The sequence below is a fragment of the Pempheris klunzingeri genome, chromosome 24, assembly GCF_042242105.1.
Source record: "Pempheris klunzingeri isolate RE-2024b chromosome 24, fPemKlu1.hap1, whole genome shotgun sequence".
Lineage (NCBI taxonomy): Eukaryota > Metazoa > Chordata > Actinopteri > Acropomatiformes > Pempheridae > Pempheris > Pempheris klunzingeri.
In genome coordinates, this window is record NC_092035.1 from 8,430,153 (window position 1) to 8,498,894 (window position 68,742).

Below are 68,742 nucleotides of genomic sequence, written 5' to 3' on the forward strand. Positions count from 1 at the left end.
AGAAATACAAAGATGAACAAACCCAAAACGCTGCTTGCCCCAAACCACTCTCTTTTGTTGACTTACTAATAGGTCCTTTTTGTATTCCTGAATGTTGGATGAAAGATGAATGATTTGGTTTGATAAATTAAAGCTGTTGGGAAGTTGCTATAAGGCAACAAAACTGAACTTATATTAGCCATTTTCTTTGGGTTTTTTTTGGCAGGAATTCATGAGAAGAACAGGAAAAAATTAACATTCCTATATGGGATGTCTGTTAAGAACTAACAGACAAATAAAAGTGATCACTTTTTTAGATCGTATTGCTTTCTTTTTTTCAAGAAAAAAAAATCTAAAAGCTACTGTATAATCTACAGCTAGTCTAGAAAATTCACTTAGAGTCCTCCTATACAGAACAGCTAGGGGAAACTCGACAGTTCTGTAACACACTGCAAACACAAGCATCAGAAAGAAGGTGTAATGATTTTTACGCCCTGTTCAAGCTGCAAAGCTCAAAACTGCTCAATAAAGAACTCAGTGAAATGTAGTTTTAGCCCTTGATCAGGTATTCGTCTAAAAATCTTCTTTTATCATTGGATTTTTGGATTAAGTGACATGTGGGGGCCAAAGTCAGAAAACACTAAAGCACTTTTGATTTTTCTGCTATAAATTGCAGCTTGACCAGAAACTAACTTTTTTTTAAATGTAGGTAGTTCTGTATAACATCCTGTGGTGCCTATCAATACTATCAATCATTATATATTTACATATTTATATACTTTATATAGTTTACCCTGATGTAACTGCAGAGATGTCATTTTGTAAACACTTAACAAGATTAAGGTACCTAAACACACACACACACACACGAACACACACACAGCCTGTGAAGCCTATGGACTATGTCTCAGGGTGGGACTGCTTTTTTTGCTCTCCTCCAGTCATCTGCTCTGTCCTAACATCAGTGCATCCCTCTCTTCATTGAAACTACAGGCTGGGTGAGAGCAGCACACACAGACGGACAGATTCAACACGACACACAGACCGTTCAGCTCCATCATCACGTCACAAGAAAAATGAAAATAAAGAAACAAAAGTGCAAACCTCTCCTCTGATGTCTCCCAGCAAAGAAATAAAAGAAAGATGAAAATAAAAGAATATAGTATTGCTGCCTCTACGCTCCCAAACTTATAAGTTAGTCCAATCATCATCATCATCATCATCATCATCATCATCACTATAACCTTTCCTTGTGGGTGTGTGTGTGTGTGATTATGTGTATGTAAGTGTGTATGTTTGTGATCCCCATTTCATGGGCCTATATCCCTCCACTGTCCAACCTCTCCAGATAAATGAGAGTATGGCCAGAACAGTAAGTGGCAGCCATGCATGCCAAGCGAGTAATCCAAAAACTGAAAGCAGCTGAGGTGCTGTAACACACCGTCTGGCAGCCATGTTGGAGATTGTATGGCTTTGACTTAATTGATTTTGTTTGAGTTGTTCGAAAATATGGTAATTACCATTTTTTGCTACCAGTCTCATGTCTGTGCCTGAACTATAGAGCTGATTAGCTTAGCATCAAGACAGGAGGCAGGGGAACACTCCAAAGCTCAAAAATACACCTCCACTTTTTTCTTAATCTTTTTTATTGTTTTTGATTCTCTTTTGAAGTGGCTTCCTTCCCCCCCTGCGCAAATTCATTGAGCTTCATAATTGTATGTCTTGTACCATGATGTTTTAAGTATGCAACAGTTGGGTACAGCCTTTAGTGTCAAATACAACTAGAGTTTTTTGTTAATAATAAGCATGATACTTTTCACTGTTGGTAAATGACTGAACATTTTTAGACTTGTGTGCACAGCTGTCTCTCTACTGTTCTCCAGATGTGTTGCTAGGAGATTTCTGCAAAGCTGATGTATTACAAGTTACGCATACGTAGATAGGGCATCAGCATGGTGCCATCAGTGTAATCTGGCCAAACTCTTTCTATCCCTAACTCTGCTTCATAATTCTGAGATTAAAATAAGCAGCCAACTCCAGCTGAGTCTACTTGGTAACATGTTTTGCATGTTTTCCTTGCAGGCGTGTCTTTTGCTGGAAGGCCTGCTTGTGTGTGGTTTTATGCTGTTATGCATTGTGAAAAAAATGCTTTGTGTGCATGGTTGTGTAAATGTGTGAGTGTGTGTGCTTTTAGCTACACTGCCAGGTCATCAGGGCGAGCTCGGACGCCGCTGCTCTTGCTGGACCGACTTGGCTTCCGGATGTCTTTCGCAGCAGCAGCAGGAGGCTGATGCATCTCCGCCCTGGTCACCACCGTGAAGTCGTCATGTGGGACCATACAAGGTGCTGTGGCGACATGGTTTTCCTCATCCACCGCCGACTCCGGTGTCAGGGGGGCAAGAGGGGTATGACGAGGGAGTGTAGGAAACGTGGAGTGTTGTTCCCCTTGTGGGAGCGGTGGGCTTGTCTCCTCATGAGAGGTGGAGGAGGCGGAGGTGGGAGGGGAAGGAATGAGAGGAGGGGAGGAGGAGGATGAGTTTTTTCCATCCAGATTGTTGAGCTCCAGCGCCATGTTGCTCCAGTTCTGCTCCATCGCCGTCAGCTGCCCGTGGCTCCCGACACTCGCTTTCTCGCTGTTGCCATAAAAAGAATTGGGCAGGGCCTCCAACAGGAAGTCGTCTGGGTGGAACGCTGTGCCGTCCATCTTGAGTCTGGTGGGCACAGGGGTCTCAGTGGGACCGTAGTTTCCTCCCGCTGCTGCTCCGACCCCCACTACTTTCACGGTGGCATACGTTGGCAAACAGTCGAGCACTGATGGAGAGGTCTGCTCGGGGATCGTCTCTGCGTCCCCGGGCTCGTCTCCACCCAGCAGCAGCGACTCAGTGTCGGGTACAAACTCATTGGTGACCCCCTGCTTGACTTTCTTCCAGCCCAGGTGGTAGATCTCCAGCAGGTTGAGGAGCAGAGAGACACAGGCGACCACCAGCATAAAGATGATGAAGATTGTCTTTTCAGTGGGCCTAAGACAACAAACAAACACAGACTTCATTTACAAATGAAAACTCTTCATAGAAATGTATCAAGAAATAGTATAACAAAGGAAATATTACATTTTAAACACATCATTTCTGTCTTATTATATGTTTTGTATATTTTTAGGTTGTTTGAACTGTCTGTTCCTAAAACCTCTCTCCGAAAGCAATCATAGCTCAGCAACCATAACAAGGCACAGCTAGCCTGTGGATTTCACCACATGTCAAATCACTGTGCATTGGGCTGTAGGAAGCAGGCATTCAGATCGAAAAAAGCCCTGAGGGGTCTGTGCTGGTGGGACATGATGTTTAAGGCCCCAGTGAGAGAATGAAATATGATCCAGGACGTCCAGTTGGAGTCAGATGGGCTTTTAAATTGCAAAACACTGCAGTGATTTATAATATTCAGAAACTAGATTTTACAACTTTTAACTTGAAGACATATGGTGTTCATGTTACATAGTATTCACCAGTAAACATTATAGGGTTATATTTCTAATCATTCTTATAAACCAGCTGATAAAACTGATGGTCGAAGGTTGGAAATAAGACTTCTGCTTCTGTGTGAAATCAAGGACCCAATGGTTCAAAAGTTTCAATTAATTTTGAGAGTTAAATATGCCGTCTTTGTAAACTGCCAGAAAGTTTGATAGGCGAAGCAACAGTAACCAAGCGAATGGTCAATTCAATCAAATATAGAGAGTAATATGAACAGTGTCAGTGGAGAAGTTGATTTTGCAAGTGAAAAAAACTCAAACAAATAAGAGAAAAAAAGCACAGAAAGCAAACAAACACCATCATGAAATAAAATCCTTCTCTCTAACCTGGAGATGAAGCAGTCCACAGTATTGGGGCAGGGCCAGCGGCCACATTTGTAGAGCGGCCTCAGGTGGAAGCCGTAGAGGAAATACTGTCCCAGGATGAAGCCCACCTCAAACAGAGTCTTGAAGATGATGTTGAAGATGTACGTCCTCAGTAACGCCCCACGGATCCGGATCTTTCCGTGCTCATCGCGAATTGGCGGCTTCTCCTTCTTCCCGCCTCCTCCTCCGTCACCGACCCCGTTGTGATACAGAGGATCATGGTCCTCCTGGTGCCGTCCGGCCTTTCTGAGCTCCTCCTCCCTCTCCCTCCTCTTCTCCTCCATGCGGACGATGTGCAGCACATGGCCCAGGTAGATGAGGGTGGGCGTGGAGACAAAGATGATCTGCAGCACCCAGAAGCGGATGTGGGAGATGGGGAAGGCCTCGTCGTAGCAGACGTTCTCGCAACCGGGCTGCTGCGTGTTACAAGTAAAGTCAGACTGCTCGTCACCCCAGACCTCCTCAGCTGCTGCGCCCAGCACCAAGATGCGAAAGATGAAGAGGACGGTCAGCCAAACCTGGGGAGGAAGGGTCACAAGGGTCAGGAGTCGAATGCTATGGAAGCACAAATGTGATATTCTGTATATTCTGAATGGCGATTGTGTGAGAAGAAACTTTTCATATTTGTCAAGTCACTCACTCACCTTTCCAATCACAGTGGAGTGTTCTTGAGCATTCTCCAGCAGCCGCCCTAGAAAGCTCCAGTCACCCATGCTTCACTCGATTTTCTAGCCTGGAGAGAGAAACAAGAGTCTGTGGTGAACAACACGGGACTCCAAACAAACTACACTCTCATGTTCACTGGAGTAAAAAAAAACATGCCACTCAATACAACAGTGTGGCTCACTGATTGATGATAGTTCCCTATTTAGCTAAAAGCTCTTTTTCCCCGGCTTTATCACTCCTCTGTGCTGAAGAATTGAAAACTCAGAAACAGAAAGAGCCACAACGAGGAAAAGGGAAGCAGACTTACTAAAGTATTGTTGTATTGTCAGTAATAAATCCATCGACCAGAGATCAGAAGGAAAAACAATATCTGGGAAGGAGAGACAAAATGCTCTTGTCAACTTTATAGGTTATTGAGAACAGAAATCACAAATTTGTCACTTACAGTCAAATTTCAAGAACATGGATTAAATCTCACCACCTTCAAAAGCTTGTTCTTCTGAAGCCACTAAAGTAATCACACTAAATGAGCCAGAGACCAATCAAAGTCTGAGAAGTGTTCGCTCCGTAGAGCTGAAGGGAGCTTCAGAGATGGTGATCGTTCTTTGTGAATACGTCACTATGAGCGACAAAAATATTGATGCAGTAATATTGGTTACAGCAGGACGACCTGGTAGCTGAGTGGTTAGGGTGCAAACCATAAACGCTCCGAGCATCATTTCCAGTCTGTCTCCACTTTTATCATCAAATATTGGCATTCAATACCATCTTTAAATCATCTTTAAATGAAAACGAGAATGAGAGACTGCTGCCTTAAATTGATGCCTTTTTGTTTTTGCTTACTTATTTTATTTTTTTACTGTCACCACCTTACCTACTGAGCCGCACATTTTGGAGGTGAGGACTGAACCTGTTTCTAACATTTCAGTGCTGCGGTGTCTCGTTACTTTTCTACCAACACACATTTACAGTTAGGACTGAAGGAAAACATTCGATTGTTTGTAGTTTTTAGTTTTCAGAACTGGCTAAACATAAGTATAAAGACAGAACAAATCTGTATCCATTCACCCATCTGTGCGTCACTGTCTGCAAATGTGGACGTTTATGTTTATGCACGTATGGTACAATCAGTGTGTGCATGCCCGTTTCTTACTTTATCCACATGTACACTCGCTTGCAGACATGCACATATTTGTGTGTACTTGTGTGTGTGTGTGTGTGTGTGTGTGTGCGTGCCACAGAGCTGGCTGGCTAGTGGACAATGGCTGGCCATCTGTGGGAAGTGAATGAGTGGATAACAGGTTGTCCCAGTCAAATGCTGGACTCATCACATCCCAGGAATGCTGAGGAGGGCAAATGTTTGCCTGGGATCGACTGATACAGGCGCAGACACATCCACACACTCAAAGTTACAGTAGCACACACCACCACCAGCCACCGATGTGAAGCCGCTGACAACTTAATTTACTTCCAACATGAATATAAACAAAAGGCTTCTGTCTGATTCACCCTCACATGAAGCAGATCAGCAGAACAAAAAAGCAGTGAAAGTCTATAAAGGAATTACCACAAATATAATTTACCCCTTTTGTTCGATTAATGTTTCAAAATCCACCTTAAATAAACTCTGTCATACATCTCTGCTAAATTAAAGTCCACTCACATTCAGTGACTTTTCCAACTCCTTCAGCTGATCGAAGAGAGAACAATGTTCTCAGCACATAAAAGAGTAGACTAATTAACTGTCTACTGACACACCAATCTAACAGTGGCATGTGTACATGTACATGATGTGTTGACGTGATGAAATACCATCTGTCACGACAGACAATAGAGAAGCTGCCAGATGGACATTGTCCTGGCTGGCGTGTGCTTTTGATGGATCAGAGGTCTTTGTGCTAAAACAGCCCAAACAGTTAACTCTTGGCCTGCCGTTTGCACCCTGAAAACCTTTTTAAGATATGCAGACAGCGGCAATGTTCACATGAAAGATGGTTCTGTTTGTTACCCAGCTGATCACGTGGCCTAATTTCGGTTAGATGCACATTCATAAACGTTATAGAGCAGTTAGATTAACCTCGCTGGGTTACTCCATGCATGTAAACATGGCCAATAAGTTGTGCTACAGGATGATAACAGCTCAGGGTCACCAAATGCAAAGGCAGTGCATAAAGTGTGTAAAAATGCATAAAACACCTAAAGGTACATGAAGGTGTAAATTTACATGATATTTTGGTCATACGGGTGGCACAAAGGTACAAAAAGGTCTGTAATGGTGCCTAAAATGTGCATGTATGTAAATAATGTATGTGAATAAATGAGTATAAAGGTGCAAAAATGTGCATGAAGACGTATGAAGGTATTTAAAAAGGTAAATAAGTGTGCAATACTACACATTTAGAACAGACGCTAAACGTGTGTAAAAATACATAACAGTGAGTTTACAGAAGAGCAAAGGCAAACCGTGATGGAAAGAGTCCATCAGCGTGTCCGACCGTCCAAGCTTTGAGCCCTGAGAAGGCCACATCCATTGATGAAACATCCCAGAATAAACAGGGGATGTGGAGACGGTCATTTTAACAACAGGGTGGTTAACAGCAGCAATTTCAATGCGTTCAGCAAAGAACTGTTAGTAATCATAAAAGCTGTCGGAAGCTGAGTCCTGAGTGTGCTGTGTATTGTATGTATAATAAAAGGGCCTAAAAGTAAATGATGGCACATCTCAAACTACCAAACACAAGGCACCTTCATAAACCAGGAGATTGGCACCAAAAAAAAAAAAAAAAAACCTAAGTACCACAGGACGGCAGGTTAATCTGCCAACATTAGTCGCCCATTAGGAACAGCAGCTTGCCTACACATTCAAAACATAATATTATATCATAAATAGTAAAATGACATTTTTGTACTCCAAACTAAACTGTTGCTCTCACACACACACACACACACACACACACACACACACACACTCTCTGTGGGTCACTTTTTGTCAATCCAGCGAAAGACTTTAAAGGCCACCTGACAGTAACATCAATTTATTTACTGTCCAGGACTATTTAATCTGTTTTTAAGATACCAGTGATTGTTAAAGTTTTTTCTGAAAACTTGAACAGATTGATGAGATCTTAGCGGCCTCCTGTCTCCGTCTTTCCCACGGGGAAGTGAACGCAGCACGAGAGGTGCTGCTGATAATCCAACAGGTGGAAGGATGATAATCCCTCCTCCTCCCTCCCACCTCAGCCCCAGCATCACTCCAGCATCCTCCTGCTTACCGCCCTCCTCTGAGACACGGCTCCCCCCCGGCAGCGCGCTCCTTCTCTCACTTCTTCCGCTTTCTTTTACTCCCCCGGGTGGGCTCCAGGCGGAGGAGTAGGTGAGATTAGTGGGAGAGGAGGGGGGAGAGAGAGAGAGAGAGACGGGGAGAGAATTACAGAGAGAGAGAGGGAGAGAGAGAGAGAGAGAGAGAGAGGAGTGGAAAAAACACGCGAGGCTAGTCTAGTCTAAAAAAGGGCGCGTGTGGAACCTGTCCCGCGAAGGCGAAGCGCAGCGGCTGCGTCCCGCGTGGCCAAGGCCATCCGCCACTGTCACACATGGGTGTCCCCGTGCAGGGGGCGCACCAGGGGGGTGAGGGGGGTTGGGGGGTGCAGGTTCGTGTGCGCGCGCGCGTATGTGTGAGGATGCGTGGGTAGGGGCAGGGGGGGGCAGATGTGTCACTTCACTGACAGGATGGATGTCACACTGTTCAAAAGTACTTCAGTAGTTAGTGATACAGTCTGGGAACAACAGTAGTGGTTGTTCTAGGTAGTTATTGTAGGGAAATACCTGCAGTATTGTTACAAACATCTCATGTTTGGCAGCAGGCTGATTTCTACGATGGAAAGTTGGACCAGAAATTCTGCAGACCATCTCAGAAAGTTTGCAGACTAAATAGACGATTTAAAGACACTGTTAAAGCATTTGGTTGGTTTATAACCAGTTTACGGAGATTTACAGCTCAAAGGGATCACTTAGTGTTAGTGATAGAGCGACTGTTGGACCATGGCAGCTTGTTTGGGTGGCTGCACCTCTTCACACTTGTCTGATGAAGCTCTGGGTGCCTCAGAGTCACAGACAGGCTGCAGCCACTGCAGCTCACCAGCAGAGGTCAGCGCCGCCTCATACAGGAGAGCAAATGTATTTGTAGACCTGCTCTCTCATTTTTCTTTTATCAAAAGTGTTTTAAAGTGACTTTCGACATAAATATAAAAACTGGTGCACATAACAATCTGTGACAGACAGAAACAACGATACAGTGAGAGAGAACTAAAGCATAACTCCCACATGTTAGACAGTGTCATCAGTGATTCAGCCTCATCATTTGATGAGAGAAGTACACACCTGAGGAAGTACTTAACTGTCCTGTCTACTGTGACGTGGTTGAAAATAGCCACACAGTCTAAATCTAATGAGTGTATGATTCAGTAATGAGCAGCCAGGGTGAGAAAACTCCTTTCAAACCTCTTTGCTGAGGTACAAAGTTTCTGTTCTACTAAATGAAGTTAATTCTTGAGTCACATTAAATAGGAGTTGTGAATGGTTTGATGTATTGTATAGTTCCCACTATATGCTTTTCTGTGATGCAGATGTTGACATGACATTGTACCATCACATTATATACAACATATAAAATAATTCCTGGGTTAGTCCGTTTAGTTTGCCCATTAGTATCATATATAATCATCCAATGAAACTATGAGGCAACTAACACTAAATTAAGATACGATGAAACTTTATTTGTGGACATGAATTAAGAAATGGTGAATTGTTATTGAATCCATGAAAAATACACACAGCTTTTGTGTGTGTGCGTAGCTGCTATTGAGTCCTCACTTTTCTTTGCTCATGTTGTTTTCTTGTTGTCCAATAGATGGCATGATGGCTCGTGATCCTAATCTGTCCTGGCCTATGTTTAATATACATTAGCATATACAAAAGTTACAATCAGAAAGTATGACAGACAATGTCAAACAACATTATTTAAAAATACAGTTTGGAGTTGTTGCCGCTGATTTTATCCTCTCCACCCCTTCAGTGTTACATCGTAACACCAGGTATCATAGAAAATGTTTGCTTTTTGACTTGTATTTACATGTTTTGGCTAGTTGGAGTGTGCACCACTTGTATGCTGTGTTGGAGGTCTTTGGAAAGTCTTTGCTCTGCGTGTATCATCCACCTTTTTGCTGTTCTTCAGGTTGACACAAATAACTTCTGGTTTGTCTTATTCTGCGTCCTCTCTCTGCTGGATTTGTTGCGTGATTTCGTCCTCCTCTGACCAGAGAGACCCCTGAAGAAAGAAGAAGGTACATGTAGACTTGAGGACTTTCTGGATTTTGATAACCCAGGCGAGGGGGAGGGGGGTTGACACATCTATGTATATAGTAGTGATTTAAACATTGCTGAAATGATAATTGGCAGAATAATTGATAAATTAATCAGTGGATTAATCACCTCTACCTAGTGACAGCCTTGGCAACAAGATATGCAAGTTCGGCCATGTTAAGGACCATGCAGATGGAAGAGGCAGTGGCCATGAAAACGGTGAAGATGGTTTTCTCTGTGGGCCGTGAGATGAAACAGTCCACCAGGTTAGGACACGGCCACTGGTCACACTGCACCAGCCGCGGCATCTGGAAGCCATCGTATACCACGTACAGGGCGTACCTGGGGAGACACGGACACGTAAGCTATGGCACGGTTAAACCAAACCAGCAGTATGGCAGTCAGACAGAAGATCTGCATCCTACATGAAGCCTCCTTCAAACAGCAGCCTGAACACCAGGCTGCAGGCGTACGTCCACCAGAGGGCACCAGCTATTGGGAGTCTGCGTTTCTTCAGTGTGTCCAACTCTTCCTCCTGGGTTTTGCTGCTGAGGAGACCAGCTCTGCCAGAACCCTGTCATCCAGGATGATATGACATGATCAACTAGACACAACAACAACAGACATGACATGGTACAACGTGACAGGGCTCGACGATGCAAGGCAAGAGAAGAAAAGACATCACAAGACATGACATGACGTGACAAGATGAAACAATACAAGACATGGCCAGACAAGACCTGATACAAGACAGTGAGATAACACATGACCAGAGAAGACGTGATACAAGACAAAACACAACCAGAATAGAGATCACATGACATAACATGATGTGGTTAGGTGGAGCAAGACATTGGAAGACAGGATACAAAAGAAGGGCCAAGACTTGAAATAACAGGGTGAAGCAAAAACATGACTTGACACAATAAAGCAAGACAAGACATGGATAGGACAGCATGGCATCACATGACAGGACATTAACAGGTCCCATATTAAGCACGCAGATCACTCTGCTCTTTGAAAACAGAGCAAGCAGACAGAAACTGAAAACAGCTGCAGCAGCCATGTCTGGTTTGAGACCAACCGTGTAAAGCTGATCTGGTAGGACCTCCAAAGCATGAACTTGAAAAAGAGCAGACTATGGGACCTTTACATGAAACAACAGGTTTGTTTCCCACTAGGAGGCAGACAAACTGAAGCGTGCACACACCTGCAGGAGCCTCGTCTTATCGCGGTGGTTCCGATAGGCCACATACATGGCAACCAGGAGCGTCGGCGTGGAGACAAAGACGAGCTGAAGACACCAGAGACGGATGTGGGAGACAGGGAAGAACTGATCATAGCAGACGTTCTCACAGCCGGGCTGAGAAATAGAAGCAGGCACAGAGATCATTACCAAAGCCTTTAAGTGTTGACAGTAGTTTATATTATTAATATCCAGTCATGTGCAGCGTGGGGCTCTGACGTCTGATGGATCCACTACAGTGTGCAGTTCTGACAGGTTACACTCATGCACTACCTGTAGTGTGTTACAGGTGAAGTCAGACTGCTCGTCCCCCCAGACGCTCTCAGCAGCTACAACCAGCACCATGACCCGGAAAATAAACAGCACAGAGAGCCAGATCTTGCCCAGGCTGGTGGAGTGGCGGTTTGCCCCGACTAGCTGAGCGTACAGAGCCGGCCAAGACATCCTGGGGAAACAGAGAGAAACAGGAGGACGTCATGGGACGGGATGATATTTTCTTTCTCTCTTGGATTTATGTACCAGATTTGTGTCGTTCCTTTGAACTGCACATCTGTCAGCACGCACAGATGGAAGTTCAGGAGGAAGGCAGTGGCAGAAGATGAAAGCCGAGACAGGCGATGAAACAAAAGAGAAGTTTGAAAGAAGAAGAGGATGAAAAGGAATGAAAGTGAGAGGAGGAGGAGAGAGGGCCCAGTGCCAGCATTCATGTGAACTGATGAACCTCTCTGCCCACTGTGGACTGTACTGGACTGAGCCCACTCAACTAAAAACACACTGAACACACTGTACAGACCCCACACTACTACAGTCCTCACTGAGCCTCACCATTCACACTCAACGACGGACTGATTTATGGATGTGCTTATTATTTAACTATCTCCTGCACTGATACGATATCTATCACATATGATACAATCATAAAGAGCAAATGTTTAATTGCAATGAAAAATTCTTCCTAAACAAAATGTATGAATTATGATAATAATATGTATGCATTTAAATTCTTCTAAAATACCTTTTGCAAAAGTAATTCAGTGTTTTGACAATGACTTTTTTTAAACAAAACTTTTCTCACCTTGTGTCTGGAGAGTCAGGTAGTTTGCAGAATATTCCACATTGTCCTTTCAGCAGGAAAACAAGCAAACAAACAAACAGCTCACTGTCACATTTGTACAAGTGAAAGAAAAGTGAATGGACTCTGGGTCTGATACACTGAACAAACTACAAACCTGCAGCTTCTGCTTCCTTTGCATGAAATAAAAGATGCGCCTCCAGTGTCAAGTCAGCCAGAACAACGGGAGACGGTTTCCTGCGAGGACTTTCAAAGTAAAACGTCGCGATGGCAAAGCTGTTGCAATCTGCAGTGAGAGGTCACAAACATGACAGCAGTAGTAGTAGTAGTAGTAGTAGTAGTAGTAGAGAAATGTGACAGAGAGAAAAACTGTAAAGAGACTGTGATTAAATTTCAATGCAGAGTCACCAGTAACAGATGATGGAATAATAGAAAATGGGAAAAACTGTTCCAACAGGCTGCACATCTTTTATGAGCCCTTCACTGACCACTTGGTCTGTCAGTCAGTCGGCCCACCACTTCAGTCCACACTGAAACATCTTCACAACTAAATTGTATTCATTCACATTTGTGGTCCCTGGATCCTACTGGACTCTGGTGATCCTTGGACTTTTGCTGTAGCGGCACCATGAGGTTCACATTTGTGGTTTTGTCTCAACAGTTATCAGAAGGGTTGCTATGAAATTTGCTGCAGACATTCATGATCCTCAGAGAATTAATCCAAATAACTTGAATTTAGAGTCATCATCAGGTCAAAATTCCACTTTTGTACACTTTGGTTTATGTCCAAATACCTGCAACACTAATGACATTCCCATCAGCCTCAGCTGTACTTTGTGTTAGTGCTAATTAGTCTCAGTGGTTTATGTGACAAACGTCTCAATGCAAAGCCAAGATGACCCCAATGACATCACCTTTTTTGATATGCAAAGCTGCCTCAGAGACACAGAGGACATGTTATGTAGCGGTTTTCACAGGTTCAGTAGCTCTCTTCTAATGAGTAGAGTGAACCTCTAAACTATATAACTGAATAAGGTTGCATTGTAGTGAAAAGGTGTGTGTGTGTGTGTGAGATCCCTTTGTGACTGTAACAGGACACAGGTAGGGTGACCTTTCAGAGCCAAACCATCCCTTGGCAGCAGCCAGCCTGCAGGACAGTACGGCTCTGTGTGCTGCTAATGACTGTGGCCAATGAGCTTTTCCCACTGTTTGTGAAAGTGTGGGAGCAAAACCAACTTCCTCAGATTACACTGCAGACGCCCACAAAACTGACATGAAAACTCCTGAGGAAGCTGTAACATATTCTGTATATTCTGCTTGAGCTACACTGTTTGAATAAGCAGGCCTATATATCATTGATTACAAGATTTGAAGACAGAATCTGGTTCAAGGGTTCATATTTCTGTTTTCATAAATGATGAGGGAAGCTGGTGAGTCGCATACAGAGAATTTAAAGTCTCCTCAGCATCACTGCATGTAAAGTGACGCTGCAAAATGAGCAGCAATGATCTCGAGGGGCAGGAAAACACTCTGAGTTGAGACAGAGAGGGCGTTAGTGATTCTAATGGAGACATTAGGGGAACAACAGCGACACTTTTTCCTGATGCATATCAATGAATGGATATCAGTGTCAGGACCGGACTCAAAGACCCACTGTTTGATCCGTCAGCCAGGACAGGGCTACAGAGAAAAAACAGAGGGTGAAAGAAGGCTGGAGGATTGTTTCAAGCAGGTCCATGCTGATGAGGTGGTGGGGAGGGTCTGAGGGGGGGGTCACACAAAGTGAATGAGTTGGGGGAGAAAGACAGAGAGAGAGAGAGAGAGAGAGAGAGAGGGGTAAAATAGAGCTGATTGTTAGAGTAGCCCCTGATCAGCCAGCCAGCAGGAGAACAGAAGGAGCCAGTGTCAGGATACAGTACACACACAAACACACACTGTACAACATTCACATATATGTTACTCACAAAACTACACACACACACACACACACACACACACACACACACTGTAATGAGTGAGGGGGAGAGCAGCATGTGACTGGATAGCAGGTCTCAGTTCTGTAGGTGGACTTGGCTGACTGATCCTGGATCAGTGAGACGTCCTGATGATCTCTGAAACTTGCAGATTTTGTTGCAGTTTTCTCGTCATTTAACAGTTTCTCTGCAAGACTTTTGGTGCTTTACAGTGACTTCTACTTGCTGTGATGTGGCACTAAAAATAAAAAAGGTGAAAAGGCGCCAGATTTTTTTTCTAGAAAAGTTCTGTCCAATGACACATTGCACAATAAAATCTTAATTCAAAGCAAATATGTTGGTTTCCAGTAGCTTTTTTATGCAAACAAAGATAGATATCTTGCTTAATAAAAGAGCTCATGGCATTACGTTAAGATTTGACCATATTTGTGATTAAAACAAATCTTTATCACGTCTATTTTTTTTACCCTTAAATAGTAAAATCCTGCCGCGATGAAAATACTTGCAGGTATGTTTTATTATGTTGATCAGAATGAGAGAATATTTGTCCCATACAGACAAAAGCTTTGCAATGAATGATAAATCATTTTTATTTATTAACTAGTAAACCAGTTTAAAACGATGCGCACTCCGAACAATAGGGGGCGACAAAGTTATCACTAGTTACTAAAAACCGCGAACTCAACTTAAAACACACCGGAAGCGGAAACAGACTCGGTCTCATTCGTTGCTGCCCACGATAAAATAATCAAGCACGGTGGTAGAAGTAGCTGCCGAAGTGCATTAATATATCGGTGAAAAATAACAATGGCCCTTGAATCGCGGATCACACAGGAAGAAATCAAGAAGGAACCAGAGAAGCCCATCGACCGGGAAAAGGTAGGCAGCGAGATCCCGCTCCGGGGCTTGTTTACCTTACGAGCGCTGCCGTAAGCTAACCCGACTCTGCTAGCTAGCCCCGAAAGGTTTACAGACTGGTTCCTCTATTAATTTAACTTCAAAACATCACAGTACACGTGCACCAGTGTTTTGGCTTTGTTTGTTTACGCTACGCCGTGGCCATTACGGCTATAAGTAACATAATGTTTAATCAAAGGGAAATAGAGCCTCTGCAGCGTGCTAGTGCTAACGTGTTAGCTAATCATGTCTATTCACCAGACAGACAATTGATAAAGACACTCTCTAGTTTGCATTGTTTACCTTAACAACAAACGACAAAGCTAGCAAAACGTACAATTTCAGGTATGTAAGAAAACTCTGGTGTGCTCGGATAAATTCGGCATGTTCAGTCCCAATTAATACCCACTGTCTCAATATTAGCTTACTTTTACTCGCCCTGTGTTTGGGATTTGCACCCAAATATTACTGCGGTACACTGAAGACTTACTGGAAGCTGAGGCCACTTTGCACAGGTGTTTCTAATTCATCCACCTGAATTCATTTAGGGTGGAAGAAGCTACTTAATTAAGTGTGATGGCTTTGTTTGCAGATATGCATATATTAGGTGTAATTAACTTTATCCTGATTGTTAATCAATTGAATGCCTCAAAGGATAACGTAATAGTGTTAATATCTACTGTACATGGGCACTCAAAATGACTAACTTGGAAATTACACAGATTTCATCCCCGTGTTGGGCTTCATTTTGTCATCATCACCACATCTGTGTTACTTGTCATTATAATGTTGTTTTGGTGCTTTTTCTGCAGACCTGCCCCCTTCTGCTTCGAGTATTCACCACCAACAGTGGCCGACACCACAGAACAGATGAATTTGCGCGTGGCAACGTTCCCTCCAGCGAACTGCAGATATACACATGGTGAGATTGGGAACATTTCTGTGTTGTTCTATGCATAGATGGTGCATTTGTTAATGTTTTGAACTGAGTTCATGAGGCAACAAAGGTGCCTAGTTGATGTACTATCAGGCAGTGGAGCATGTTTTTGATTGTGTGTGTGTTTTCAGGATGGATGCTACTCTGAAGGAGCTGACCAGCCTGGTGAAGGAGGTGTATCCTGAGGCCAGGAAAAAGGGGACCCACTTCAGCTTTGCTATCGTCTACCCCGACCCCAGAGGGAAAGTGTACAGGTTGGTGTCACACTACAACAACACTGGTTGGATCCGCAGAGCATGCCACTTGTTTAGAGGTCCAGTGACTTTGTGTGCACCGAATATTGATGTGTGCACCTTTCCCCCTTTCAGGTTGAAAGATATAGGCAACACTGTATCCGGCAGGAAGGGCACAGATGACTCCATGACATTGCAGTCTCAGCGCTTCCAGATTGGAGACTACCTGGACATAGCCATCACGCCACCCAACAGAGCCCCGCCCCTTAGCACGCGCATGAGGCCCTTCTGATTGTGTGCACACGCCAACGTGAATACATCAACCAGCACGCGTGTTTTTGTTTTTTTTTTGTTTTTATTTCTTCCTTTGCATCACCTTGGATGGTTTTTGCCTCATTTTACAAAATGTGACGTGTAATAAAGTTGTTTTTTTTTCCAAAGTTTCTGCTTCTTTCTGTGTAACATACTATGCGATGATGTTGGGAATTTAATCTTATTTTATATAATGCATTGAACTGTATTTGTATTATGGGGAAACTACTTTTTTTTTTTTTAATCAGATTTAAGGCAGAAGTTAACAATTAATGCAGTACATGTAACTGCTCTGGGAAGTTGGGAACTAGCTAAGAAACGGATCATCAGTAACTTGGGAAATTATCCAAAATAAAAATATATTTTTGAGAACTTGAAACCAAAACAGAAGAGAAAGCTTCAAACTAGAAGTTGGACAGGAAAGGTCTGTCAAAAAAATTGCTGCTATGTCATACTAGTATTGTTGGGTCATCAATGCCGGTGGTCAGTCTGGGGAATTTTATTTTGTTACAATCGGAAGTTGTAGGCTGTCCGGCTGCGCATGCGTAGTGCCACATACTAAGAGCTAGCAGAGCATACAGCAAAGTTAGCCAGCTGTTAGCTAAAGAAAGCGGCGATTCACACACTAAACACGTGGAAATGTTTCGGAGAAAACTGACAGCGCTGGATTATCACAACCCTGATGGATTTGACTGCACAGGTAAGATAAAACCGGTCAATGGGCTCTTGAATGTGGTTCGGTGATTTTAACGTAGAGAGAGCTAACGTGTGTGCAAGTATCAGAAGTCCTGTCACTGGAGACAACGAAACACCAAACTCTAGTTGTCAAATAGCAGTTTCTTGGTGCTGTTGGCTGGAAAACCTGTATGTCTGCTAGAACACGACATAAAATATTTTACAACCTCTCAGTACACCACACTTTGATTCGGCATAGCTAATTCTAATAACAAAGTACAGATTGTTCATTTTTTTAATTGTCTATTTTACCCATTGTGTTCATAGTTTTGTTCCAAGAAATTGTTCATGCTTAACCGCGTAACTTGAAAATGACCAACCAAACAATATATATATAACAATATGAGTAAGATACTCAGATTTCGGGCTCATTACTGGCTGTAAATATTAATTTGTCGCTGTCAAAGCAGCGCGTTAGAATGCTAGCTGCTGTCTGCAGCACTGATCTGTCATGTTTACTTTCTCTGCTCTGCTCAGATGAGACACAGTTCAGGAACTGCATCGTGTGGCTGGAGGACCAGAAGATCCGACATTATAAGATAGAGGACAGAGGAAACCTGAGGAACATCCTCAGCTCAGAGTGGCCCCAAGCCTACCAGAAGGTCAGGCCACCATCACACTGCCTCATTAAATCCCATTATCATCACACACAATGAGATTTAAACTACTCTTTGACATCTTGGTGCATTGTCAAGCTTTAACTTCTCAAACACACCACCTTAAATCTGACATTTTTTGAATTTGCTACCAGACAACTGTAACATCATTGTTACAGTCAGTCAGCTGCTTTCTTCCATTCATGATGAAATGAGTTTGAGTGTCCTTTTCCTGTGTGCAGTACCTGCAGGACGTGAACTGTCCATTTGGAGGTCCGGAGAGGCAGGAGGCTTTAGACTGGCTACTGGGCCTGGCTGTAAGATATGAATATGGAGACAATGGTAAGATGACAGCACGTGTTCGTCAGTGGGGAGAACTGTGCCGTTGTTTGGGATGATGTCAGCAAAATGATTTAAAGGATAACTTGACGTGGCTGGGTGTGACTTTTGATCATCTCTAGATCAACAATATGTCTGTAAATAAAATGTGCAACACCTCCCTGTGCACCCTTAATTGAAGTACTGACGATGGCCAGTAGATGGAGACACTATAAAAGGAATAATGTTTCCCCATGATGCCAGCTCAGCACCACCCTTTGCTGCACAGTCAAGTTACTCTTTCACAGAAACTGTGCTGGGAATCCATAAACAAAAGCAGTCAGAACATCTGTAAAGTAGCTTTTGTGTTTCTCTCATGTGTTCTGTTCATCTCCTCAGTGGAGAAGTATAAGAAATGTGAACCGCTGGCAGCCTCCAGCAACACAGACAAAGCCGTGGACCCTCTCGTCAACCTTGACAGTAAGTAGAAACACGTCTCTGCTCCTCGGCCTGCCCTTGCACTTTGCTCTCTCGCATTCTTTTCTTCAGTCTCTTCGTTCCAGGTGACAGACGGAATTGTCTCGTGTTTGTTTTTGCAGGTAACTCTCCAGATTTCAAAGCAGGAGTGACGGCTCTGGCCAACATCCTGAAGATACAACGACATGACGACTACCTGGTTATGCTCAAGGTGGGAGTCGGACTTGGTGTTATACTTGTTTTTATTATCACTATGTATGTATAAAGATATATGTAATAGAAAACTCATGAATCCATTTGTGTTTACATGTACCCCAACAGGCCATTCGTATTCTGATCCAGGACAGACTTTCCCCAGAAGCCATCACCAAAGCCAGCCAGAACAGAGAGGTATTGTAAACTTAACATTTGTGTATTTTGCATCAAGAACGTCCTCTAGAGATTCCTCTGTCTGCTTTACAAATCTGGAAAAATAAAACATTGCGCTTCCACAAAGTTGGGATGCTCACAAGAGACAGAAAACAACATGGTCCAAATTGAAGCAGCGGAGGGTCCAGTGCATCTGGACCCTTCAGTTTCCATAATGTAAATGTAAGATCAGTTTGAGGCATTCAGTTAACCCGGGATGATAGTGTCTCTGCAGCTCACGCTAACGTGTGTGTTCCTGTGTTTCCAGGGTGTTCCAGTAGCTTTAGACAAGCACATCTTGGGTTTCGACACTGGAGGTGAGTCTTGCTTGTTTGATGTAAGAAGTACTGATGTTTAAGGGCTTGACAGAAGGTGATGTAACTCAGAGGTCCCCACACGTTTTGGATTGTTATCACTTGAAATGATGCAACATCAGTGCATTGCGGTCCGCTCAGACAGGCTGCTCTGTGATCAGACACACACTGTATCCAGTAATCTTCCTCAGTAAAGTAAAATGCTTTTCTTCTCAGACGCGACTCTGAACGAAGCGGCTCAGATCCTGCGCCTGCTGCACATCGAGGAGCTGAGGGAGCTCCAGACCAAGATCAACGAGGCCATCGTAGCCGTTCAGGCCATCATAGCCGACCCCAAGACAGACCACAGGCTGGGCAAGGTCGGCAGATGAGAGCGAGGATGAAGAGGGACGCTGGAAGACGGAAAGGGGGGCTGAGCCACGGGAGTTTTAATTTGATTTTGAGAAGGAAAAGCCTTTCTCCGTTTGAGTTGGACATGAATGAGTTTGTATTTTCTCCGTTGTTGCATGAGATCAGACTGTTCGGATTGGGAATTCAGAGCAAATATGAGCAGTTCTCAGACGCTGTGTTTCACTTTTGTACTGCAGCATGGATACATTTACACCAAAACATGTTACAGTGGCTCAATAGTTGCTACTGAAGTACTCATTTCCACTAAAATGTTGTCATTTTTTTCAAAGACTAATGATCTCCTGGCTTCCACAATCTCCCCCTCAGACGAAACCACAGAGAAGTTTCTTTAAGAATCAAACTGAGTTATATTTGTATCCATCTTACAGGAAAATTGTTTTTTTGCAAATAGAAGAAAAGGTTATTTTGAAATGGTCTACAATGACGCTGTGTGGGAAAATATAAATACAGCGTTTGGCTCCTGTGCTTCTTGAGTGGTGATTTTCCCTTTAAGTCTTAAAGCGGCAGCATCAGAGTTTGGACGTAAACATGAAAACACAATAACCTCCACAGAACCTGTCAAGTACCAAATCACATTTTATTGTTATAAATATCACATCTTATAAAAAGATAAAGATTTGACAAGTAGTAGTAGTAAAAATATTTGGCAAAAAAAGAATGTAATGTCATTTCATGTCGTGTGAAATACAGATTAGTGCAGAGAAATATGGCTGACCGAGGCTGAGGGAAATAGATTACAGTAATCTGATTACAGTTACTATTTCAGTACCTCAACAGTGGCAATCATTGTCCATTTTCTGCATAATTTATGGAATTTGAAAAGGTTTCTCAGTGTATTTGCTTTTTTACCAAGAGTAGCGATGAGAAGACTGATTTTCTCATCTTTATGCTAAATATTAAATTTGAGCACCAGATGTGATAAAGTTAGCTCAGCATAAAGACTGAAGTAGGAGCAGGGGTGTTTTTACATTTCAGTTTGTGTCCAGATCAAACAAAACAGATGAACCTTGTTACTTATTGAGCTTTAGAGGTGCTGGTACCTTTGGACGCTGCCCAGCCAGCTGTGTCTGTCTGTTTCAGTCTTTATGCTAAGCTGTGTTAACCACCTGCTGGCCTTATATTCAGCATAGAGACACGAGAGTGCCGTCTTCTCATCTAACTCTCAGCAACAAAGTGAACATATTTAACTATTCCTTTTAGTTGATTTTATGTATGTTCAGAATCCTCTCTGAATGCTAAATAATTCGACTGGATTTAAAAGCCACGATGGCCAGCTGACCAAAAACAAATCTGTTGCTTCACAACAGAACTTTGGCTCGAACGGTTTTTAAATTCTTCATGTCTTCTTCGGCCTACAGTCACATACATTTTAACATCTAATTTCATTGTCCTGTAGCTTTAATTGATAGAAAAACAAAAACAACTCAAGTATAAAAATACAGTAGAAAAAAAAAATTAAAAATGAGGTATAAAACAAATTTACAAAACATTTATTTTGGGGTTATATCTTTAAGGTGAGATAATGGGGATTGGGCCAGGGTGAGTGGAGGGGTTGTAAATTTGTTCTGGCGGTAGATCAGGAAACAGGAAGCCATCTTGCCCCCTACTGAGTGTCCTTTCTTCTGCAGAGGGCACTTTTTAGGGTGGTCCTGCCCTCTGATCTGAACGGCCCCAGAACTGTAGCACCAAAGGACCCTGCGGCTGCCGGTCCGTCGTTAATGGCTCCCTGAGACACAAAAATCAGACACTTGGCATTTTTACATATCTAGTGGAAGTGAGTTTACAGCCCCGGGTGGAAATGAGGAGTTAAAGGTCTGATTTTCTCTTCCTGTGTCAATCCAAATGTGACGGGATGAAAGCCAAAGTGCTGCAGTGGCCTAATGACAGAACAAACACATCCTCCATCCCGAACAAAGCCCTACACTTAGCAACTTGTGGCGACTGAGAATCATCTTTGGAAAGAGTGTGTGTGTGAGTGTGTGCTCATGTATTCAACAATGACAGCTTTTAAGCCTCTTGCAACCGACTCCCAAACCCCTAACAAGTGTGTTGAAGAGCTGTCATCATGGTCAGAATTACACCACACGTCGACATCTTTGAAGCAGGCGGCTGTTATTTAGTAGGAGGCTTTAGAGAGTGACATGCAGACGTGACATTTACAGCAACGCAGCCATCAGTCTGACCATCGTCACAGTCAGACGCACAAAGTGAACTGTGCACACCACGACCAGATCCAACACTCTGCAGATGTGTGCAGCTTTGACAACGGCATCTGCCAAGGTGCTACTTTAGGGATTATCCTGTGTTTAGAGGCCTACTTTGTACTTTAAAGGTGTTTAACACGAGGCTTTGAAAGGACTTGAAGACATCTGCAGACATCAGCACATCAAACATGACACACACAAACACAAAATACAGGTAAGAGGGTCGCACACAGCTGTGGAACCATTCTGCTCTGGTCTCATGTACGCACGCTAACACACACACACACACACGTAGAGGGTCACAGACGACTGTGTAATCACTGTTCTTGTGTCTATTTCACAAGTATATGTGAATTCACCACACACATACACACACAGGTGTGGAGTAGAAGGTCTGAGCAGCTGTGTGATGACTGTTTTCTGGTGCAGGTGATGAAAAACTAACTTGGGTTTCTCCGTACAAAAAAAGCTGCATTAAGGTTGGCTGAAAAACAAAATCACTTTTATAACCTTCAGAGCTCAGCTTCTCTTCAGTCAGACCCTTTATATATCAAATATTCTAGTTTTTGTTCCTTTATACACAAACTACTCATGTTTGACATCTAATTTAATTACTTTATGCAGTTTTCACAGATGTGAAGTCCAATGATCTTTTTAAAAGTTATTACATTTACACCATTCCTTCTCCCTCCCATATGAATACATAGAGTGTATCTACACTCACACGTAGTGGCAACCTGAAGTGTATTTTTACTTGAGTGTATTTTCCTGATGTGATTGTGTGTGGTGTCTGCTATGGTGCTGCTGAACATTGTGTAAGAGGGTTATTGTCTTGGTGCAAATGCACCTTTCAGGCTTAAGGTGACATCTGGTAGGAGTTGACTGATATGATGACATCACTGCACACAAACCAATGAGCTCACTGTCTGGTAAACCTTGAAGTTTGTGTGTGTGTGTGTGTGTGTGTGTGTGAGAGAGGATGTTTGGTTATTATACAGAGCTAAAATAACATGTCTGACCACTGTTGGAAAAGTGTGTGTGTGTGTGTGTGCAGGTGACAGAGAGTGATAGTGTGTGTGTATGTGTGTTCACTCATATCTCACCTGGTAGACATTGGCTGGTTGCTATGGCGATGCCGTACAGGTGAGAGCGCTGGTCAGGCAGGTATTCGTCAGTGAACTGACTGCTGTCTTTGCTCACTGCGATCACGCCATCCCTATGAGGGAGCAGACAGAGAGAGAAGCACTGAGGATGAGGAGGCAGCTTCATCCTGACTGACTATCAGTATTACTAGTTATCAGTAATAAACAACAGCATGGCAAAATGACACAAAGATGAATGCAGATGGCTACCTCCTCCAGTCAGTGTAATAGAAGTGGTTCCTGTAGTAGACCATGCTGAAGGGGTAGTTGAGGCTGGGGTGGATCACTCTTCGACCTGAACCATCCGGGGACACACACTCTAAACGCTTTGTACCTGATGGACAGAGCAAAACCACAAGAGGGATCATGGGTACCTTAACCATCCTGCTTTTTAGACAGTATTCACATCTTTTATTTCAAGTTAACAACACAATCCAAGTTACAAGTCCTACATCAAAGTATGAATTAATGTAAGCTAACTATTCTTAAAGTACTCATTATATTATTATATATGATTGCTTTAATTATTGCTTATACATTAATATATAATTAGCATTTTACTTTTAGTTTGTTTAGGTGGAGTAAATTTCACTGTTTCCTTTATCTGTTGGGTTGTCAAGTAACTACAAGTGTCAGACAAATGTAGTGCTGACCTTCAATGCCTGGGTCTTTTTGGGAAAAACAGTGTCAATAAAAATATAGATGAAAGGATATTTTAAAAACATGTATAGGAGGTGGCAGCACGTTTTAGCCCCGTGTCTTGCCTGAAGATCTAGAAAAGTGGTGGTCGTAGTAGTAGAGGTGTTTCTACCTGCATCAGCCCAGCAGATTTGTCCTGAAGAAGAGTCATACGTGAGAGCGTTGGGCAAACCAATCCCATCAGACACAACTACCCTGCGGTTCTGACCGTCCACTGACGAGCTCTCAATCTTAGGAGCCTCTCGGTTCCAGTCTGTCCAAAACAAAGTACTGCAGAGAGAAACACAGGAATTATAAAATATTGGACACTTAAACTCCTTTCTGCTAATTATTTAACTTAATCTGGACTGCCAAGTAAGCCTGGTTTTGCAGTGAGACTGTGCTTTTGCATGGAACTGGATCTGGCTAATATAATGAGACAAGAGGAAAACCACACACAAGCACTCATACAAACACACACACACACACACACTAAAGCAGCTATAGAAATGGTACAAGAGCACAGGGCTCGAGGGACCAGCTGTCTCATGCTGATGAGGTCATGGTCAGGTTACTCTGAGCAACGTGTGACCTCTGACCCCGGCTCTCCCAGAGCATTTTTTTGAGGAAAATACTGTCTGACACAGATTTTTCAGTTTTGAATAAAGTAGCTCCTTCATGTTTCTCATGGATGTGTTACTGTGATGAATCAGATCATATTTTATTGTTTGCAACTTATCAAAAGCTCCAATATGTTGCTCAGCAGGATCATAGCAGAGCTTTAGGCAGAGTGTGTGTGGGCTGCTTATGACGCCACACTGCTTTTCATGTGTAGATGATGGTGTACATGTGGGCAGACTGGGAACGACAGGTAATACACACCACATGAGCAATCAGCTTACACACACACACACCACGTATTTACGAGTGTGTGCGTTAATCAATTCGATGAACCTATGGGCAAGCAGATGTTGGTGTGCGAGACATTCATACATGTGTACAAGTTTTTATAGTGTGTGTACGTAGTTTCAGTGTGGCCGCTTTGCTGTGTGTGGTTATGTTTCTGTGTGTGCATGTGCAAGGCCACATGTGCAGGCTCAGAAATCACAGAGCACATGCTTGATCATAAGTGTACCCGTGTGAAGCCGTAATTAGCTTTAGGAGTTGGCCTTTTGTCAGAAAACACACACATACACATGTACTTGGCCTTCAGTCAGAAAATAAACTGTCAAACCAATAATGTGGAACACACATTGAAGGCTTTATGGTTTTGGTTATTGCTGCTATGGTTAATCATTTGTATCAACCACATTAACACACACATATACGCACACATACACACACACACAGACCTGTTGATTATGTGATTAGTTGCAATGATGAAAAGCAGATGTTATTCCTGGGGAGCTCAGCGATGACGGCCTCATGCTTTCATCACGAGTGTGTGTGTGTGTGTGTGTGTGTCCAGGATTAATAGCCTCAGTAAATCCAGTACAGTTTTCTTGGCTCCGTTTGGTGAAACAAAGCACTAAAAGTCACTTCTATGACAGAATTATCAAACATGTGTTACTGAAGGGACACTCCACCCCACAAACCACATCCCACTGATTCCTCCTGCACTCGCCTGTCTCACTCTGATGAAGTCATGTTTGGATCACAGTCTCCCCAGTCTACAAACAACAAGACTCCTGTCTGCAAACTGGCCTAAAATATAATCTGTACTGTACTAAAGAATTAGATACAGGCCTTGTTGACTCACAGCCTGTCTGAGGACTTGTGTTTGATTTCATGGTTGTGCAAATGAGCTGAAAACCATCTGTGCCCTCTTCTGACAGAAAAAATCACCGTGGATACAGTGAAAGCTGTATCTCATTCTGCTTCAGTGGAGCAGCTCCAGGATGTTACACTTGATCGCGAAGACGGTGTGTGGGCGCTTGTTTGTTTCTTGCTCAGGGAAGAGATTTGTACATGTTTGCAAATCCAGGCTACACTGGCCTGATGGCTTTAGAAGTGGCAGGTTTCATAAGTTGGATGGCTCGATTTTTCGGGATGTGATTTTTTCCCCCTAAAAACATAAAGCAAGACAAAACAAAAGATACAAAAAGAGAAGCGGCTAGATGGAAAGAGGGCTTTACCCGGTGGAAGAGACCACGATGATGGCCCGGGGGTTGACCAAGTCAGTGTCAAACAGCGTCCGCCTCCCACTGCTGTCCAGGTTGGCAGTTTCGATCACATCTGGGTTTGAGTCGACCCAGAACATCAACCTGCGAGTGACGTCCACCGCCAAACCCTCTGGACTAACCAGATCTACGTGTAGCAGGGATACCACGTTGAAAGTATTGAGATCATTTCAAACAACACTTCTTAGAGAAATGAAGGCGTGTAAGTGTGTGTTCTTACTCGTGTTAATGAGTATCTCAGGCTCGGCTCCAGGCACCATCAAAGCTCTGTTGATCGTCCGTGCGGACAAATCTGTCCAATAGACTCGGTTCTCTTTGCAGTCATAAGCTATACCAACAACTATGGAACCCTGGAGACACATGTATGAACATTAGCAAACACTTCCTGAGATATGTAACATAATTACAACCATCTTTCTTATGTTTCACATGTAAAAACATCCAAACCCACAAGATCTATGTGTATAAACAATATAGAGGTAAGAACTGATGTCTGTGAGTGTGTATCTGTCCATTCATGTCTTACATGTAGAGTCAGTAGTGTTTTGGACCGAGCAGCATCTAGTCTGGTCCCATTAAGAGGCAACGCTCCTATTTTCTGTCCCTGAGCGTACAGCAGTGTGACTTCAGTGTTTGTCGGAGGGGTCACATCTGGGCGGGGCAAGGGGCGCATGGTGGGCGGGGCGACTGAGGGAAGGCCTGGGACAAGATTGGATGGATAAGAAAAAAATCTGAGCCATGATCGGCGACAATAACACGAGCAGATCTGACCACAAACAGATACCTACATGCAGGCTTGACAACATCATGTGATCGGGTACCAGGAACCTCCCGTCCGTCCTGGTCCACACACCAGCAGTAAGTGGTCTCTCCATAACACTGGACTGGGCTGAGAAACAATTCACTTTTTAAGCAATTTCTCAATTAAAAAAAACGTTCAGCTACTGTGTGTGTGTGTGTGTGTGTAGTGTGTACCTGAACTGTCCATCTGGCTCGCACTGAGGCACATACTGTGTTGGGTCTGGTTTTCCACCATAGTGCTCAATCAAAGTGGTCCTCCATCGCTCACACACACTCTCAGGGCGCTGGGTCGGAGCCACAGGGACTGAGGAGGACATGAATCAAACACACCCAAAGCTGTTACCATCTTTAAAGTTAGATATAATGCTATAATGATGGTTTGTAAAATTACAATTCAGATCTATTCTACTGCAATACATCATCATTTAATTATAATGTCTGGGTGTTTTCTAGCTTGAGTTTATATCACAGTGAAAGGTAGGGTGTTTGATTAATGGTGTAGAGAGGCCCTGTATTTACAGAAGCACACACACATCTTGCTTTTGTCAATACTGTTTATCTTGTAAAATCCATTTAATAACTCACTTTATAAGAGAGCTTTAAAACTAAACCCAAAACCACTTCAGTCTTCCACTAATGTTTATACTGGCCTCTCTGAAAATTTATAATTTGAGCTGCAGTTTCTAAACTAAGAAGGAGATTAGGATAAGGATAGATAGAGGAGGGTGAGAAGAGAACGGTTCTACAGTGAGAGATCAGAGGAGTAAATGAGTGAAAGACTAACTAAACAATTAAACTGAATCTCACAATAAGCTTTTTCAGCAGGATTTATTGTAGTGGAGGTTAGCAAACTGCAATCCAGTCTTATGAATCACTTGGTTTTCCTTCAATTTACTGTTTAACCACATGACCCACTGAAATTAGTGGTTCCCATGACTCTGACGCCCTCTTCCCACAAATGTGGACTGTCCACCAAATCAGTGATTTCAATCCTCATGCTGATTTGCTCATAAGTTGTATTGGTTACACATAAAGACACATTAACTTCAACCAGCTCACACATTTGAGAGTTTAATGTGGGTGTTTGGTGCTGCCTGAATCACATACACAGCTAAATTTGTTAGAAATTTAAATTATGAAACCAAATTAAGGGCTTACAATAAGAGGTTCTTGTTTCAAATTCTGATTTGGCCCAGAGGATATGAATACTAAACCAAAACTGAGCAGGAAATGCCCATGCCTCCCTCATCATGAACTATTACAGAGGAATCCCTGAATAAGGCTCCAGAGCAGTGACCACCGAAAAATAAATAAAACTGTGGTTGCACTGAGCAGCTTCCAGGTGAATATGAGGCAAAGTAGTCATGAAACATGAGTTCAGATTTTAAGAAAAACAGACGTACAAATCTACAGGCATGTGTAGGGTGGGTGTGACACCGTTTTGTCACTCATGTTTTGGTTTGGTTGCCAGGCAACATTCAGCAGCTCGTCTCAGCACCAAATGACCACTTCAGATGTTTGGGTGGTCATAAATGGAATTTATAGCAAGAAGTGAGTTTATAGGGCGGCCTGTGTGTGTTAGAGTGCGAGAGAGCAGAGTCACAGAGAGGTAGGCAAAGAAACGTCGTGTATTTTCTGTTTAAATTGTTAATCGCCACAAGGACATTCCTTGTTAGATTTTCTTCTTTTTTAGGATTCTCATTCAATATAATTGTATGTTTTATACTGCAATTTTGCAATTATCAAATGAATTACAGTATATTCAGGTGTAATGACTCTTAGAGGAATATAATTCTTTCGAGGATCAACACCACTCTGCTACACACAATATAAGCTTCCAGGAAGCCTCTACAGCTCACAAACTCCATTTCATGTTTTTTAATCCGTACAAAAACCACATTGTAATTTGTGGTTTTATGTGGACAGACTATTTCGTGGGCGGCTGCAGTGACTTGTTGTCTTGTTGTCACTTTGAGGTTGCCAGGCAACGAGCACAGACTTCAGTGAGCCTTACAGGTGCTGCTAAAGTAGATTTTAACACCTTTGGACGAGCTGTGTCCTAAATAAGAATTTTCATGATCAAATCTGATTCGTCAAGTATTTGCTGATCATCAAATTGCGCCTTTTTTTTTCCATATTCTCCTTTGTGACATTTGATTGGTCATATTTCACGTACAGACATGCTGAGAGTTCTTCTCATTGACCTCTCGTATTCACCAAAATGTTATGCTATTCTTTGATATAAGTTGTATTTCGCTTGGATGCACAAATCATTGGCTGAATCGATATCTGTGAAACTCAAAGCATCACAAGCAGTGATACCAGCCTCACCTGGTCTATCACAGTCTACAGATGGTGTACCAGGTGGAGTTCTGGTTCCTGCCCTCTCCTGCCCCAAACTGTCCACACACCAACAATGTCCAGAGGAACCATGGCACTGAAATACATTATGATTAAAAACAATATTCTCTATATCATAAAGATAAGGAATGAAAACAAGAAAAATAGGAATCCACATGCGTCTGCAGAGTAATCACAGTTGTACCTGTCTGGGTAGGTACTGTCCCTCTGCGTCACACTGAGGAACAAAGCTTCCAACAATAGGATATCCCTCTGGACTGGTGGTCTGTCCGCTGTCTCTGCGCTGCTCACAGTGTGTCTTAGGACGCTCTGGTTTATCTGGCGAAAAAAAGAGGAAACACACACAAGTCCTTGACAAAACTGTTTATACTGTAGGTCATTATGATTGACAGAACAGCTTTTCACACTGGTTATGTCTCCTGACTGCCAAGACTGCCTTTATTGCCGTCAGGCTTTATCCCGATCCTGACCTTCAAACTCTATAAAGACGACCTTCATCTTTCTTGCCTTTCTTCAGGCTCATGGGTGGGCGTTGGGAGTCTGTGCATCTCAAGCGGTTTCCTCATTATCTCAGTTTAGCAGTAGCAAAACTATTCTCCTCAAAAAATTCTGCATTCTGTCACTTGTACCAACTTTATTAACAATGATTTGGTCAGTGGGAGTTTTTAATCTGTACCTGTCTGTAAGACTTTCTGGTATGCATGAACTTTGTAGTAATTAATCCTGACATCTGCAGCGCCTCTTTATTATTACAATAATAATGACTCCTGCACGGACTGTTATTCTAGTACAGTCCCTGTCAGCTATCTGGCATGCACCATGGCCATTTCTCTTTTTGTGGGTTTGACTTGTTCAAGGTCTTCTCATATCTTGAATAAACTATGTACCATAAATATTTCTGGTTAGCCTTGTGTCGAAGTCCTAAAACTAAGTGTTATTCTGCACCTTCATTCTGGCCTGACTGAGATGATAAAAGCACCTTGTTATATCCACTGCAACACTTACGTATAAAACATAGTCCAAGGGGTCTGAGGCACAATAAAAATGTAGTCTCACCTGGTCTGTCACAGTCTTTGGGTGCTGTACCAGGTGGAGTCCTGGTTCCTGGCCTCTCCTGTCCCCTACCGTCCACACACCAGCAATGTCCAGAGGAGCTGTGGCACTAAAACAGTAATGACTGATATCAAAATGATGGTTACATCTCTTTGTGTTGCTATGGCACAAACACAATAAATAAAGATAATGTAAGTATTATGTTAATGATTATATTATATAATTACAAGTTAGTTAAATTGATAATACAACACTGTAAAAGACAGTAAAATAGGTCAGTCATTAGATGCTGACCTGCAGTGGTAGGTACTGCCCATTAGCATCACACTGGGGAACATAAGCTCCAATAACAGGATATCCCTCTGAACTGGTAGCCTGTGCTCTTTCTCTGTGGTGTTCACAGTGAGTTTTAGGACGCTCTGGTTCATCTGGAAAACATTTACAAGTTTACACAAGTTATTAATCACAAATTGTTTCTAGTAAACCTCAAGCTGCAGGTCAGAGTGATATGATTTAAAATCCACATCCTGGTGTGTTATTATGCTTTACGGCGTCAACATGTCAGTAATGTTTTACAGACTGTTGGACCTCAGCGTGCACTCATCAAAGAGGACAACTGCACTCCTTGCTGTCCCTCTCCAGTCCTACAATGCAGACGACAATCAAGTATCTTGGCAAGCTGAGCTCTGAAATACTTTTCCATCCTCTTTGCTGGTATCACACTGACTCCTGCACAGACTGCAGTCTTAGTACGATCCCTGACGTACCCCTTCATTACGGGCATTTCTTGTTCTGTAGGACTTTACTACAACATTTGACTTTGCTCAGTGGATTGTTCAAGCTGTCCTTGTACCCTGTAAAAACTGTTATAAATCCCCCTGGCTGGATTTCTGAAGTATTTTTTGTCTCTCTACAACTCATCTAGAATTCTGCAGAGGGTTTGTGTTTGTGTGTAATCAGCCTATATTATATGATATATATTATATTTTGTGTATCAGCTTGCACCTTCACTGCTTCTTGGTTCAGATGTTGCAACCTGCTGTACATATCCACCCAAGTGTTTAGATCGATATGAAACTTGGGTAGCTTGTCTCACCTGGTCTGTCACAGTCTTTGGGTGGTGTACCAGGTGGAGTCCTGGTTCCTGGCCTCTCCTGTCCCCTACTGTCCACACACCAACAATGCCCAGAGGAGCCGTGGCACTAGAACAGTAACGATTTATATCAAGATGCTGGTTACATTTCTCCATGTTACACAAAGCTGGATTAACATCATAAATAAAATGAAATCATCTGTCACCAGATGCTAACCTGCAGCGGCTTGTACTGCCCGTCAGCACTGCACTGAGGAACATGAGCTCCAACAATAGGATATCCCTCTGGACTGGTGGTCTGTACACTGTCTCGGTGGTGCTCACAGTGAGTTTTAGGACGCTCTGGTTCATCTAAGGATTATGGAATGGAAACATTAGTAAGCAGATAGTTAACCCAAAGTACAATGAGTAGGGCTAGTTCAGATGTTGCAACCTGCTGCACATATCCACCCAAGAGTTTAGATCAATATGAAACTTGGGCAACTTGTCTCACCTGGTTTGTCACAGTCTGCAGCTGTTGTACCAGGTTGAGTCCTGGTTCCTGCTCTCTCCTGCCCCCTACTGTCCACACACCAGCAATATCCAGTAGAGCTATGGCACTGAAGTGATAATGAAAGGTCATTTAACTATTATGTCAAGATTTCTATACATGTTGGTCAAAATAATACAAAGACACAGGTGAAACACAGTGAAAAAATGTCAAAAGATGTTTACCTGCAAAGGTACGTACTCCCCATTAGCATCACATTCAGGTGCAAAGGCTCCAAGTAAAGGATATCCCTCTGGACTGGTGGTCTGCACACTGTCCCTATGATGCTCACAATGAGTTTTAGGACGCTGTGGTTCATCTGGAGAAGAAAAATGGAAGCATTTTCATCATTTCAAGTAATTGGTAAATGTAGCTGTTATTTGCAAAACACAGGTGAGTCATTATGCTGTCTCATAGACTCTTAGCTATTATATTTAGGAAATACTAATTCAGCACATCAGTATCTTTCACTGAGTTAGATATTCAACGTTGTCAATGGTTATATGACCTAATTTCTTGCTTTGGCTGATGGACTCTTTCCTTTGTCCCGGTCCTCTTAAATCTTTCACAAGATTTCCACGTTTAAAGTCTTTAGGACATACGGCCTCCTCCCTGACTGTGCATGGGTTATCTGTTTTTACCACTCATCCTCTGCACTGAGGCACCACATGGCTCACATGGCCCATTACTATTCCTCCCCACACCAGATCCCTTAACTATGTTGGAATAACCCAAAACCTCCCTGCTACAGACCTCTCATTTCCTGCTTGGACTACTTTAAATCTGAAAGCTGCACAAAATTTGATTTTACCTGCTGTAGATTACCATTATCTCCCCTCCATTACAGGTTCCTATTTAACTGAGAGCCAGTACTTGGATATTCTAATAAATCCCAATAAGTTTGGATGCAACAAGTCAGTCTCACCTGGTCTGTCACAGTCTTTGGGTGGTGTACCAGGTGGAGTCCTGGTTCCTGGCCTCTCCTGTCCCCTACTGTCCACACACCAACAATGTCCAGAGGAGCCGTGACACTGAAATACACAACAATCATAGTGTAATCATAATGACACAGCAATGACACATTGTCTATTCAGTAAAAAAAAAAACTTACCTGTTGAGATATGTATTGTCCATTAGCATCACACTGAGGTACAAACACTCCTGGTATGGGATATCCCTCTGGACTGGTAGTCTGTACACTGTCTCTATGCACCTCACAGTGAGTTTTATGACGCTCTGGTTCATCTGGTTGAGAAAGATGGACAATAAGAGGATCATATACATGTTCTTTTACAACATGTATAGCAGCAGATAGAACTGTCAATCAAAGTTTAAATACATTGAACAATACTAGACTAAACAATTAGATCTACCTTATTCATTTCTTATGCTCTAAAAAGTTTGTTATTACAGGAATAAAAACATGCAAAGGCTTCTACTATAGGTTAATGCAAGATTGTAGATTGAGCTGTGTTTGTGTAAAGAGCTACAAATGTACTTTAACAAGGCACATTTTAAAGGGATGACTAGGGTAATGTTTATTTTTTCACGGACAACTTGTAGTAAAAAATGGCCAAAGGTCATAAAATCTATTCAGCTGGTCTATTTCTGTGTCAACCTTTAGGTAACATGAGAAAAAATAACTAAGTCGCATTGCAGTTACACATGGTATGCCAAATGTACTTTTTTCCTTGTATTTCTTTAGCTTAATCTTACTCTGCCTTTGCTTTTGACTTCCCATCACACACAGTGATATCACCTGTTTTTACAGGCATTCCAAGGCTATGACCCAATGACCTCAATAGTGCACCACTTACAAGGTTAGACACACACTCGTGTAAACGTGCTGTCTGTTTGACTTGTCACTGAGTTGAGGAATTAGTGGGTTCACAGGTCAATGTTTAGCAAGAAAGCCTTGGGAGGCCATGACACAACACACCTGTTGATGCTGGGAGTGTTACCACAGACAACACAACAGTTTAAAGCACTCACGGGAAGCTGAATAGAGGGAGACATCTCTCTTTTCATGTATATTTTTCTCTCTCACCTGGTCTGTCACAGTCTGTGGGTGGTGCACCAGGTGATGTCCTGGTTCCTGCTCTCTCTTGTCCCCTTCTGTCTACACACCAACAATGTCCACTAGAGCCATGACACTAAAAAATATACATTTTATTAATTTCATGTGGTTAGAATTTCTTATGTTACATTAACTGAAATTCAATACCAGTTCATCTGCCTGTCAATTAGCCGATCAGTCAATAGATACTGACCTGCAGTGGCGTGTATTGCCCATTAGCATCACACTGAGGTACATAGGCTCCAACAACAGGATACCCCTCGGGACCGGTGGTCTGTACACTGTCTCTGTGGTGCTCACACTGAGTTTTGGGACGCTCTGGTTCATCTGAGGAGGAAAGGAAAAATTTATTTACACTACTACTCTAACAAAAATGGGCCACAATTACAAGAGAGTGCTGGTAATCAACAGGTTATTCTTTATCTGTTTAATGCATAAAAAACTGAAATGTAAAAATAAACTGTTGTTTGCAAGTGAATAATGACAACACTATAAAGCTGGGACTTTCCTCCAAATAAGATTAAGTTTGGTGTGTTTGCACAGTCACAGCAGCGCCTCAATGCCTCAATGCAGTGCGCATATGCTGCCAGCTGAAATCTCACCTGGTTTGTCACAGTCTGTGGTTTGTACACCAGGTGGTGTCCTGGTTCCTGCTCTCTCCTGTCCCCTACTGTCCACACACCAACAATCTCTAGAGGAAATATGGCACTAAAATAGAAATAGTAGTAACCATAATAAATTGATGTATTTCAAGTTAGTTAAATTGCTGACATGAAAATGTTTCATGGAATAAACAAATTATAAGCACGGACTTGTAAGGGCTTGTACTGTCCATTAGCATCGCACTGCGGTACATAGGCTCCAACAATAGGATATCCCTCTGGACTGGTGGTCTGTACACTGTCTCTGTGGTGCTCACAGTGAGTTTTAGGACGCTCTGGTTCATCTGTGAAGAATTGAAAAAGTAATGACAATTATTCATAATTATGCTCTTGCATAAATTGCTAATGTAGTCTCTCAAGGAAAAGACTGATTTCTCTGCCCTGCTGGTTAGCAAATCCTAGCACAAACATTTTGCATGCATCTTTTGATCCCATCATATTCTCATCATGTAATGAGCTTCAAGAAAATTAGTTTATTAAATAATTAGCATTTAAAAAGCGGAATGTTGTGTCCCGTCCACTTCCTTAGGCTTAGCTAAGCTAACACAAAGATGAGAAGATGAGTCCCTTTAAAAAGATAATTTTCATCTTTGATCCTTCTTGTTGGAGATGAGGCACACCAGGATGTTGTCATCTGCATATAGGAGCATTTCTTGTGGGTTAATGGCCAGATGTACCATGCTGGCTCCAAGTTACGATCCATGAGTTTCTTATTGGCTTTTAATGGGGAGCTTGACTTATACTGAGGACTTAAAGTTGGGACATCTGGCCCTTTCCGCTCCGCTTTCTCTTTTTTCTGTCGATCTCAAGTTCCCTAACTTTATGGATGTCTAAATGAAGAAGCCCTTAAATGTAAGGGGCTTTTGCATGAAACCTTAATATGCTAAGATAATAAGAACACCCTGAAAGAACATGTACATTTTGGGAAGGATGAATGAGAATTCCTTTTCCTCACCTGGTTTGTCACAGTCTGCAGCCGTTGTACCAGGTTGAGTCCTGGTTCCTGCTCTCTCCTGCCCCCTACTGTCCACACACCAGCAATATCCAGTAGAGCTATGGCACTGAAGTAATAACGAAAGGTCATTTAACTATTATGTCAAGATTTCTATACATGTTGGTCAAAATAATACAAAGACACAGGTGAAACACAGTGAAAAAATGTCAAAAGATGTTTACCTGCAAAGGTACGTACTCCCCATTAGCATCACATTCAGGTGCAAAGGCTCCAAGTAAAGGATATCCCTCTGGACTGGTGGTCTGCACACTGTCCCTATGATGCTCACAGTAAGTTTTAGGACGCTGTGGTTCATCTGGAGAAGAAAAATGGAAGCATTTTCATCATTTCAAGTAATTGGTAAATGTAGCTGTTATTTGCAAAACACAGGTGAGTCATTATGCTGTCTTATATACGCCCCTCTGCTCACATCAGTTTCTTTCGCAGAGTAAGTCCAAATAACAGTTTTTAAGGTTATATGAACTAATTTCTTGCTTTTGTTGATGGGATCTCTCTTTCCTCAGTCCCTGCCCTTTTAAAATGGCAAAGATCTACTCATATCCCACATGGACTTACACTGAGCTACACTAAAGTTACATTGATTCCTACATCTCATTTTAAAAGCTGCACAATGTTTGATTTTTATCTATTATCCTGGCTCCCCTTCATATTTAACTGAGAACCAGTACTTGGATATTTTAATAAATCCCAATAAGCTTGGATGCAACAAGTCAGTCTCACCTGGTCTGTCACAGTCTTTGGGTGGTGTACCAGGTGGAGTCCTGGTTCCTGGCCTCTCCTGTCCCCTACCGTCCACACACCAACAATGTCCAGAGGAACCGTGACACTGAAAATACACAATAATCATAACGTAATCATAACGAAACAGCAATGACATAATGTATCTATTTAGCAAAAAAAGATCTTACCTGCTGAGATGTGTATTGACCATTAGCATCACACTGAGGTACATAGGCTCCAACAATAGGATATCCTTCTGGACTGGTGGTCTGTACACTGTCTCTGTGGTGCTCACAGTGAGTTTTAGGACGCTCTGGTTCATCTGAGGAGATAAATATGAACAAATGTAAAAGAAAACACACACACACAGTAACCTAATTCCTTTCTTGAAGACCAACCTCTTGGAACAGAGTTATCAACATTGAAAACACAGTTGTTGCTATCAAGCAATCACAATCAAACTGTCAATGTTTTTTCAGTGGTTTTATGTGTCACCTGGTCTGTCACAGTCTTTGGGTGGTGTACCAGGTGGAGTCCTGGTTCCTGCTCTCTCCTGTCCTCTACTGTCCACACACCAACAATGCCCAGTGGAGCCATGGCACTAAAATGAGTATTAAATCAAATCAGTGCATCACTTGACTCAGGCCATCAGTTAGACATACACATTACCACTGTATCAGTCAGCACTCACTTGCAGCGGTCGATACCGTCCATCAGAGTCACACTGAGGGATGAAGGCTCCGGGACTTGGACGACCATCTTGTTCCACTCCACTCTGCAGACTGTCTCTGTGCTGCTCACACTGGCTCTTTGTGTGACCTGTCTGTGCTGTAGACAAAGAATATTAAAAAAAATATGAAAACTTTTTCTTATTGTCTTATTTTCTTTCCTCCCATATCTTTGTACCATATTTATGTATTTGTTTATGTTCCTATCAGGCAAACTGTAATGTCAAACATGTTTCTACACACCTACAGTGCAGGAAAACTGAGAAGCTTCAGACAATGAAATAAAAGTGAAGTGAAATTAAAGTAATTGGAAAAAAAACAAGTGTAACCTTTATCACCATCATGCATGAATATAGTGGTATTTTTACTAACCTTGCTGCTCAGAGCAGAAGAAACCATCACCATAAAACCCAGGATGGCACTGACACTGGAAGGAACCCAGTCCATTGATACATCTGGCATTGATATGACAGGGAGAGGAGCTGCACTCATCCATGTCTAAGGAAACAGACGGAGCAAAATGTTGAAACACATTCTGTAATTTCCACAAAATGTATATCGTTATATAAAATAATATCTTAACAGTATTTGATCTGTTTATTCAGTTTATTCCAAAAATTATCGGTCAAGGAGAGAGGTAGGGAGAGTTTAAAGGGAGTTCATCGAAAGTTCACACTGATGGGTGAAAAGAGGACACACACACACACACACACACACACACACACACACACAGGCAGGACCTCTCTCCTCCACTCATTCCAAAGCAAAACACCCGTTGTGTCATTGATCCATTTGTCTTTTACTTTCACCCCCTCTCCAGTCTAATCTCACACCCTACTTCTCACATTAGTCCTCTCATTTCCACTCTCGTTCTCACATTTGTCACCCATCCCCCCCTCTTGCTGTGTTTCCTTGCTTTTGCAGCTGTGTGTTACTGTTGTGGAAGAAATTTAGGGCCTGCGCCTGGAAAAAAATATGTGGGTCTCTTCCAAATATTCAGTTCATTTTGGAACATGCAACACTAAAAGCTCCAAAACATCTCTTACGTGACCAACAAGTACAACTGACAACCAACCCATTGAATTTACAAGATGAGATCATGATGAAGATGGGAGAATGACATGGCCATTGTAACAAAGAAGGTTCATTTCTAATTGCCTGTTAAGAGTATCACATCTATCAAAATTACAGTATATGCAATAAGACGTGTGTCATGGTGCTCAGCTCAAAGATAAACTACCACATTCATTAGAGAGAATAAATAACAGGCGTTGAAACATGTGCAACAACTTCAGCAGACATAAACACTTCATCTAACACTGACCACCATAAACAACTAGTCACACCACACCAAATAAAGTTGTAGCAGCAAAACCTGACTGCATAAAGCTACAAGTGTGTTTTATGATACTGGAATTCAATTTTTTATTTGTAAAAGGTAAGATGTGTTGTTTCTTTTTTCAAATGTTACATGCCTTACTTACTTTAACTTTCAATGAAGTGCCATGTGTATGTTAATATGCTAACTTCAGCCTAAAACGGCACAGTGCCCAGAAACAGCCTTACATAGCTTAGAGCGTGGCAAGAGTCTTGTTTTCAGAAAGAGCTCAGAACTTAAACTCATGTCATGAGCACATACTGTACACAGTAGTCTTATCGCTAGTACATTTTAGAAATTGTAACTCACCAACACAGGTACGCCCGTCATAGCCAAACTCAAAGCCGCTGTGGCACTGGCAGCGATGGCTCCCAGGCAGGTTCATGCACTGAGCATGAGCACCACATGAACTCAAGCCCTCAGCACACTCATCTATGTCTGCAGAGACAGAAAAGGAGAGAAAGTGTGGCATTTAGTCTCATTTAGAGTCTATGAACTCATAAACCAGGAATTCCCTCCCCTATCTAAAACATAACAAACTGTAGGTGTATGTGAGTGCAAAGCCTGTAATTAAGGGTCATTACTGGTGCTTTTAGTACATATACATTGCATGTCTGCATGCTTGTGTTACTATAACATGTACCCCTACACCTGGAGTCTTGTCTGCATCCTTAAATGTATTGTGGAACATACAGTACAAAACCACAAAGAGATTATGTGACCAGAGAGAGAAACTGAGGCCCAATCATGGGAACCAAGGCCAAGCCTGGGGCTTTCCTAGTGCTGTCAGCAGGAGAGAAAGACCTGCTGCTGGGGTAATGATAGGCCACGCAACAGCTTTAATGTTGCAAGAGAAGAGAAGAGAAGAGAAGAGAAGAGAAGAGAAGAGAAGAGAAGAGAAGTGATTCCTTCCATCCAGCCTGTACTTGACCCCACTGCACTGGATGGGCAGATGTTGATGAAACACAGACAGACTGCCTTGAACTGTCTTTAACTTTGTCTGCCTGTGTTTATGTGAGTAAGCGTGTGAGGGAGACCCTGTCAGACTAAGACAAATTAAGAGAAGCACCATGAAGCACTTTGTAATCGACATACTCTGTCACAATGCTGGACAGTATATCCAGGAAAACTTCTTTAGCAGGATGTTGTATGTGCTCAAAGATACCGTAGCAGTTGCGTCCATCCCCTCTGTAACCAGTCGCACACTGGCACTGGAAGGCCTGGCCCTCCAGTGGGATACACTGGGCTGTCGTGTCACAGTCGTGGTTCCCAGCGTAGCAGGGGTTGACCAGCTCCGGCCCCGTTGGCTCAACTACAGAGTGGAAGGGAGACACATGAAGTGACAAGAATTATTTCAGTTCATCATTGTTTGATATAGGACAACAGTGATTCAAGCCTAAACGTATTATTCTGAAGACCTGCTGTTTAAGAGAAAATCCACTGTACTCAGGATGGAGACAGTAATGGATTATCCTGTACCTCGGTACTTGTCTTTATGGCTTATGTTACGGTTTTCCATGTTTAATTTACTATCACTGAATGAATTTTAAGAATACAAGCCGTAAGTATTCATTATGCGGAATGGCCCTTAGTCCAGAGGGGCACATGACAAGAAAAAATCTACTGCACACCTGCACAGCCTCTGCAACACTCCAAACGTCCTGAATTGAGATGAATTGAGATCTGGATCATTCAACAGTTAAAGTCCAATGATTACAGCGATGATTACAGGACAGCCTAACCAAACACACATGGCAACTCACGCCAGACAAATTCCCATAGGACGGTTTCCTCTAAGGAAGTAACTCCCTCTATGTTCTCAATATTCAACATATGGGTAAGGTTAGACACACATGTACATGAGAGAGATGAACAGACGGAGGGATGAGTGAGCGGATGTGTGTGCGGGGTTCGCTCATACCAACACACAGCTCGGACACACAAGACAATTTAAACAACAATCCTCAGACTTATTTCTGGCAAAATCAGAAAGAAAACCAGCAGAGAAAAGAAAGCAGAGAAATCATTAGAAAAGAATGTGAAAGACTTAAATAAATAAGTGCTGCTCTGCTTCAAAATGTTCCTGAGAGCATACATCAGGATGGCGGTACAGTGGGAATCCAACCCCAAATCCTGGCTGTTAAATGCCTTTCTCTACCAACTGAATCTAATCCACTGAAATGTTTTATTCTAAAAGCATTCATCTGATCATGTGCCTGGTTTGTTTGTGGATTTGACAGGCAGACCACCTCAAAGAAAAACTCACATCACTAAGATCTGTTTTAATGAGGTTTAAGTGAGTTTTAGGGACTTTTTCTGTACATCAGGGGCATCAACCGCTGCAAATAACAACATACACACTTACACCTAAACAAAATCACACACACAGACATTATGCACTGCTTGCTTCCATCTCCTTCAGCCAGAGGCCAATTCTGGCTCATTATCAAAGAGGGAGAAGGAGAGAGAGAGAGAGAGTCTTCAAAGTCCTGAATGTGGCTGGGAAGAAGGGGAGATGAGAGGCCGAGATACATGTGGATGGGAGAAAAGACTAAGGGATAATTAGAGAGAGAGGAGGCGAGTGAGAGAGAAGGGTGGAGAGAACACACACACACACACACACACACACACGTACTACACATCATCAAAGCAATGACTACAGTTTCCCACCTGTTGCTTTTTACAAACCCCCCCCTCCCCTGACACACACACAGACTGGTTTACAGGGGCGTAGCTATAACTATATCAAGATGGCAATCTCGCGATCCAATGCACCACCCTGAGTGCAACACAAAATGATCCGTCTATCAGCACTGACTTTTACTGACACACTGAAATGACTTGAAATTTAAGAAAGTGGCATTTAAAGGGATGATAGCAGCATCTTAGCGCACCTTCAGGCCCCAAATAAGGGGGCAGCATGCGGCCGCAAATGTATAGTGTGACCAGTAGATCCATGATGTTATGGCAGTGGTTTAAAGGGTCGTTCCATCAATTTAACAGCTAAAGGTCAGTTTTCTCTGCATAGGATTTAAAATGTCTTCTGTGGCTCTGAAGGATGTTTCTGAAGTTTGAGAAAAGAACCCTGGTCTCATGAAAGACAGTGGGTGACAAAGACACTCACACCAGGAACTTAACAGCATCGGATGCTTCAAGCTTGACTGCTCTTATTAATATGTCTCTCACAAGTCCCCCACCTTAATGGTAATACATTACTAAATAGGTGGAGTACCCATTTAAAATCCTATAAGACAGGATTTCACAACTCTTACAAGTTATAATAGTGACCATTAAAACACAACACAAGGCCAGATGTCATTGTAAGGCAATAAGACTGGATTACTGTTATTACATCCCTGTGGATCAACCCGACATCCTCACACCAGGTTTGCCTTCTCTCTCCTATTTCACTGTCAGTTCAATTAGCTTTGTTGGCAAGTGTATTTGAAACTGCTAGAGAAAATGTTGCCAGAGCATCTCTCTCTCTCTCTCTTTATCTCTCTGTTCGGTGTCTTCAAGTTCTCCTGCAATCTCTGATTCTCATGACATCAGTGGGCAGTTATTCTGCCCGGCAACCCCCCCACTAGAAAATCTGTCATTGGCTAGGATATTATTTCCCAGAGAGTGTAAGACCCTTGAACACACGTGCACGCATGTACGCACACACACACACTCGCGCGCGCATGCACACACACACACACACACACCACTTAACCCATGTTTACAAAACCCCTGATCCCAGAAAGCTCTTCCAGCTGTGCTCTGGGTGTATCAGTGTGTGTGCATGTGTGTGTGTGAGACATGTGTCATCATAACCTTTTTAATCAACGTGTTGACGTTTAAATGACAGAAACTTGGTCTGGATTCAAAAACTGGGAAAAAGAGATCCAGTCTCGCTCTCCCAACCTCTTGCTTTTGCCCTCCATCTTTTCTCTTGTCTCTCTCAGTCTCTATCTGGTTTTCATCAGGTAGAGAGAGTAAAGAAAGCATGACAACTGTGTGTTAACAGAAAAAGAACATGACACGTGTTCATGCTGTATTTCTATACTCATTTCCATATTTGTATAGTCTCTGTTTTTCTGCTGGTTTCTGGAGAAAGGATGAGTGAAGCAAGAGAAGATAAAAATGAGGGAACACGAAGGTGTGAGAACATAAACATCTAACGCGTAATTAAACGAAAGTTGTGTGCTTTCTTCTGACCAGGATCCAAAAGAAACCTCTGTTAAATCACTTCTGATTTATTCATGTAAAAATTTAAATACCACTGAATTTATAGCATCTATCAGAATCTATCCATCTGTATGTGGCCATATACACCACTGACATTGGCTTGGTGAAACACAGACACTAACATTCACGATATAAAATTTGTATCTGAACATCTCAAACATGGATGAGATCAATCACTGTGATTAAATGTCACAATTAGGTATTCATTTGAAGGATTCAAACCATTATGGCCATAATGGCCTCCAAACAAATGCCACAGAACCAAAACAATCTGGTCACAATACAAAGTATTGTGGTTTTGTTTTTGTTTTCTGGGACCACAAAGTACTTTCAGACACCAAACCCAACAATGAGGTGAACATATTTCTCTCCACACTCCCATATTTATTTATTTTCCTATGCTAAAATCTCCTTTCAGCTTTAACTGCTGCACCAGCTCACTCTACAGGAGAATGTCAGCACTCAGAAAGGCCCATCAGCTGCATGAACAACCCAAACAAGTCAAATATCTAAAGCCAGCTGTGACGCAAATTGTGGTTACAATGATCCTTAAAGTGGTGTAGTGTGTCTGCAGCCTGTGAAACAATGAACCCAGAAACAGCAGACGTAATACGGACATGCTAATATTGTTTTCTATGGTTTCGATGTATAATTAGCCCTCAGGTTGCAGCATGTGAGTTTAAAGCTGAGCTCTGTCCAAATCTGCACCGTGGTTTGGCTGAGGTTTCTGTGGCAGCACTGCAACAATTACGAGGTGGTCTGGTTGCTAGTTGTGGCTCTGGAACACAAAACCTCACGTTTTCAACGCCCCCAGTGTGTTCACCCACTTAAAGACTGACAGCGGTGGTCTGGAATGGATTTAAGCAGTCACTTAAATCCTCGGTTCTTAATATAATGGGCCAATATTGGACATCAGCCGTCAGTGTCTCCCCAGGTAGTCTGTGCAGGCATGTTTTCTAAATATGATTCATACAAGATTGCACTCACATATTTTATTGATATTTATTTCAGATTGACGAGAACTTATGCTGATTTTTAAGGTGGATGAATACACATATCCAGTATTTCAGCATTTCTCGGTATAAATTGTTCTTTTGAGGCCCACGTTCTTATTGAGCACTTAATGTTCTGGTCTGTGTTTCTTCACATGGTTGTTGTTGTTTTCAAGTTTGATGTACTATAACTGTTCCTGTCTTTTGAGCATGTTTTTAATGTTCGCTGGCTGAAAAGCAAATTGCCATTCAGGAACTAATTGAGGTTTACTTTACTTTCTTTCATCACAGTTATACTGTCCTGAGGGTGAACAGCCTGTGAAACAACATTTAGATCATTTCAGGGGATTACACCTTACGATTACAACCTTAGATGCTACTTACATTAATGCTGCCATTACAATTTGTGTAAAAACCTTAATATTAAAGGGAGGAGAAAGAGACATACATATTCGTAAATACATCTGTGGAACTGAATCAAAGTATTTCATTAAACCAAATTCAGCCAAGGGGTTAAGATGATAGTACCAATCAGCTCCACAGTAAATAAAATTTCCACTGACAGCACCCCATCTGGTTTGTAATAAGAGCTCGATATCTGCAGGTGACGTGTCCATCTAAACCCGGTTTGACTCACCTCCGACTGGGCTGATCTTGTTGGTAATGGCATATCTCAGGATCCGCTCCTCCTTGACGTACATTACAAACACCCTCTCCATGGTGATCTGCAGCGTCTCCGGGGCAGCAGCACGGTTGTCATGTCGACAGCCACGGTAAGTGATGTTCTGCTTCAGCTGGAAGGAGAAGGACTCTGAGCCTCGGTCTGCTGAAACCACCGAAAACTCCCTCACAGAGGTGGAGGTGACAACTGCAGAGAGAGAAGGAGGGGGTTGCAGGCAAACGGAGACATCAAATGTTACACATAATTTGACTGGTGGTGTTAGGTTTACCAGATGGGTAGTACTGATAGGTCTCCTTGAAGGGATCCATGGTAACTTCAGCTCCAGGGGGCAGGAAGGGCACATTGCCGTTGATTACAGTATCCACAGTGAGGTGGTTGTGGTCATCAAGGCCACGGCCTGTCTGGATGATAGACAGGCGCTGGTTGCCTGGATAGAAGATCACCTCTGCACGACGAGTGAACTCAGCACCTGGTAATATAATCATTCCATCAATAAATCAATTTGTTTGTTTATCTATTTATAGATTTTCATTTTCATACTGCAGACATAACAATGCAGCAGTAGAATATCATAAAAAAGTGAAATGTCTGCAATGATTAGCTCTGTACACACGTGCATCTACGTCTACATGCGCACACACAAACAGCTGCTTCCTATTAGAGAGGGGAGGTGGAAGCCTGATATCACATCACATCCCTGGAGACAGTACAGCTGGCTGGGGAGACCAAAAACACACACACACACACACACACACACACCCCCACACAAACACTGCAGAGAGGAGTTCCCTCATCTTGCAGATGTGAAAAGTGAAAAGTCAAGATGTACAAGTCAATGTACTTTATCAAACACACACACACACACACAGTTTACCTGTGACTTTGAATCCTGCTTGGCTATTGGGCAGCTCCAGAGCAAATAGCCATCCAAACAGTTCCCCTATCGGTGCAACTGGCATCAGAGCCCAGCCCACTGGATCGGGTACCTGACCAATCAGCACAAAGGAGAAATCGAAAGAGAAAATAAAAAGTAGGTGAGAAGATGATAATTCAAAGAAGATCCTGTAAGAACTGTATTTTAAAAAGCAGTATAAATGCCATATTGAAATGTTTGTTTTTCAGACTCCAACCTCGCTGATGGCAGTGTACGCTCTCCCATCTCCCACCACAACGTAGGCGTGAAGATCGATGTTGTTCAGCGGCACTGGAGTCGATCCTACGGTCACCGTTCCACTCACCTTACCGCTAACGCGCTGTGGAGCACCTGGAGGAGAAGCACGGCATTAAGCAACTTGATGTATAAATAGGTTAATGCACCTCTGTGGCTTAATGGTGGCACTCTAACCCTCAGGAAGACAGTGGCGTCCGTTTCCATAGAAGCCAGGCTGGCAGTGACAGCAGAACCCTGTGGCGTAGTCGGAACAAAATGCATTCTGGGAGCACTGCTGTTGGAACCTGAATGTACAAGAGACAGCCGAAAACAATACAAGTTTAATTCTGTAGATGAAAATCTGGACTGTACTGGTCCATTTTTTAAACTATGAGATTTTGTTTTGATAACTACTATTACTTTAGTTGTAGTTACACCCATAGCCTATTAGCCTATATATAGCCTATTGGGAATGGTGACGGACTGATGATTTTGTTGTTATTGTTGTTTTGTCATATTTCTGACAGTCTGCTCATTTTACTGATGTGAGCCTTGGTAGTGCACATTGTATTAAAGTATTCCGCTGATTGAGCTCTGCACTCCAATCATTGTCAGACTCACAATGGGCAGGTTTGCTTTTAAAAAGATTATCAAAATTGATGCATGGTCAGGTCAGACGGTCCGCTCAGGTTAGGTAAGCTAAATTCTTTCAAACTCTGCTTCCCCAGAGCCTGTAGTCTTTAGCATATGTGAAAAAAGGCCTCGAGCCAATCAGCGTTGGTTGGTGCTGGAGTACTCCGTAATAATTAGATTTTGATGTGTAAATTGGCTTCCTCTTTATATTTAATCTGTTCTCAAGATATTTTATGTTTAAATTGGGGTGCATAGTCTTAAATTTGTTATGCTTTAATATTTTTGGCAAGTTGGGGTGTTGTAGTTTTAATCAAAACAGTCAAAAACCAGCAAAGATGATACATTTCTTATACAACAGGTCTTCACATACCTGGCACACGTTTCCTTATTCTCTGTAGTGTACTGAATCACTGAGAGAGGAAGAAAACAATTGCACATTACATATACAATACAGCACATATATAATTAATTTCAAAAAGATCCTTGTAAAATGGAGATCAGACAAAATATAAAAGACAGATGTACATGCAGACCAGTACTGTCATGGTTACCTTGATGTACACTATTATTTTACTTTCCTCAAATAAACGTTCAGGTTACTTGGAAATACAATGTAGTAAAATGTGCAAGTCGCAATGAAGCTGACAAACTTTGCTTGACCACTTAGGCAATACAGTGCATGTCTTTTGTTTCCAGTATTTACATCACACAAACACAAAGGTTTAAAGACAGAACATAGAAGGTTGTTTCCATATAAGTACGGACACACAGACGGTGGACAAGATCCAGGAAGAGATATAGACACACCCACAAACACACACGTCAAAGCACTACTTGGAGAGAAACCAGCTGTCGCAGTCCTGCCTCCCACACCCACTGATCCACTTACACGCACACACACACAAATTCATTGCTGCTTCATGAATTCCCACAGGCATCTGAAATGCTTCAAAACATACGTAGAAGTCTTAGAAATACATTTCTTAAGTAATATATAGAATAATGTGTGTAGCTGTAAATGATGTGTATGGTTTTCTTACTTATTACTTTACTTCTCAAGAATTACCAATTCTGACTGGACTCAAAACACCACATGGATCAACTTTCTCTCCTTGAGTCTCTGTTTGTCTTTTTGGTAAATGGGATCAAAATGCAGCATTCTATCATCCTACAGGGGGATCACACGCACACACACACACACACACACACACACACACACACACACACACACACACACAAATACAGATGAACACCGGATGTCGGGATATTTTCTCAGGGACTGCACAAACACACACACAAGAGACAAATCACTATGTTTTTACACACATAAACACACACAATGCTATGGAGGGAAACCCACATACCAATAACAATGTTCTGTCGAAGTTTCGTAAACATTAAAACCCAAGAGACCACTGAAAAATGTAGACATGTATATTGGAAAATGATGCTTTCTCTCAGACTTTGACATTTACACCCACATGACTGTTTATGTACACACACCTCATACTGTACACACACATCCTTCAAAAATATCCCTCTTAAGAAGTCATTTGCCTGGTTTATCAAGTCCTAAAATCTCCTTTTCCTAAAAACAAGCAGGGAAGACAAAATGAGTCGTTTAAAACAAGATGTGAGACTTTTTTCTAATACTAAATGAGGAACTGGCTCTTTTACTAAAAATACCGCAATTCATTTTGAGAAAATGCTCAATGTATTGACACATATTTCTTTCCGTCTCCTAAGAAAAATCGTATTTCATCACTCCAAACCGAGCTAAATGACTTCAGATGAACACTATTTTACACCAATGGACATTTTCACCCTTATGTAATCAGGGAAGTTGACTGAGAACACGCTCTTATTTACGGCAAAAGCCTGTGGGAGTAGTTGCAGGGGAGGGAGTGCTGGACACACACATATATACACTCACGTAGACACACACACACACACACACACCTGGGAGCTGCCCAGCACAACGGCAGTATTGTGCTGCCAGCTGCCGAGCAGCTCTGCGGCAGAGGGCGAGGTAATGTTACCCTCCTGGTTCTCAAAGCGACCGTCCTTTCATAAGTTAAGAAGACACAACTGCATACATAAATATGCATATTTATAGGCACACATATGGTTTGTCTCTTACCTCCTGTGTCAAAATCAACATCATCCTCATCCACGCTGACCACGTGACCTCCAGGGGAAAGAGGGGGCTCATTTCTGTGAGGGGGGTAGACATCCACCACCTCCAGAGGAACCTACAGAGACAGATACAGCCGGAACATGTTTCACTTCAAATATATTTTTCTTGTTGTCACTGAGAGCCAAGCCAATACTTTTTAACTCTCTCCAGATGGTATGGAGCATAGAGCTATGATCTACACAGACTTTACATATTGTATACAGTTTGTAGGGCATCATGATCTCAGCTTTGCCAGTGTTTTGTTGATACCACCCTACTGTCTCCAAAACAGCGTTCCATTATAACCACAGAACTTACAAAAGCTACTACAATTTCAAATCATTATTACAAAACTCCAACAGTACTGACAGCACTGCCAGTTTAGATTCCTCTTTTTCATATCTACTGCAGTAAGTGATGTTTCCAGGGAATTTGAACATATTGCAACACAGTGCTGCTGTCTGCATGAGCAATTTCATGAACTCTTGTCACAAACCACAAAAATATGGTCTGGTAGGTTTGTAATATTTCAGGTTTAGGGGTTTCTCATAATAAGAACAACATCATCAAAAATGCCAGTAAAAACCTGATTCTTGTCCATAACACACATTACAGATGTATTCAGCCAACAGGACTTCTTGACTAACATGTTAATTCATTTTATTGGCAGGGACATCACCTGTGGCTGCTGTTCCTGACGCTGCTGAGCACGTCCCTCCGGTACAGTTTGTGGGGGATTCGGGGGAGCATACTGCCTCTCTGCTGGCTCTGCTGGTTCAGAGGTCAGTGGCACATCTTCGCTCCCGTACGCTCCCCGATGGCCAGAATCCTCTGAGGGCAGAGAGGGAGCATCAGGACTGGCTGGCTGAGGGGACTCTGAGTGGTCACCACCAGCAGGGACTGGCTGAAATTCAGGGTTCCCCCCTGTCAGAGGGTAATCATCATCTTCCTCCTGGTTATCAGGGTCAAAGGTGTTGTCTGGATATTCCTCAAACTCAGCGTACTCAGGCGTGGTGGTGTCCTAGAAGCAGAAACGTGGAGGAGTCAGAGGAGTTTTCTGCATCACACTGGAAGTGAAATGAATAAAGCGGAAACACTAAATTACCGAGGAGAGGCCATGTCCTCCAGGTAGTGGGGTAGCAAGGAGGCCACCGACAGACGCAGGAACGATGTTGTCAAAAGAGTAACGGTTCCCGGTGTGGAAAAGCCACACACCAGGAATTCCTGTGTTACCAACCCTGGAGAGCAAGAAACTAGTAAGTCAGCGTGATCACAAAGAGCAGTTTGCTTCCAGCCTCACAGCTTTATGTCATTATCACTGTTACTAATTACACCTGTGATTTCCCTGCAATGACATGTCAGTGTGTCTACCTGCTAACAACGGTAGGCCTACATTATTTTCAGCCATTTCAAGTGGCTTAAGACAACTTGTTTGAGTTAGTTACCAAATCTAATTTTATATTTGGATGATTTGTCAGCAAGCAAACCCTGCTGTTTGCTAATCAACACTCTTGCTAGCTACAAACACATTCATTTTCCAAAGTGTTGGATCTCATTAAAGCTAGCATTACAGGTGTGTTAGCAACAACAGCTAACAAAAAAACATCTCCTCTGCCCAATTAGCCAGTTGGCTAGTTAGTAATTAGCCAACTTCTATAGCATCCTTCTTTGTACGGCTTCTTTGGCTAAGGTTTACAGTGTTTTTTAAACAGTTTTATAGTGCTTAATACAGCCTTGACTTATCTACACAACAGTATTTTCTGGCCATGTTGCTAGCCACTATTTGCTAATTAGATATTTCTCAGATTCTTTACAGTGTCGCCCGAGGTTGTTGTAAGGAGACTTGAGGTTTTCTACTTACTGGTAGAGGTTTTTAACACTCTGCTCATTGCTGGTCACGCTGTAGTGAGGTCCCTCAGTTCGGGAGAAGATCAGATATGTGATTTCTCCTCTGCTGAAGCCAACTCTAGCAGGGAGCTCTATCTCAACATTATAAGACTCCTGCAAGCAAAAAACAAGTGCAAAAATTAGTGATACAAATAATAATGAGCTGAAACATCAAACTTAATTGGTGCATGTCTACAGATGCTAATCGTGAATTAAGGCCTTGCATATAACCAGTTTACCTTGGGCCGTGTCCCAAAGAAGTTCAGGCCACCTTCAGGGTAGAGGAAGAGAGCGTATGAGTCTGTCTCATCATAGCCAATCACTGCCTGGAACGTATTCACCTACAGAGAGAGAAGAGAGACCGTCTGAACCAGAATAAAAACAGGAACAAAAACTTGAACCTCTCACAGTGGTGGTTCAATTGCACTTCTCTGCAAAACACCACTTATTGTTGCCATTTTTCCAGAAAAACCTGAGGCACATACATGGATATATTCAAAGATGAGGACAGCTGATTGAGTTTATTGCTTAGTTTAAATTTTGCTCTTTAATTTGAGTCTTGAACGTTTCTGTGTGGAGTTTGCATGTTCTCCCCGTGCTTGTGTGGATTTTCTCCAAGTACTCCAGCTTCCTCCCCCAGTCCAAAGACATGCAGGTTAATTGGTGACTCTAAACTGCCTGCAGGTATGAGTGTAAGGATAAGCAGTATTGAAATACCATAAACGTAAAGGCTAAGTAAAATAACGTGATACATGCAAAAAAGGTCAAACAAAAAGTAACTCTTCAGCATCTGTTGTTTCCTGCTTGTGGTTCAAATCTCCTCAATCTCAGTCACGTCAGCTAATGGAAGGAAATGTTGGAAAATTCAGTGTGCCACCTGTAATTACCAATACTGGCCACAGCGGGCGCTGTTCAGCAAAGGTTAGATAATCTTGGTTTCATCGCAGATTCATTGTGGTTTCAGGACAGTTGATTTCTTCACTTCTAATTTTCAGTGACTTTCTTGATACCAAAGTTACACCTAAAAAGATCAGCAGCTAACTGCTATGAACATGGTGTCTCATGATTTTCAGCTCTGCCAGTGTCAGAGGGACGAGGTCACCTCCTGAGTGTACAGTCGGCCCAGCTCCACCACCCTCAAATTATTATAACACTCCCTCCTCATATTTAAACTTCACACCTCTCCTCGCACCTCCCCTCTCCTCCTCTTCCTCTCTCATTTCTCGCTCTGCTGGGATTCATGTTTAGACTTCTCACCCTTCACACCCGTCCTCCTCCTCCTCCTCCTCCTCCTCCTCCTCCCACCAATTATTGACATACTGACCCGAAGTGTCTGGATTTGCAAATTTCAATTCTGCACAATTAAGTGAATCAGTATGAAGTGGTGAATCAGGGAACTTCTTTTCTGAACAACAGACTGAGGCTTGAAACTTATTTCCTACATGTATGCGGGGGCGTTCAGCCCACTCTGCTTCCCAAAACCACAGTTGAAAAAACATGGATTTGGTGAATGAGGGGAAGACTGCGAGTGATCCCAAGTTGTTTTCCTTTGGGACTGAATCAGATTATCTGTATGCACACACACACACACACACACACACACAGACCAAGAAATGTACACACACACCTCGGTCTCTCAACCCCCAGCCCAGATGTTGATCTCCACAGCTGTCTTCCTGTGTGTCTGGACATCTTTCATGATGATGTTACAGCATGCAAACCAGACATCGTTACAATGTGACACATGGGGTGCACACACATACACACTTACACAAGCACAGATGTCCCTCCACCTATAGTCATCTCATGTGAATGTATGTGTGTGTTCCTAATTGTTTACATCAACATCTTTAAACTATCTTGTTGTTGGTGGGCGGGGAGGACTTTGTAGCCTGCAGGCACTATGTAATTAGTGAGGAGGGGGTCTTTTTTTTCTGTCTGTCTTTGGGGAAGGAGGAAAAGAAGCCGGAGCTCTTTCTTCGTCCTCAATATCCCTTCTAAATGTCGGGATTTTTCACTCCTGCTACCCCTCCTTCTTCCTGGGAGGAGAGGGCAGAGAGAAGATGAGAGCAAAAAGGAGGCTGGGGGAGAGGTATAGGCAGATAGAGAGATGAAAGGACGTGTGTGTGTCTGTGTGGGAGGTGCATGGGTCTGGTTTACAATGGGATAAATATGGGGAGACAGAAAAGGGGACATGTTTCCCTCCAAATAGTTGAAATGAAAAGTTAAGACAAAGAAAGAAAATGTGAGTTACTGTGTGTGTGTGTGTCAAAATCTTACATTTCTGTTTCACATCTACAGTATATGATGGAAATTAATATAGCGTGTTAATTATCAAACTTCAGAGGTGGTGTTAGAGTGGTGGATAGAGCCAGGGTAGCTGTTTCCCCTCATAGCTTCCACTTCTTCTGGCTCTAGCTTCATATTTAGACATGAGAGTGGTATCGATCTTCTTATCTATCTGTGTGGTCACTTGCTGCGTTTGAGTGCATCTGTGTGTGTGTGTGTGTGTGTGTGTGTGTGTGTGTGTGTGTGTAAAGGAGTCCTGGTGTGCCTTACAGACTCACAGCTGGAAGACAACAAATTGCAGTCGGAACACATCAAAGACTTGGAGCCAGTTTGTAGCGCAGTGTGTATGTGAGTGTATGCTCTGCGACCCCCCCTGCCTCTCGTCACACCTTTCTTAAAGTGCGTCCTCACACTGACCAGACACACGCACAGATGTTAATTGTCTCTGGGATCAGCAAATGTTTGTTGTCGGGGTCATCCTGACTATTTAAGGTTTAGGTGGTAACATCGTCAGTCTGGGCTTTTGACAGTCTGGATTTGACCCCACAGCTTGAATGAAAACACAGGAAGTTCATTTAGATAAGTGCAGAGCAACTAAACCATATTCCAAGAGCCGTTTCACTGTCAAGTTCTTATTTTCATTTCAGGTGAAGACGCAGCTGCAGCCTGCAATAAATTGCTGTATTTGTTAAATTTTGTGCCCTCCATTAAAACCCCATCAGGTGGTTAGACATGAGTTATTACCAAAACGTCTCCCTCTGGCTTCATATTTAACACACAGACATGAGAGTGGCAGCCACCGTCTCTACTGACTGTGCAAGAAATCCAACATGGGGAAATAATAACACATTTTTCCAAAAACGTCTAACTGTCCCTTTAAATTTGTTAAATTTATTGGCACATTTTGCAACCATGGAAGATGAATGTGTTTTATTTTGCTAGCCGAGGTGACACCTCTTATTTTTCTACGAGCATGTTGTGCAGTCTTTATGTTAAGACTTTTGAAAACCAGGCAGGCCTTTGTAGTTCACACTAAGATACCAAGTATGTCACTTGCATATATAACGTAACATCTGCAAACACAAATCATTGACTTTAGTTTCGCGTTGTTTAGTTTTGTTTATGTATTAGTCTGCTTTAGTATATCACAGTCTAGTTTAGTCTACTTAACTGGCTGCTGAAGATAACTTCAGCTGGCTTCCAAGCTTGTCTGGGTTTTGAATAAATGACAAAACATGCTGCAACAAATGTTCTGTATCATGGTATAATTATCTAGAGCTGAATCCAGCCTGGAACACCCTGAGGAGGAGAGAGACGGCGATGGAGGGAGGTCAGGATGAGTGTACTACACTTGTTTGTTGGTTGCCGGTTTTTCAGCTTCTTGGCCGCAGCACAGCTGCAAACAGGCAGCCAGAGACAGAGAGCAGCTGCAGTCCAGTTGCCAGCCTCACCACAGTGCTACAAACGGAACTGCCTACAGCGTGGGAACTGGCACATACAAAGACACACACACACACACTCCTCAGGCCTGTGGCCAGCAACAGTGCTTTCAGTATTTCACTGTTGTCATATGAAAGTCCCTGCTCCCATATATTGGGTGACTTTGGTGTTGTAACTTAGTCAAAAGGGTTCCCTGCTCCTCTTAAGCTCAAGGAAATTGTCCAACTTCAGGGCTTATGAAAGCTTTTCAAAACTCTTTTGATCAACTCAAGAGCACATGGCGGGTAAAACCATAGAGCTGCTTTTCTTAGATCCTGAAGGGTTTGTGAACATGAACGTCTTTACCGCAACTACAATCTGGTGCACTATGACTGTGCTAGTAATTAGTGAAGCCTTCATGAGCCCAAGTCTCAGCTTTAGTGGCTGCTGCCGTACAGCCACAAGGTGAGCTGGAGCCTTTAGACAGGCTCAATGGCCGCTGATGACATAAGGACCGACATATTATGAAAGCTGCAGTTCAGTAAGAGTCTGCTTTGAACCAGGATGAACATATTTCAAGGAATGCCCCCTGTGTCACTGCAAGGGGGCCCCCAGAAACAACAAATATCACTAATAGAAACAATAGCTCCTATTGTGCTACAGAAAAGGAGAAAGACGAAGAAGAGGACAGAGGACGATAGGCAAAGGGAGCAATATAAAAGATGGAGGCCAAATCCAACAGAAGAGCCAATTTATTCATTCATTCAGCTTCATCTGACCCTTATGTAACACACCGTTAAACCCACAACACTTCCATTCTCAGCTAATGCTGCTTTGAAGAGAGCTTGAGGGGAGAACTAAGTGTCAAACAGAAAAAAATGGTCCACTATGGTCAGAAGTATAATCACATTACACTTCTCACTGCTGATACAGTAACAGTCACAGTAAATACAGTAACACTCTCAGGAAGGGCACTTAAAGACTGATGTGCAATATTTGTATGTTGTAAGCCCCTCTGTCCTCTCTGCCCCATCCCAACTTCTTCCAGCAAACATAAAACTAAGACTTCAATCCTGTCTTAGAACCAACATATAGCATCACGTTGTTGGGCATTTGAAACTGACTTCTTGTGGGTGGTGCATGCAGCATTTTGCAGCTAAGAAGATGAATTCTGCTGCTTAAGATAATGACATTCATAAACTGTTTAACAGCATCCACTAAGATGGCAGGTGTCCCCATGTGAAGACGGATTAGCAATATGCTGCTCAAAGCAAAGCCTGTGAACACGTCTTAAAACACCAGCACACAGAAGGCCAGGTTCTCTGTGTTAATCGCTCTGGTCATTAGCAAAGTGGGCTACATGGTAGCAGATACAAGAGAGTGTGTGTTTTAGGTTGGCAGTGAAGTAATTACTTTCCAATTATGATAATAACCTCTTTAAGGCCAATTTCAAAGAAAACACGACCCCAATCTTTAGGGATGTTAACTTTCTCCTCTATTCTCCTGTTTTTTCTCCTCATATCCATATCTGACCCCCAAGCACCACACAGTCTACCCCCTCCCCCAAAACGCTACCCGACCCTGTCACCCCTAATACACATCCCCACAAACACACACCTCAGGTTAATCAGTTCACACACACATACCACTCAACCCCCAACACACCCCACCCAGCACCTCTGGCTAATCACTTCAAAGGAAGATGCTATCAGTCTGAAGCTGGCCCGCTGAAGCGAATCCCAGCAGAGACCCTGACTGCTCCGATCTGACAAGCCAGACAGAGCCTTTAAATAACAAACCAAACCCCTCTTAGATCATGTAACACATTTTACACTTAAAGAAGTGGACACCAGTCTCTATTGAGCATTTGGCCAACAGTGGATAGAGTCGTTGGAAATGTAATTCCAATATTTGAGGCTCAGAGAAGACAATCACTGATTTGTCCATTTGGCAGCAATGCAGTCAAAATGAGCCCCAGGTATTAAGAAATGCCGTCAGAGGCTTAATGCCGCATGTCCCCACCAGACTATTTGTATGTGCAGCTTTTGATCAATCAGGACGAAGGATTGAGGCATAAAAGAAACCAGACCATGAGAGTAAAGAAAAGGGACAAACAGATGAGAAGGAGGGAGGCAGAGAGATCTCCTGGGGTTTTCCCTTAAATCTGCCACTCCCTTCGTCCCTCCATCCCACACGCTGCAGACCGGGAACAACAAAGCACTGTTTGTTTGATCAATAAGTTCAGTAGGCCGGGCTTTGCTTGGAGTCTTTCCCAGAGATTAACTTACAACAGCCTCTAGTGCTCCTACAGGTGACACTTAATTATTAAGATAAAAAAGATAGAGAGGGGGTTTGAGTTGTACTGTTCCAATTAAAGGGACATTCCTATGGTTTTAGTGTAGTTAAGTTGTATAATGTCTACTGCAGCTTTGACTGAGCTTTTTAAAGTTTGAAAAACGACCCCAATGACATCATAGTGATGTCATCAGGGTTATTTCAGTTTAGTGTCATCAGGTTGACCTGCATGAGAAACCAGAGATGTGCAGTTTAAAAAACATGAGCATTTAGGAGGATGGAAGGGTTTAATGCAAGCTGCTACTGAGTGACTATGAGAAATGTAGGATCCAGTGGACTCCTACTATAAAAGTCTGGATATCTCCGTCTCTGTTGCTTCACTTTTGTTTTTTTTATCATTTGTGAATCCCCCAACTTTACGCAAGCGATGAACTAAAGTGACTGGAGCAGTCAGCTTTAATTGCTAGCATAAGCTAGTCTTTTGGTCAGTGCACAGCAGGTGAGCTGAACATGCAAAAATGTGGCATTTGTCTACACGCAAACATACAACTCAACAAATATGAAAAGAGTTTCTAATCAGAAGTGAATAATGGCTGGATGTTTATTTGGGTTTGAAACAGCTTTTCTTTCCACAAAATTCCTTTTGTCCCTATAATTAGTGCCAAATTACATGCTTCTTTCCAAAACAATTCCTAAGAAATTCCTAGCAAATTACGGGCATTAAATAAAGTGTTACCCTACTCTAGAGGTTGTCAAAATGTGAGGCGTGCCTCCCCAGAGGCACTGCGTGAGGTGACAGGGACAGGTGCATGCTGTTAATCTAAAAATGTGGCCCGCTCCTCAACACAGTCAGCAGCGTAGCTGCAGCAGCAGCTGTGACACAGCTCATGCAACCAATTAAGGTACATAAGGTACGTAACTCTTAACACCTGATTTCCACAATTTTCAACAAAATCCTTGCTCCTTCTCACAGTCATAACTCTGAACACACAGACATGAAACCCATATATTCAGATTCACTGTGACATACACTTCAATCAATTACGAATAAATATTCATGAATCCACTTGGACAGTCTCAGGAAATACCTCCAGAACTTGCCTGAGAATCATCACCTAAACCAGCGATAGTTGCCTGAACATCCACGGGTACAGTGCAAACAGGAACTATTTATAACTCAATCTGCATATTTCTAGTTGTACTAGTTTGCTAAATATGTAAGCAAATACAGCCTAACCCCCAGCTAGTTTACTGACTTCCAGTTAAACATATGACATATAACCTTGTGTTCACGTCACCCAAAGCGCCCAAATTATGACAGCTGCATTTCCAGAAGCACAGCAAGAGCATGATTATACCCTAAATAAAAGTAAGGAATCATAGAGAGAATAATAACAGCAACACAGCATCTTTTACAATATGACTATAGCCTTGAAATGATCAGTGAGGCAAGAGAAGAGCACTTTAATGGTAAACCAAGTTAATAAATGGTAACTGGCTGACAAACATGGAGGGAAGTTAAGTCCAACAGAGCATGAATGGTCAAGGCATGTTTGCGTCTACCTGTGTGTGAACTGGAGGAGGGGATATAACGAGTTGGGGGGGGGCACTTTGATGACCCTTAGAGATGACCTCTGACCTCTTGAAAAGGTTAAGAGGCAGATTAGGAGGGGAAGGGGAATTACACATAGACCCCCCACCCCAGGCTGATTACAAGTGATGCACATCCTCCAGGAATTTGGGATTCTCTCACAAGAAACAAAACATGCTAGTGAGGGCTATGTGGGCCGTTTACATGATGAACTCATTCATTCATACATAAATACACACATCCAGACACGGAGGGCTAGAGCTAGTGCTCTGGACCTCTCCCTCCATCCATCCATCCATCCTACCTGGTTTGAAGGTCCAGTGGTTCGAGTTTGTTCTTCATACGCCGCGACATTCTCCCATGTTGCGACCACAGCGTGTGTGGGGGTGAATTTGGCATCTGGGAACCCTCGATGTACTTCCTGGGTGAGCAGATGATTGGATGAATGAATGAATGATGGATGGAAAAAAGGGGAAAAGAAAAAAGGAAAGATGGAGTGTACAATGGATTGAACTCATGGATGAAAAACTGGAAAAGGGAAGAATCCAGATCTGTAGATGAGTTAACGATTCATAAAGTATTCATCTCAGCATGTGATTTCCACACAATGAACATTCACTGATTCTCCTCATTTTGGTGGATAAACAGACCTGAGCCACTCTGTTGAGCACGCTGGGCGTTTCGGTCACTCTGTAGTAAATCTGTCCTCGCCCTCCGCTGGTGTCAATGTCAGCCAGAAACGGGGCCACCACAGGGAAATCTGTGGGGAAGCCGTCATCAACATACTGCTTCTCCATGGGTAGGTCCTGTGCTGATATGATACCATTGGTAGCCACCTAGAGACAGAGAGAGTCACCAATTAACAATGAACCCAATCTGTGACACCAGCAGTCTGACAGCCAACAATGACGTTCCTGCAAACCAGCTCGGGCCCCTGAATGTTTCAAAAGCTCAGATAAAAACCTAGGATTCTCTAGGAAACACCATCACGGACCCATGGAACCTCCCAATGAACCAGTCCCCCCTCATAAACCACTGGATCCTCCTTGGGGACCTCTGGGCGCGCTCCCTGATCACGTGTTAGAAACACTCACATCACATACAGCTGTTACGGGCGTTCCTCTGACTGTATTGTGCTGTGTAATAGAGCACATTCTGATGACGTCAATGATGTGCATAAGAAGTGTTGTGCAAAGCTTCATCAGCTGTTCAGTAAATGTGGCTGAGTGAACAAACTGCACTTAAGTGCTGCAGTTAAAAGTTAAAGTTAAAGTTACTTTCCACTACTGGCCAAATACATCGTAACACAACACTGACGAGAGCCATTCTGCATAATGACTACTTCTGACCCTTTAAGTACATGTTGTTGCCATCATAGGTGCATGTATTAGTATTAGGTGCATGTTTAGTGTGGTACTGCTATTTTAAGTTGTTTAAGGCTCAATTTCTTCTTTTTCACCCGCTTCTGTTAACTTTTCTGGTAACTTGGTTTGAATATCTTCTCTTTGGATTTCTTTTCCTTAAAACCAAGCATGCTGAGAATGTTCATGCTCGTGCATGCTGCACAGGGGAGAAGTGTTTAGAGGGCAGTATTTAACTGAAATCATAATGTGTGGTCACTTCAGGACCCCAAAGCTCAGAGGCCAGAGACTTTCCCCATTCAAACATGTTCATAAATCAGTCAGTTTAGCCGCTCTCCAGCTGCAAACATCACCTGGAAAGCGTTAACTTTTTTTTTTAGCACCAATAAGAAGCATGCACAGGAGTATGAATGAAGCTGTACTTACATAGAGCTGAGAGAAGGGGGAGTCGTAGAAGTACAAGGCTCTGGGCAGGGACAGCACTCTGGAGGTTTCATCGTCGCCCTCTGCCAGAATTAAATCTCCACTCAGAGTGCCATAAGGGAACATATCAGCCCTCTGGATGGCTGTAACCACACACACAGCGCAGCTCCAGCAGAGCACACACACAGCCAGCAGTCCCCCTCTCTCCATCGTAGAGCTGTGGGTGAGTGAGCAGCTCTGCACTGAGAGAGGCAGCGGCGGGGCAGAGGTACGGATGGACTGGGAGGGGGGAGCAAAAAGGAGGAGATCTCCCCTCCTCTCCGGCGAGCCCCGGGTGCTCCACAGGGAGGGAGGGAGGGAGGGAGGGAGGGGAGGAGTTACGGAGCGCCCTGATTGGTCAGAGGCGACCTGAGCGACAACGGCCCGGTGCTGGAGGTAACATCTGGCTCGTATTAGAGAGAAGACAAATAGAGCGTTTTTAATCCGGATGTAACTCTATCTGTTTCACAGCAATGAGACAAAGGCACGGTGTCATTTTTACACACACACACACACACACACACACACACACACACACACGTGAGAAACCGGTTTAAATTCTTTAATCGTTTGAATTTCATTGAAAGATATTTATCATAATATAAGTATGAGTGGAAACACCTCAGTCACATTTATTATTATTAGAGTCCGTTTAGATCACGTTTCACATCTGCACTAAATTGTTAACATGTTTTATTGGCAGTTATTATTTTGCGTTTTTGTGTCTAATTGTCTCTTTGGAACACATGCCAACTAAAATGTATTTATATCATTTACATAACAGCTATTCTTATTTAATTCAATCTGTTTTATTTATTTTCCCCGGCTCTTTAGTGATTTCAGGACGTGGATGCAGCTTTAAAATACTTAAGCTTGTGTTCCATCTAGTGTGTGTGACAGCACACTGCAGCTCACAGCATGTACTCTGGGATGTTGGATTTGACATTAGAGCTGAAACGACTGGTTCATAAATAATAATTCCAATCATTTTTCAAGAAAAACTCCATCATTCTCAGCTTCCAGTCTCTTTAACGTGAGGGTTTGCAGTTTTTTCAATTTATGAGGTTTGGACATAAACAAAATTAGATTTAAAAAAACAAAAACAAACATCAATTATATCCATATAGCCTAAGAATCACAAATTAGTCTCAAAGGGTATTACAATCAGGACAGCATTGACTCTCAATGCTTCCCCAAAAAGCCTTTAAAGAAAGATACATGGAAGAAACTTCAAGAAGAGCAGCAGAGGGATGGACAGTAGTGTCATGTGTGCAGAACAGATGATGCTAAAACTAGGATATGGAAAACCTGGGTGACAATATTAGGTAATAGATCCAGCTAAATGAAGAATATGATCCAGGAGAACATATTTATTATAGTTAATTGTCTGTGTGTGTCTGTGTATTAAAGACTGAACACTAGTTAGCAAGCAAAGAAATGAGCAAATAATGCAAATATAGGAATGGATAAACATCATTTGCATGTGGACATAATCTAACTGTGTCATTTCTTTTCAAACTACCAGATTTCTCCACAGAGCCGTGGCTCAGGGCAGACGGGCTCTGGCTCATGTGCTTGCTGCAAAAATGGCCAGATGAGGCTCCCTGGACAGAAAAGAGCACAACAGGCAGGTACACACACTTCACACTGTTTTTATTTATCCCACATGAACAGTGCTAATACATATCACTGAATGGCTCATTAAGAGTAAAGATGTATAAAGGTATGATAAACGAAAAGAAAAAACGGTGAAAAAGAGAAAACGAGTGGAGGAACATTGATAAATAGTTACTCCTACAGGACACAAGGGGTGCTGTCTACTCAAAAATGCAAAACACCTGAACCCAAACTTCTACCTGCTTTGGGGGGGGGAGGGGCTCACTTTCATGTCAGAGTCTCCAAAACACCAGAAAAGTCTCCAATAACACCAACTGATTTATTGATTATATGTAAGGCACAGACAGGTTATATTCTCTGCTCTTGAATGACCTGCCTCAGGACGTCTGCTTCACCTTTCTGTCTCTCTTTTATGCCCATCCATCATCCATATATTGTCTATATAGAAACAACAAATAAAACCCAAACCCTAAGTTTTACATAAATGTTTGGGGGAGTAATCACAATCACATAAAAGAGAGCAGGGCAGCATAGTGGCGCAGTGGTTAGCACTGTTACCTCACAGCAAGAAGGTCCAAGGTTTGTATCCCAGTTCATGAGTTTTTTTTTTTTTTTTATATGACAAAGTTTGGCGTAGAAATCAGCCTTACAATCCAGGCAGCATGCCTGTGTATGGTCTCCAATAAACGGCTTCAACCAGCCTTTGAATTCAGGGTTTGATTCCCACTCCTTTTGCTTTGGGCAGCATGGTGGTGCAGTGGTTAGTGTGGTTGCCTCTCAGCAAGAAGGTTTCAGGTTCAATTCCAGTTTTTGAACCTGGAATCTTTCTGTTTGCATGTTCTCCCCATGCTAGTGTGGGTTCTCTCCGGCGTCATGAAGGATTTAAAGGTTAAAATAACTGCAATTCTAGTCGGTGTAGTTTGTCTGCTTGGACAGGCATGGAGCCTATTAGGCACATCATTAAAATTAAAAAAACACATACAGAGACAGACAAATGGGCAATTTAGAGTCACCAATTAACCCAGCTTGCATGTCTTTTGGATTGTGGGAGGAAGCCGGAGAGAACCTACGCAAGCATGGGGAGAACATGCAAAGAGAAAGACCTAAGGAATCGAACCTGAAATCTTCTTGCTGTGAGACAACCGTGCTAACCACTGTACCACCATGCTGCCACCAAGAGAAAACAGTGAAAAAGAGAAAACGAGTGGAGGAACATTGATCAATAGTTACTCCTACAGGACACAAGGGGTGCTGTCTACTCAAAAATGCAAAACACCTGAACCCAAACTTCTACCTGCTCTGGGAGGGGGAGGGGCTCACTTTCATGTCAGAGTCTCCAAAACACCAGAAAAGTCTCCAATAACACCAACTGATTTATTGATTATATGTAAGGCACAGACAGGTTATATTCTCTGCTCTTGAATGACCTGCCTCAGGACGTCTGCTTCACCTTTCTATCTCTCTTTTATGTCCATCCATCATCCATCTATTAGCTATATACCCAGCAAATGTTTGGGGGAGTAATCACAATCACATAAGAGTGAGCAGAGCAGCATAGTGGTGCAGTGGTTAGCACTGTTACCTCACAGCAAGAAGGTCCCAGGTTTGAATCCCTCTTTATGTGTTTTTTTTTTAATGTGACAAAGTTTGGCGTATAAATCAGCCTTACAATCCAGACAGCATGCCTGTGTATCATCTCCAATAAATGGCTTCAACCACCCTTTGAATTTAGGGTTTGATTCCCACTCCTTTCTCTATCTTTGAGTGAACAGTTTAGACATGATGAGCTGGCAGAGCAGCATGGTGGTGCAGTGGTTAGCACTGTTGCCACACAGCAAGAAGGTTCCAGGTTTGAAACCTGATTTGAACCTGGAATCTTTCTGTGTGTAGTTTTGCATGCTAGTGTGGGTTCTCTCCCGGTACTCTGGCTTCCTCTCACAATCCAAAAGACATGCAAGCTGGGTTAATTGGTGACTCTAAATTACCTGTAGGTGTGAGTGTGAGAGTGAGTGTTTGTCTGTCTCTGTATGTGGCCCTGTGATTGACTGGTGACCAGTTCAGGGTGACCCCGCCTCTCGCCCAAAGTCAGCTGGGACTGGCTCCAGCTCCCCTGCAACCCTGACGGATAGACGGTATAGATAATGGATGAATGGATGGACATGGAATAAAAAAACCTCAGCCATTTAGCGGTGTTCACTGGACTTTAAGCACCTTCCACTGGTCCAAAATGTGTGAAACCGCTGGTTCAATGGAGAGCCAACGTGTGGCACACACCTTGGTTATTTGTAAGGGTTTCTCCCCACAGTTGATGCTCTCATATTCAATTCAATTCAATTCAATTTATTTTGTATAGCCCAATATCACAACAGAGTTGTCTCACAGTGCTTTACAAAGTTCACTGAAATAAACAAGAAGTGTAAGCGAACAAACAATCTAATAGAGAGTCCAGCAGTCGATGAGGCCAATGGATTGGTTCGGTGGATCAGTCCGAGGCATCACCTGCCCTTTATGACCCTCCTTCTTCGGGAAGGAAAAACTCAAAAAACCCAGTGGGAAAAGAGAAACCTCCAGGAGCACCACAGTGAAGGAGAGATCCAGCTCCCAAGGACGGACAGGCTGTAGCCTAGGACAGACGCACATCCATTGGCTGATGGAGAACCACATCAGCGGGACCGGGACCAGGATCCACAGGATCCACAGGAACCTGAGAGATGAGAAAGCACAGAAAGGCTCCAGGGAAGATAGCAAGTTAGAGGCAGACATTTGGCTGACATGAGACATAACGATGGAGCGGAAGAGGAGGAGAGAGAATAGAGGAGCTCAGTGCACCATTGGAGTCCCCCGGCAGTCTAAGCCTGTAGCAGCATAACTAGGGGCTGGTCTAAGGCCTGAGCCAGCCCTTAACTATATGCTTTGTCAAAAAGGAAGGTTTGTAGGCTTTGTAGGCCTCCCTGTGCTTTGGAGACACTGAAAACCAGTTCTAAGTCTCCTGCACCAAGTACTCCACACTACGGGGGATGGTTAAGTACCTCATCACAACCCCCAGGTACTTAGAAGACACTTCCATCTGTGGACTCATCGAGGAGGCTGAAACGCTGGTCACCCACATCTGCAACCAACTTTTTGAGAAAGTCTGGTGCTAGAACACCATTAATCATTTCCGTGCACTTTGTCCTGTGCATTTTGAAGTGAGGAGCAGCAGAGGAGTCTGAGAAAGCAGCTTCACGCTTCCCCAGTGTGACCACATGGGTGACTGTGGCTCAGTGGTAGAGTGAGTCGTCTCTCAGTCATGAAGGTTGGGGGTTCGATCCCCATCTCCTCTGAGTCAACATGGCAGCATGGATCAGTGTTCACCAATAGCTAATGCTGTGGTGGCATTAGTCAGTGTTTTTCCTCATTAATGGCAGCTTGCTTTGGGTGGAACTGTTGTAAGGTTTTGTCTTTTCAGTATGTTTTTGAGTTGACGTGTCTTTTTATATGCTGTGGTTAGCACGGTTGCTTCACAGCAAGAAGGTTTCAGGTTCGAATCCTGGTTTGAACCTGGAATCTTTCTGTCTGCATGTTCTCCCCATGCTAGTGTGGGTTCTCTCTGGGTTCATTGGTGACTTTAAATTGCCCGTTTGTCTGTCTCTGTATGTGGCTAGATTAGCTTATGTCACAGAAAGGCACACACACAGTGGACGAGGTGAGTTAGTGACTGAGGCTGTGTGGCTCAAATGCAATGATTTATTTTAGTGTGACAGCGAAGAAACATACAGGCGGTTCTGCGCGTGCGCGATTCATGAGCAGCGTGCATGCGGAGTGGAGTGGCTCTCCTCGGTCCTCTCTGCGGCTGCGCGAGGCTGCTGCGAGAGCTTTGGGAGGGGGAGGGGCTAACGGTCACACCTGCTGCTGAGGACAGTGACTGCAGTGATACCTGCTTTCACTTTAGAGTCTCTAAAACACCAGAAAAGTCTCCAATAACACCACAAAAAGTTGCCAAGATGATTTGGAAAGTCGCCAGATTTAACGAGAAAGTCGCCAAGTTGGCAACACGGGAAATGACGTCAGGACACTTCCGCAGCAGCAGAGGACGTCGGAGCCTGAGCGGATTGTTGGCGCGTTTTTTGCAGCTCGTTTTTCTGCTTCAAAAATATGTTTGGAGGAGGAGAAGAAAACTGGAAAACTACCGGAGGAAAACATGAGGAAAACATCATGAAGACGCGGAGATAGCTTTGGTTAATGAGGTCAGTCTGAGGCTGAATGGCCGAATACAAACACAAACAGAACAAACACATGGTGGTAACAAGCTAGCTAATTAGCTAACGCTAGCTAATTAGCTAACGCTTGCTAACCATGCTAGCTAATTAGCGAACGCTAGCTAACCATGCTAATGTGAACAGCTTTGACATTTTAATAATAATAATCCATTATTGATGCCCATGGGGGAAATTCAGGTGTTGCAACAGCCCAATGTATAACATTAAAGTCCAAAATTAAAAAGTGCAATAGAAAAACACATTAAAAAGAAAGTGTCAATTTATGACAGTGACATCATATTTAATTAGCAGCAGGTGTGAGAATAGTGCAGCTGTGAAGGCCTGATGTGTTGCTGTATGGTATAATAGTATAATATGAAATGGATAAATATGTGCAAGTACAGTGCTACCATCAACCATAACTACTGGTATGGTAATAATAATAATAATATACTATATGAAAATAATAATGTTCCAGTGACAACCATATTAATGAGAGTTCAATAAGACTTGGTCCTGGGTGGGATGAGCCACAAAGTGATTATAGTAGGTGACTTTATATTTATGTGGACGATGATAATGATGGTCTCAGCACTGCTTTTGTCTCACTATTGGACTCAATTGGCTTCTCCCAGAGTGTAAATGAACCCACTCACTGTTTTAGCCACACTATTGACCTTGTTTTGGCTGATGGTGTTGAAATTGAAATTCCACATAACTCTATTCTATCGGACCATTACCTGATAACATTTGATTTCTTGTTACTAGACTATGCACTATATGACAGAGAGGTCCTCACTAGATGCTTATCTGATAGTGCTGTTGCCAAATTTAAGGAGGTGATTCCTTCAGTATTTCAGCCAGTGTGTTCCTGTGCTATGGATGACCGCTGTGCTAATCTTAGCCCCTCCCAAATTGGTTATCTGGTTGAAAGTGCTGCAGGCTCACTGCGAATGACACAAGACTCTATCGCCCCTCTAAAAAAGAAGATAATTAAAGAAAAGAGACAAGCTCCCTGGTGTAATTCCCAGACATGTGAGCTTAAGCAATATTCGTGGAAACTTGAAAGGATATAGCCTGCTACCAAATTGGAAGACTCCTGTTTAATCTGGCAAGATAGTCTTAAAACCTATAGAAAGGCCCTCTGTAATGCCAGAGCCACCTACTATTCCTCATTAATAGAAGAAAATAAAAGCAACCCTAGATTTCTGTTCAGCACAATAGCCAGGCTGTCAAAGAACTGCCTTTTCCATCTATGTAATATTGCTAAAATCCGGCCCATCTTGTCTATGAATGATGCAGTAAAATGAGTCCATGCATTTGTCACTTCTATTGCAACTTGTTATTATCAGGCTGCCCCAATAAGTCGTTAAAGACTCTCCAGCTGGTCCAGAACATCCTGCAGGTTCCTGTGGATCCTGGTCCTGGTCCTGGTCCTGCTGCTGTGGTTCTCTGGTTCCTGTGGATCCTGGTCCTGATTCTCCTGCTGTGGTTCTCTGGCTTCATGAATCACTGCTGCGGATCGTCGGCCACTCGTTGGCCAAAACACAACTCTGTCTGTCTTTTTCTTGAAACAATAAGTCACTAATTTCTACCCCATGCAAAATGAGCCATGTGTTCCTTTTTTGATTCAAGTAAAGCATCAGAAAATTAGGAGCTTGTCTACCTCAGTGGGATATTTTGGGATTTCTTTCCACCACGGGTTAATTTTCAACTCCACGAGGGCGCCACGTTGTACAAGCCCACTGTGACCAGGCCTGAGGACAGACACTTGTACTGTTACACCCAGAAAATCTGAAAATCTGCACCTGTCTGAGTATCAGTTCGCTGTCTGAAGGGCCTGTGTTCACCGCAGAGAATACCCAAGGCCCTCTTACTAGTTTTTTCTGGAGCTTTCAACTGCAATTAGACAGTCTTCCTCAGCAGACAGCTTTTGCTCATGCAAGAGTGTTTTGTCAAACTATTGTTTCTGATGAATGAATTTCAGAAGTTTGGCTTTTAACTCACTTAATGGTGAAGAATATAATTTATTTTGGACTCAAAATCCGAAAAAGCCAATAGAAATAAAGCTGTAGTAGGGCCTATTGATACAACTCATAACAGTAGTACTAGTGGTAGTAGTGGAATTGATAGTGGGAGTAATATTATGATAAGGGGCACAGTTAGTAATAGTTGTAGCGTATTAGCATCAGTATTTGGCAGCAGTGAGTGGTGTTAGTGGAGTTTTAGCTCACATCTGTGCTGTAATGAAAGTGTTTATACAGCGAGACACAGTGAAACTGGAGCTAAATTTGAGGGTTAAAGTCCAAGATGCAGATTTGTGCCAAGACCGGCTCAAAGCTACAATTGTGAATATTATATTCGGTAATGCTTTAGATTACAGCCTGCAAATCACAGCATAAATATTGTGCACATACTGCAGGGTTTCAATTCAATTCAATTCTATTCTTGGAAAAACCATTAGCAAAGCGCAGGAAAGCACATTTTTCACTATGTAATCACAGTGAAGTTGAATACTGGTGATGAAAAAAGGTCAGAGGGCGACGGGCACCAGACCCCCACTGGGGTCCAGGCTTAGTGCTTCTTGTTGCCAGATCCTCACACAACAAAGCTGCTTTTCACTTTCACTGTGTAAACAGACACAGATCAGCGGACCAGAGGGTCATGCGGGAAGGGTCAGTTGAGGACCAAAGGTTGTCCATGATTACTGCTATGGAGCACAGGAAGCCGTTTTTAAAACCTCATGCTTGGTTGCAGCCAGTACAACACTGACCTCTAGTGGATAAGGAGAGAAATGCACGTCTCCAATAGTGACATGACAATGATGACCTGTGTGTTTTGGCAGGATGTCAGTGGAGACCCATTTCTGCCAAGAAAATGAAAAAATTACTTACGTGACCTGTCTGAATGACCTTACTGGGTCCTTATCCCGTAGGCCTGTACATCATAAGACAGTATAAGAGCTGAGAAACAGGATACATGAAATACAAACAAGGCTACACAATTATACAGCTAGAAAGTAGACTTAGGTGGTCAGAATTTTTAGTTTGTAAATCAAAATGTTGACATATCTCATAAATATGACTTGCAGTGAGTGCCCTCCTCTCACCAGTGGCATGTGGATACTGTAGCATCCGATATAAAACAGTTTTCCTCGTCAAAAAACTAAAATAAAGGCAATGTTATTGGTCGTGTCACAGCTTATGAATGGGTCGGAGCTCTGGTGTGTTGATAAGCACGTTTGTTGTTCCGTCACTTCCGCTTTCCTTCTC

The 68,742-nt window shown here is 42.8% G+C and overlaps 5 protein-coding genes across 6 annotated transcripts; 2 read left to right on the forward strand and 3 right to left on the reverse strand.

Moving 5' to 3' along the window:
- Positions 1-2,173: 2,173 nt before the first annotated feature.
- Positions 2,174-4,587, reverse strand: LOC139223482 (gap junction alpha-3 protein-like). Of its 2 annotated transcripts, XM_070855395.1 has the most exons (4): positions 4,519-4,587; positions 3,836-4,392; positions 2,719-2,999; positions 2,174-2,670 (listed from the first exon to the last, which is right to left on the reverse strand). In XM_070855395.1, exons 1-4 carry the CDS (start codon positions 4,585-4,587, stop codon positions 2,174-2,176), a joined length of 1,404 nt encoding a protein of 467 aa, XP_070711496.1. The 2 variants fall into 2 exon arrangements, with proteins under 2 accessions (XP_070711496.1, XP_070711495.1); XM_070855394.1 differs by having other exon boundaries at positions 2,174-2,999.
- A 5,442-nt stretch (positions 4,588-10,029) lies between these two features.
- Positions 10,030-11,588, reverse strand: LOC139223571 (gap junction beta-6 protein-like). Its single transcript, XM_070855521.1, has 4 exons — positions 11,418-11,588; positions 11,109-11,261; positions 10,324-10,472; positions 10,030-10,240 (listed from the first exon to the last, which is right to left on the reverse strand). Exons 1-4 carry the CDS (start codon positions 11,586-11,588, stop codon positions 10,030-10,032), a joined length of 684 nt encoding a protein of 227 aa, XP_070711622.1.
- A 3,340-nt stretch (positions 11,589-14,928) lies between these two features.
- Positions 14,929-16,696, forward strand: sap18 (Sin3A-associated protein). Its single transcript, XM_070855522.1, has 4 exons — positions 14,929-15,068; positions 15,899-16,008; positions 16,155-16,277; positions 16,392-16,696. The coding sequence occupies exons 1-4, from the start codon at positions 14,997-14,999 to the stop codon at positions 16,546-16,548; spliced, it is 462 nt and encodes a 153-aa protein (XP_070711623.1). The 5' UTR covers positions 14,929-14,996; the 3' UTR covers positions 16,549-16,696.
- A 436-nt stretch (positions 16,697-17,132) lies between these two features.
- Positions 17,133-20,292, forward strand: rtraf (RNA transcription, translation and transport factor). The gene is made up of 8 exons (XM_070855520.1): positions 17,133-17,268; positions 17,781-17,905; positions 18,142-18,241; positions 18,617-18,697; positions 18,817-18,905; positions 19,016-19,084; positions 19,371-19,419; positions 19,633-20,292. The coding sequence occupies exons 1-8, from the start codon at positions 17,208-17,210 to the stop codon at positions 19,785-19,787; spliced, it is 729 nt and encodes a 242-aa protein (XP_070711621.1). The 5' UTR covers positions 17,133-17,207; the 3' UTR covers positions 19,788-20,292.
- Positions 20,293-23,073: 2,781 nt separating this feature from the next.
- On the reverse strand, positions 23,074-59,786 carry nid2a (nidogen 2a (osteonidogen)). Its single transcript, XM_070855494.1, has 45 exons — positions 59,580-59,786; positions 58,443-58,628; positions 58,097-58,213; positions 50,438-50,539; positions 50,173-50,312; positions 49,417-49,549; positions 48,991-49,332; positions 48,276-48,375; positions 46,506-46,545; positions 45,698-45,807; positions 45,483-45,616; positions 45,227-45,338; positions 44,621-44,821; positions 44,294-44,538; positions 39,614-39,755; positions 38,758-38,886; positions 37,443-37,568; positions 37,034-37,161; positions 36,838-36,943; positions 36,531-36,664; positions 36,343-36,448; positions 35,784-35,917; positions 35,563-35,668; positions 34,758-34,891; positions 34,548-34,653; positions 34,139-34,263; positions 33,916-34,021; positions 32,980-33,113; positions 32,794-32,899; positions 32,054-32,187; positions 31,833-31,938; positions 31,557-31,690; positions 31,343-31,448; positions 30,541-30,674; positions 30,250-30,355; positions 29,378-29,502; positions 29,164-29,269; positions 27,007-27,136; positions 26,820-26,920; positions 26,558-26,730; positions 26,252-26,381; positions 25,987-26,158; positions 23,985-24,142; positions 23,384-23,507; positions 23,074-23,247 (listed from the first exon to the last, which is right to left on the reverse strand). Exons 1-45 carry the CDS (start codon positions 59,784-59,786, stop codon positions 23,124-23,126), a joined length of 6,054 nt encoding a protein of 2,017 aa, XP_070711595.1. The 3' UTR covers positions 23,074-23,123.
- Positions 59,787-68,742: the final 8,956 nt, after the last annotated feature.

What these genes read in the sequence shown, in the direction of transcription:
- LOC139223482 (XM_070855394.1), bottom strand. Translation starts at nt 4,587, where the DNA reads ATGGGTGACTGGAGCTTTCTAGGGCGGCTGCTGGAGAATGCTCAAGAA. An exon ending in ACTCCACTGTGATTGGAAAG is followed by an intron (nt 4,393 to 4,518) that starts GTGAGTGAGTGA and finishes CTTCCTCCCCAG; the next exon opens with GTTTGGCTGACCGTCCTCTT. An exon ending in GTGGACTGCTTCATCTCCAG is followed by an intron (nt 3,000 to 3,835) that starts GTTAGAGAGAAG and finishes TTGTTGTCTTAG; the next exon opens with GCCCACTGAAAAGACAATCT.
- LOC139223571 (XM_070855521.1), bottom strand. Translation starts at nt 11,588, where the DNA reads ATGTCTTGGCCGGCTCTGTACGCTCAGCTAGTCGGGGCAAACCGCCAC. An exon ending in ATAAGACGAGGCTCCTGCAG is followed by an intron (nt 10,473 to 11,108) that starts GTGTGTGCACGC and finishes CCTGGATGACAG; the next exon opens with GGTTCTGGCAGAGCTGGTCT. An exon ending in CTGTTTGAAGGAGGCTTCAT is followed by an intron (nt 10,241 to 10,323) that starts GTAGGATGCAGA and finishes GTGTCTCCCCAG; the next exon opens with GTACGCCCTGTACGTGGTAT.
- sap18 (XM_070855522.1), top strand. Translation starts at nt 14,997, where the DNA reads ATGGCCCTTGAATCGCGGATCACACAGGAAGAAATCAAGAAGGAACCA. An exon ending in AGCCCATCGACCGGGAAAAG is followed by an intron (nt 15,069 to 15,898) that starts GTAGGCAGCGAG and finishes CTTTTTCTGCAG; the next exon opens with ACCTGCCCCCTTCTGCTTCG. An exon ending in GAACTGCAGATATACACATG is followed by an intron (nt 16,009 to 16,154) that starts GTGAGATTGGGA and finishes GTGTGTTTTCAG; the next exon opens with GATGGATGCTACTCTGAAGG.
- rtraf (XM_070855520.1), top strand. Translation starts at nt 17,208, where the DNA reads ATGTTTCGGAGAAAACTGACAGCGCTGGATTATCACAACCCTGATGGA. An exon ending in GGCCCCAAGCCTACCAGAAG is followed by an intron (nt 17,906 to 18,141) that starts GTCAGGCCACCA and finishes TCCTGTGTGCAG; the next exon opens with TACCTGCAGGACGTGAACTG. An exon ending in CCCTCTCGTCAACCTTGACA is followed by an intron (nt 18,698 to 18,816) that starts GTAAGTAGAAAC and finishes TTGTTTTTGCAG; the next exon opens with GTAACTCTCCAGATTTCAAA.
- nid2a (XM_070855494.1), bottom strand. Translation starts at nt 59,786, where the DNA reads ATGGAGAGAGGGGGACTGCTGGCTGTGTGTGTGCTCTGCTGGAGCTGC. An exon ending in AGCAGGATTCAAAGTCACAG is followed by an intron (nt 44,822 to 45,226) that starts GTAAACTGTGTG and finishes TTATATTACCAG; the next exon opens with GTGCTGAGTTCACTCGTCGT. An exon ending in GGATGGACGCAACTGCTACG is followed by an intron (nt 38,887 to 39,613) that starts GTATCTTTGAGC and finishes CTGTCTCTGCAG; the next exon opens with ACATAGATGAGTGTGCTGAG.